The 68609-nt window shown below is 38.3% G+C and overlaps 11 protein-coding genes and 2 non-coding genes across 24 annotated transcripts in view; 5 read left to right on the forward strand and 8 right to left on the reverse strand.

Annotated features, from left to right (window-relative positions):
* Positions 1-54: 54 nt before the first annotated feature.
* Positions 55-1726, reverse strand: LOC135636896 (cytochrome P450 71A1-like). The gene is made up of 2 exons (XM_065149035.1): positions 831-1726; positions 55-739 (listed from the first exon to the last, which is right to left on the reverse strand). Exons 1-2 carry the CDS (start codon positions 1716-1718, stop codon positions 119-121), a joined length of 1509 nt encoding a protein of 502 aa, XP_065005107.1. The 5' UTR covers positions 1719-1726; the 3' UTR covers positions 55-118.
* Positions 1727-8470: 6744 nt separating this feature from the next.
* TRNAL-CAA (transfer RNA leucine (anticodon CAA)) lies at positions 8471-8554 on the reverse strand. Its single transcript has one exon. It is a non-coding gene; the product is annotated as a tRNA-Leu (tRNA).
* Positions 8555-12204: 3650 nt separating this feature from the next.
* TRNAL-CAA (transfer RNA leucine (anticodon CAA)) lies at positions 12205-12288 on the reverse strand. The gene has a single exon. It is a non-coding gene; the product is annotated as a tRNA-Leu (tRNA).
* Positions 12289-13053: 765 nt separating this feature from the next.
* On the reverse strand, positions 13054-18132 carry LOC135619853 (ASC1-like protein 1). Its single transcript, XM_065122274.1, has 6 exons — positions 17906-18132; positions 16262-16488; positions 16018-16173; positions 14685-14870; positions 13756-13940; positions 13054-13534 (listed from the first exon to the last, which is right to left on the reverse strand). The coding sequence occupies exons 1-6, from the start codon at positions 18056-18058 to the stop codon at positions 13503-13505; spliced, it is 939 nt and encodes a 312-aa protein (XP_064978346.1). The 5' UTR covers positions 18059-18132; the 3' UTR covers positions 13054-13502.
* Positions 18133-18761: 629 nt separating this feature from the next.
* On the forward strand, positions 18762-21195 carry LOC135619860 (uncharacterized). The gene is made up of 5 exons (XM_065122285.1): positions 18762-18927; positions 19522-19625; positions 20604-20658; positions 20727-20872; positions 20951-21195. The coding sequence occupies exons 1-4, from the start codon at positions 18830-18832 to the stop codon at positions 20848-20850; spliced, it is 381 nt and encodes a 126-aa protein (XP_064978357.1). The 5' UTR covers positions 18762-18829; the 3' UTR covers positions 20851-20872; positions 20951-21195.
* Positions 21196-21865: 670 nt separating this feature from the next.
* Positions 21866-24408, forward strand: LOC103977845 (pentatricopeptide repeat-containing protein At5g48910-like). The gene has a single exon (XM_009393480.3). It carries the CDS (start codon positions 21918-21920, stop codon positions 23832-23834), a length of 1917 nt encoding a protein of 638 aa, XP_009391755.1. The 5' UTR covers positions 21866-21917; the 3' UTR covers positions 23835-24408.
* Positions 24409-27394: 2986 nt separating this feature from the next.
* LOC135582911 (transcription factor bHLH49-like) lies at positions 27395-31056 on the forward strand. Of its 2 annotated transcripts, XM_065149049.1 has the most exons (8): positions 27400-27838; positions 27946-28700; positions 28788-29012; positions 29098-29163; positions 29246-29314; positions 29409-29480; positions 29652-29849; positions 30599-31056. In XM_065149049.1, the coding sequence occupies exons 2-8, from the start codon at positions 28038-28040 to the stop codon at positions 30689-30691; spliced, it is 1386 nt and encodes a 461-aa protein (XP_065005121.1). In that variant the 5' UTR covers positions 27400-27838; positions 27946-28037; the 3' UTR covers positions 30692-31056. The 2 variants fall into 2 exon arrangements, with proteins under 2 accessions (XP_065005129.1, XP_065005121.1); XM_065149057.1 differs by lacking the exon at positions 30599-31056 and having other exon boundaries at positions 27395-27838; positions 29573-29707.
* Positions 31057-35374: 4318 nt separating this feature from the next.
* On the reverse strand, positions 35375-41040 carry LOC135619869 (putative U-box domain-containing protein 42). 2 transcript variants are annotated; one of them, XM_065122317.1, is made up of 4 exons: positions 40903-41040; positions 38979-40118; positions 37861-38170; positions 35375-37051 (listed from the first exon to the last, which is right to left on the reverse strand). In XM_065122317.1, the coding sequence occupies exons 1-4, from the start codon at positions 40906-40908 to the stop codon at positions 35469-35471; spliced, it is 3039 nt and encodes a 1012-aa protein (XP_064978389.1). In that variant the 5' UTR covers positions 40909-41040; the 3' UTR covers positions 35375-35468. The 2 variants fall into 2 exon arrangements, with proteins under 2 accessions (XP_064978389.1, XP_064978383.1); XM_065122311.1 differs by lacking the exon at positions 40903-41040 and having other exon boundaries at positions 38979-40895.
* Positions 41041-43712: 2672 nt separating this feature from the next.
* LOC135619889 (flavonol 3-O-glucosyltransferase UGT89B1-like) lies at positions 43713-45370 on the reverse strand. Its single transcript, XM_065122346.1, has one exon. The coding sequence runs from the start codon at positions 45232-45234 to the stop codon at positions 43828-43830; it is 1407 nt and encodes a 468-aa protein (XP_064978418.1). The 5' UTR covers positions 45235-45370; the 3' UTR covers positions 43713-43827.
* Positions 45371-45510: 140 nt separating this feature from the next.
* Positions 45511-52116, forward strand: LOC135582919 (uncharacterized). Of its 3 annotated transcripts, none has more exons than XM_065122335.1 (3): positions 45511-46328; positions 49397-51020; positions 51750-52116. In XM_065122335.1, exons 1-3 carry the CDS (start codon positions 45939-45941, stop codon positions 51893-51895), a joined length of 2160 nt encoding a protein of 719 aa, XP_064978407.1. In that variant the 5' UTR covers positions 45511-45938; the 3' UTR covers positions 51896-52116. The 3 variants fall into 3 exon arrangements, with proteins under 3 accessions (XP_064978407.1, XP_064978399.1, XP_064978412.1); XM_065122327.1 differs by having other exon boundaries at positions 51766-52116; XM_065122340.1 differs by having other exon boundaries at positions 46135-46328; positions 49390-51020; positions 51766-52116.
* Positions 52117-56648: 4532 nt separating this feature from the next.
* Positions 56649-61040, forward strand: LOC135582926 (transcription factor BIM2-like). Of its 8 annotated transcripts, none has more exons than XM_065122391.1 (11): positions 56656-56870; positions 56987-57129; positions 57200-57303; positions 57629-57908; positions 58764-58934; positions 59048-59159; positions 59463-59532; positions 59613-59708; positions 59826-60130; positions 60284-60407; positions 60626-61040. In XM_065122391.1, exons 3-11 carry the CDS (start codon positions 57235-57237, stop codon positions 60686-60688), a joined length of 1290 nt encoding a protein of 429 aa, XP_064978463.1. In that variant the 5' UTR covers positions 56656-56870; positions 56987-57129; positions 57200-57234; the 3' UTR covers positions 60689-61040. The 8 variants fall into 8 exon arrangements, with proteins under 8 accessions (XP_064978469.1, XP_064978463.1, XP_064978451.1 ...); XM_065122379.1 differs by having other exon boundaries at positions 56657-56870; positions 57220-57303; positions 57615-57908; positions 59829-60130; XM_065122407.1 differs by having other exon boundaries at positions 56659-56870; positions 57220-57303; positions 57647-57908.
* Positions 61041-63441: 2401 nt separating this feature from the next.
* On the reverse strand, positions 63442-64288 carry LOC135619918 (protein TIC 20-v, chloroplastic-like). Its single transcript, XM_065122419.1, has one exon. The coding sequence runs from the start codon at positions 64191-64193 to the stop codon at positions 63570-63572; it is 624 nt and encodes a 207-aa protein (XP_064978491.1). The 5' UTR covers positions 64194-64288; the 3' UTR covers positions 63442-63569.
* Positions 64289-65986: 1698 nt separating this feature from the next.
* Positions 65987-68609, reverse strand: part of LOC135619899 (rhamnogalacturonan I rhamnosyltransferase 1-like) — a 4154-nt gene continuing 1531 nt past the window's right edge. The window contains exons 2-8 of the mRNA XM_065122354.1: positions 68301-68368; positions 68093-68181; positions 67794-67959; positions 67411-67700; positions 67100-67304; positions 66854-67011; positions 65987-66661 (exon numbers count right to left, since the gene is read on the reverse strand). Of these exons, the coding sequence (XP_064978426.1) occupies positions 66418-66661; positions 66854-67011; positions 67100-67304; positions 67411-67700; positions 67794-67959; positions 68093-68181; positions 68301-68368 (1220 nt within the window). The 3' untranslated portion in view covers positions 65987-66417. The remainder of the gene's footprint in view (positions 66662-66853; positions 67012-67099; positions 67305-67410; positions 67701-67793; positions 67960-68092; positions 68182-68300; positions 68369-68609) is intronic.

The raw sequence follows: 68609 nt of genomic DNA on the forward strand, positions 1-68609 counted from the left end.
CAACTGTTGTAATAAATAAAAAATGCAATAATTCTTTTATTTTGCAATGCAATCTTACACCAAGAACCTCCACAAAAGCATATTATCTCTGATCACCTAGACAGTGAATATACGTAAATTAGTCCTCTTTTCCTTCATATTCCGTGGCCATGAGACAGAGAGCAGACTTCCTATGCACAGTAATACCGGGTGCTTCCTCCATGTCAACGTCCTCTTTCGTGAGTCCAAGTGGTAAATGCCAGTTGAAGGAGTAGAGGAGGTTCGCAAGCACGAGCTCCACCACTAGCATTCCAAGATTCTTACCAGGGCAGATCCTTCGACCTTCGCCAAATGGTATGAACTTGAAGTCTTGCCCCTTCGTGTCGGAAGAGCCATGCATGAACCTCTCCGGATTGAAGATATCAGGCCTCTCCCACGAATTTGGATCCCTTCCTATCGCCCACGCATTCACGTAAATCATTGTTTTGGGTGGAATAATGCATCCATTTAGTTCTATAGTCAGCATCGTTTCCCTCGGAAGCATCAGCGGAGCCGGAGGGTGCAGTCTCATCGTCTCCTTGATCACACACTTAAGGTAGTGAAGTTGGTGAAGATCACTCTCCTCCACCTTTCCTTTGCTTCCAACGCATCCTCTTACCTCGTCCTGTGTTCTCTTCATCATCTCCGGTTGCCTGATGAGTTCCGCCATCGCCCACACCACGGTTGCTGAGGATGTGTCAGTCCCACCAATGAAAATATTCTACACGGCCATCACAAACTTGAGTTTTGGTGATTATAAGGGAAATAGCGTCAACAAGAACTCGATGATATAGAAAGGGTGTGACAACTACCGTGAGCAGTCCTTTGATGTTGTCTTCTGTTATATCCTCCCCAGCCTTTTGCATGCGGAGCAAAGCTTCCAAGATGTCTTCATCACCGTTACGTTGTTGCTTCATTCGATCAATATGGTCATCGATAACTCGTTGGTAGATGCCATCAAACCTAAGAAAGATCCTATTGAGCCTGGCTTTCATCCCCCTTAGCGCATCAACCCACCCGAGCAGTGGAAAGTAATCAGACACAAAGAAGGCGGTCAACAACGCCTGAGCTTCTCTGAGTATGTCATGGATATCGCCTCCGCCGTCGATGCGACTGCCGAAGGCAGTTCTACAAGTGATATTGCAGGAAAGTGAGAGCAACAGCTCACTCAGGTTGACGACGAGCGACTGGCGAGCGTGAAAACATATCAGCTTCACCGTTCGCTCCGTCTCTTGTTCTCTGACGCCCTTAAAAGAGTTGATCTTCTTGGCGCTGAAGAACTCGACGGTGCAAAACTTCCGAAGCTGCCTCCATCGGTCTCCGTACGGCATCAAGGCTATGTCGGAGCGACCGTATGAAAACTTATCGGTGGAGATGTGAGAAGGCCGGGTGCAGCACTCATGGTCATGTGTCTTGAGGACTTCCTTGGCCAGCTCCGGCGACGACACGACGACAACAGGGACTCGTCCAAGTTTCAGGTGCACGAGAGGGCCGTGTTTCTTGGAGAGTTCCCACAGGGACCGGTGCAGCACCTTGCTCCCCAAGCTGTGGAGGTTGCCGATCAGGGGGAGCTTGGCCGGGCCCGGGGGGAGCTTCCAGGCCGCGGTGCTACCTCTTGCCTTCCGACCTGCGAGAAGAAGTGCAGACAGCAGCGCGAGAACAGGGAGAAGAAAGGGAAATGGGGAGAGCAGGAGTGCCATGTTTGTGCTTTGCGATGGTAGCTCGTATACGTCAAGGGAAAGGAGTCGCTGCATTTTTATAGTTGGAACGTCACACTAGCGGCCAAGGTGAACGGGGGGGGGGGGGCCCACGTGGTTTGTTATTCGGTCAGGTTTTCATATGTTTTTTACAATATTTTAGAATAATGGAGGAAGAAGGTCGACTGGCTCATTCAACTCCTCGTATGTCAATTCGGATCAAAATTCTCTTCCAATTAAAAAATAGAATCATCCTTTGCAGAAAAATCAATTTCCCATCATTAAATGATCATATTTTTTAAATAAATATTATAAATAACAAGATATAATTATTATTCTAATACTATTATTTTAAGAATTATTTTAGTATTTTTAAACACTCTAAAGTATTAAAAAAACCTGCCAAGTAATGAATATTTCTGATTCAATAACTCGATTGATGATAATCCAATTTTAAATTATTTTAGTCTAACTAACAAGTCTGATCCGATTCTAACAACTATACCTGACTTCACATATCGTAACTCAAGTCCTTTTTATCATTAATTTGATATAATTTCTAAAAAGAAAATACATATAGATTAAATCATATCCTATAAGAAATCAAATCTCTGATTTTCTTCAAAACCTTAATCACATGCAATTAAAGGTAGCAAATATATTCCCTTTCAGAAATTATCAAACACTTTTAGATACTGTGTATGTCATTAACCTCCATGATTTCGATTCCTTCACAAAAATTAACGTACCAATTTTTTTTGTCCTTCGTATGACAATTACGTGCTTGGCTATGGCTTGGGGAAGGAAAAAGAAGGATCTCTTTGACCATCTTACCGGCCTATTCGTTCCATTTTTTGAGGCTGTGGATTGGTCGACGACAAACTACTAAGCCTCTTCTCCCGGCCATCGTTTTGTCCAGTGTCGTGGGAAAAAGACATGCACGTCCAAGTACCTTTCATTTGGCCATCGAGCTCCATTCACGTGCTACCCTTTCCTCAAAAGAACGAAAACCTTGTGGTGAAATTACTTTGTCCATTTTTCTTGCATGTTTCACAAGCCAGTTCTATCTCATGTTTCTCTAGAATTGTTCGTACTTGTTTCTCTAGAACTCCATCAATCGGCTGGCTCAAGTTGACCGAATCAAAGCTTACGTAGCTGGGTACTTCTTCTGGCGTGACATCACAGAGAGTGCGAAGAAAGTCGGCGGTCATAGAAGACGAAAGCATGCGTGCGACGCAAACTAGTGTTGCACATTTCGATCGAGTGTGTTAAGAGGGCGCTCTCGATTAGGCTATGGTGCTGCGGAGTACACATGAGATTTGACGAAGTTACGCACTCATGAAGCATGCTTTGCATGCTGCGGCCGCAATCCAGCTGAGAGAAACGACTGTCGATGATGACAACTTCTGCGAAGCTGCGATGGGGAACTTGAAGCTTCCAAGAGTGTGTGTGTTACAGATAAAATAGCAAAAAGAATCACGATCGCTAAGAAGAGAAGAACCTTAGATTCTGATGGTTAGGGTCAACATACATAATTCAACCAAAAAAAGCTCCTATTTTTCTAGCTCCTTGTTTTAAAATAAAATAATTAAAAATTATTATATTAAATAACATACAAGACGTTCAAAGCACATAGCTGGAACTTAAGATATACATCAGAATGAACATCAATTCAATCTAAAAATATTTAATTTATTTTTTTTACAATGTGTAAGTGACGAACGTGGGATTTTAGCTTTATATGTTGCGATGATATGTCAAAGTCTTTATCGACTAAGATGATCAAAACCTTAAATTTATTAAGTTATGGATCGAACTCGATATATATCTGATGACTTCTTTAAGTCTTAACGATATGATATTGTTCTCTTATTCTTCTATTAATCTCTGTCTCATACATGAATATTTTTTAACAATATATAGGTGAGCCTCCCGATCGTTGGATCACCTTTTAATCTCTGTCTCATAAGATGTAAAAACAGCAGCACGAGAACAAAGAGACTGTAAGGGAGAGTGAGGGGAGCAGGAGAGGAGGAGGTGTCTGTCATGCTCGTGCTTTGTTATGGTAACTCGTGGATGTTGAGGGAATAATATCGATTCCTGCTTATTATTTACAGTTGGATATTGTGGGAAAAGAGACGGGTTGGAGATGAACTGAGTTGGTCTTGTTTTGAGATTATGTTGTTCTATTAAGATTAATGGAGATAATAGATAGGATAATTTCATGTGCTCCTCGTGTGACAATTCAAATATAAATTTTCTTCTAATTGGAAAACCAACCTCTAAAGCAAATATCAATTTGTCACCAAGGAAACATCATAATCATGTGACTTCAATTTATGAGAATGAGATTGGATAAGGACTTGGCTGAGCCTTGAGTCATTAGGATGATGTGATAATCGATAGATCAATTTGGTCATACCGAATATTTGATAAAATACTTAAATTAGTAATATAAATATCAAAAAAATATTGTGTAAACTTAAATAAGTGAGAGTTATAGCTTGGTTCCAAATTGTAGGGGATTCTTAGAATTAAATATAAAAATTTTCCAATAAATAAATATTATAAATAGGAGAGAGAGAGAGAGAGAGAGAGAGTGTGTGTGTGTGTGTGTGTGTGTGTTTATACCTTTTTAAGGTATTCAAAATCATCACCTCTATGACCTGAGCCACTTTAAATTTGATGATCAAAATTCTTAAAAGACACCTTCAAGTAGATTATCCTTAGAAAACATCAAGTCACTAATCAAAATAAAGTTCTTATTTTCTATTAATTAATCAATATGCTCGCGATGTCATACCAAAGAATTTTTAAATGATCGTAATTTAACCTATAATTAGTTGTCACTAGCAACTAATGGTAGGAACATAATCAACAAGAATATTACCCTCTCAGTGAATACGAAACACTTTCTTTTTGTTCTATATATTACATAGCATTCTAATTTGGCCGCAATGACATATAAACCTCTCCTTGACTGTTTTTTTCTCTTTTTAGGTACTATATATAATATTAGATTTATTAATCCATTTATTTGGTTAAAAATAAGTAGATCTGATGATCTCCTTGTGTATTTTGGGATATTTTGAACCAATGTCATAGGAGGACAAAGAATTCTAGTGTGAGAATAAGTGTTACAGAGAGCAAGATGTGAAGGATATTTTGGGTACTTTTGATTTTCCTATAGAGTGTCTAGAGAGATACTTTTAGGATTTGTAAAGATGGGTACGAAAAAAGTGTAAATTCTTCGGGATTTTTATAAAAGGGTGAACAAAAAGATTAATGCTTGAGTATGAATAACTTAAAAGCCTTATAATTGATCTTACATAACGAAGAACTTAGTTTTCTTAATAAATGTAGGCGAGAGTTATTGAACCATGTTAAATTTTATCTCACTTTTTATTATGTTGTTATTGAACCACATTATTATTGAACCACGTTAAGCCTCATATCATATATTTAAAATAAATATTAGCAATAACAAGAGATAATTATTTTAAAAATATTAGCTTGATTCTCTAAGAAAGTTTTTTTGTATTTTCAACACTCTAAAGTGTGTGTGTGTGTGTATATATATACACACACACACACATATATATATATATATATATATATATATATATATATATATATATATATATATATATATATATATATGCAATTATAAAATAAATATGTAATACATATATTCTAAAAGAAAAAATAAATGTAATCATATTTTATGATTAACTGTAGCCATACATATACATAATTGTACACAGCAATCAAAGGTAGAAACCTAATAATAAAATCTATTGCCCTTTCAGCACTTACCAAAGACTTTTACGTCTTGTATACGTCTCAATTCTTCGTGATTTTGATTCCTTGTCAAAATTTAAGGTTTCCCATCCCTTTTTTATCCTTCGTATGATATTACATTCTTAGGCTATCGCTCGGGGAAGGAAAAGAAGGATCTCTTTTCACCATCTTATTGTCCATCCTATTCGTGATCATTTGTTTGATTGGTCAACGTCAGCCTGTCTCCGACCATCGTTTTGCTCTAATGGAGTTCGACAAAGACATGCACAGCCGAATACCTTTCATTTGACGAAGGCATTTCGAGCCATTGAGTTCCACACGTACGCTGCTTTTTCCTTCAAAAACGAAAGCCATGTGGTGAAAGTACATTTTTCATGCATTTTTCACAACCCAATTCTATCTCATGCTTCTCTCCAATTCTACGTGCATGACCAGAACTCTATCAATCAGCTTTTTATTAGTTGGGCAACTAATAGATTGGATTCAAAGTTCATTTTTTAAAATTCCTAATCCAATATCCAAATCAACTTATTAACTTTAAAAGGAAGGATCATATATACAAGTATAATCCCATTACTACTAACACAAGATCTAATTCCATATAAAAAAATAAAATACCTTATTTGACTTCTTAAAATACTTAAAATACCTTAAATTATGTCATGCGTTAAGTACATATCATTAACTTATTATCAACTCTCATACAATATAATCATCCCACTGGATATGAGCATGATAATTCACTTTAAAAATAATATATTTAAATCATATTAAAATTTTGATCTCCATACCATCATAAGTCATCTTTCCGAGCATATGGAACTCATAAGTATTAATCAAACTTGAAAATTTTTCGTAAAGTAATGTATGAGGAATATGATATAATGCCACAAATCCTTGTATCATTCAATCTCACATAAAATATCATTGAGTATAAATATATTTTTAAATTAAGTATAACTCTAATGGATCTATTACTAGATATAAAATATATCTAGTAGCTAAATGATTTCACTAAATACCTAGTGTTGACTTTACATAAATCTTCAATCCCGTTATTAAACTTATGATAATTTGATTTATCCTCAGTTTAGCTATCACACAACGTTGATAGCTATAATAACTAAATATTAGTAATATTTTTTTAAGAGATTTTGACTTATGATATCTTTATGTAGTAATCTCCTAACTTCGTTTATCCTTAACATCCCACCTTATATGTAAACATAGGAAAGCTATATATAGATCGGGTCAACCTCTAAGAGTACAGTACAATGAACTTGGCTCATACTAAATGTTAACTAACTTTGTTAATTCCAAATATGATAGCTCCTTATTCCTTCAACAACAAAAAGGTTACGCCATATATTTACTAGTCTAAATGGATGATGTCATTCATAGGCAATAATTCTATTGAGATCAATCGGTTTCTTAAACAATTGACGAATCAATTCTCTATTAAAGATTTAGGACCATTAAGCTTTTTGTATTTGTATTTGCTTATCTTTTCATCTCCAAATATATTCAAGATCTCCAATCAAATACGAATATACATAATACTAAAGAAGTTGTTACCCTACTTTCTTATCACTCAAACTACATGATTACAATCCTACTACGGATTCACATAGTATCGACAAATGTTTGGTTCCCTATAGTACTTATTGCTTATTTATCTAGATATCTCATTTGCAATCAATAAAATTTCACAAGTATCGACCCTCCACAACTCATCGGACTATAGTGAAGCATATCCTACAGTAACTTAAAAGAAACCCTCAATCATGGTCTTTTTCTCTGAAAACAATCAACCTCTCATTTTTATACATTTGCTAATAATAGGTAACGTTGACGATAGAACATCCATATTGGTGTATATTGTATTCGGGACAAATCCTACTAGCTGAAGTTTCAAGAAATAAAAAAAATTACACATTCTACATATAAGTCAAGTATTACAAACATCACTCTACTCCAATAATCTACTGTGATAATATCGATGCTACCCACTTATGCTCAATCTAGTATTTTATTATTATATTAAGTATATTACTATTAACTTCTACTTCAATAAAGATCAAGTTATCTAATATCAACTATGTGCATCTTATGTCTATATTTCTGACTAATTGACAAGACTTCCCTACAAAACCACTTACTTATGAGATGTTTTACTTATATTAGTGAGATTAATATCCATGATGAAAGCTTAATCTTACGAAGGTATGATAGAGAATGAGCCATAAATCAAGCATCGAATGGTTAACTAATTATGATATAAATACACTTACCTTTTGTATGTTTATTATGTTAATCACCATGATTTAAGGTAATCACATTAATTCATGAGTATGATTCAACCTATATAGTTTTAAGGAAAAAAAAAGTCATTTTTATTATAATAATTCGTCAGATGCTATATTCGCTACATACAGTTTCACTAAATTCATCATTTGACACCCTATTGAGTTCATAATATTTGACTCTTCATATTAAATTCAACATGGGAGATGAAAGATTAACTGAGTTAGTTTATAGGGTAAAAGTAAACATTCTCATTAGGTTGGTATTAAGTATTTCATGCTCAAATGGACTAATTTCTTACATTCTTTAAAATAAAATAAAATAAAATAATTAATTTTCTTATCAGATTGAATCGTGATAAATAGTATTAGAACAATAACAGGACAAAAGAATCTATGTTTAAAATAAATTATTTTTATTAAACGACATAACATTGTTAATGAGATTTACTATCCTTTTAATCAGCATACAAATGATCATTTGTAATCATATAAATTTTGAGCAGTGAAAGAATATTGTCTGATTTAATTCAAGAATAATTTTTTTCTAAAACTGAAGAGGTGTTTATTATGCATATTGTCATGCTTAATTCAGAAAAACAAAACAAAACAAAACAAAATCTTGTTATTATTAGAAAACTATATAAAAAATGTCAGAAGTGGGATTCGAACCCACGCCCTCTCACGAGGACCAGAACTTGAATCTGGCGCCTTAGACCACTCGGCCATCCTGACTTCAAATTTTCTTTATTACTAGATATAATATACATCTAGTAGTTAAATGGTTTCACTAAAACCCTAACAGTAGCTTTACATAAATCTTCAATCCCGTTATACAATTTGATTTATCCTGAGTTTAGCTATCACTCAAGGTCGATAGTTATAATAACTAAATATTAATAATATTTTTTTCAAGAGATTTTAACTTGACTAATAATATCTTTATGCAGTAATCTTCTGACTTCATTTATCCTTAACATCTCACCATATATGTAAACATTGGAAAGTTATATATAGATTTCATCAACCTCTAAGAGTATGGTACAATGAACTTGGCTCATACAAGATGTTAAGGGCCATTAAGCTTTTTTATATTTACATCCGCTTATCTTTTTATCTCCTAATAAAAATATATTCAGGATCTCTTATCAAATTCAAATATACAAAATATTAAAGAAGTTGTCATCCCACTTTTTTATCACTCAAACTATTTGATGACAATCCTACTAGAGATTTCATATAGTATTGAAAAATGCTTGGCTCTTTATAGTAATTATCGTTTATTTATCTAGATATCTCATTTGCAATCAAACTTTCATAATTCATGTATCGATCCTTCATATCTTATTGGACTACAGTGATGTATATCTTATGATACCTTAAAGGAACCTTCAAGGTCTTTTTCTTCGAAAACAATCAACCCTCATCTTTATACCTTTGCTAATGTTGACCGGATAGGTAACATTAACGATAGGACATCCATATTAGTGTATATCGTATATCTCGAGATAAATTCTATTAATTGAAGTTTTAAGAAAAAAAAAATGAACGTTCTACATGGAAGTCAAGTATTACAAACTCGACCTCGTAAGGTGTTTTACTCGTATCACTCTGAGATTGACATCCATGATGAAAGCTTAATCTTACGGAGGTACGATAGAGAACGAATCATAAATCAAGCATCAAATAGTTAACTAATTATGATCTAAATATACTTACCTTTTGAAATTTTTATCATATTAATCATCATGATTTAAGAGTAATAACATTAATTCATGAGTATGATTGGAGGACTATCAAATCCTCCTCAACCTGTATAGATGTACAGGATAAGTAGCTTTAAGGAATGAAAAAAAGATCATTTCACTGAATTGACACACTAAGTTCGTAATATTTGACTCTTCCTATTAAGTTTGACAATCGAGATGAAAGATTAACTGAGTTTGTTTATAGGATTAAAGTGAATATTCTTATTAGGTTGATATTATGTATTTCATGCTCACATGGACTAATTTCTTACCTTCTTTAAAATAAAATAAAATAAATAATTAATTACCTTTATCATATTGAATCGTGATAAATGATATCCGAACAATCTATGTCTAAAATAAATTATTTTTATTAAACGACATAACATTGTTGATGAGATTTACTATCCTTTTAATCGGTATAGCAATCATATAAATTTTGAGCAGTGAAAGAATATTGTTTGATATAATCCAAGAATAATTTTTTTTCTAAAACTGAAGAGCTGTTTATGCATATTGATTTGTAATCACATTCATTCTTATCAGTGTAAGTACTTTATCTGGTTTGGCCTAAGATATTTCCTTTATCAAGTTAATGGACTAATTAAGCATGATATACGTATCATGCTTAATTCAGAAAAAAAAAAACAAAACAAAACAAAATCTTGTTATTATTAGAAAACTATAAAATGATGTCAGAAGTAGGATTTGAACACACGCCCTCTCACAAGGACCAAAACTTGAGTCTGGCGTCTTAAACCCCTCGGTCATCCTGACTTCATATTCGATCTATTACTATATATAATATATTCTAGTATCTAAATGGTTTCACTAAAATCCCAACATTTAACTTTACAGAGATCTTTAGTCCCGTGATCAAAACTTTTGACAATTTGACTTATCCAGACTTCCTTTAAATATTAGAAAGTTATATATAGATTTCATCAACATCTAAGAGTATGGTATAATGAACTTAGCTCATACAAGATGGTATAGATTTCATCAACATATATAGATTTCATTAAGCTTTTTATATTTACATCCGCTTATCCTTTTATCTCCCAATAAAAATATATTCAGGATCTCTTATCAAATTCAAATATATAAAATATTAAAGAAGTTGTCATCCTACTTAATTGTCACTCAAACTATATGATGACAATCCTATTAGGGATTTCATATAGTATTGAGAAATGTTTGACTCTCTATGGTATTTATCGCTTATTTATCTAGATATCTCATTTGCGATCAAACTTTCACAATTCATGTATCGACCCTCCATAATTTATTGGACTATAGCGAAGCATATCCTATGATACCTTAAAGGAACCTTCAATTATAATCTTTTTCTTCGAAAACAATCAACCCCCCATCTTTATACCTTTGCTAATGTTGACAGGATAGGTAACATTGACGATAAGACATCCATATTGGTGTATATTATATTCCTCGGGGCAAATTCTATTTCTTGAAGTTTCAAGAAAAAAAAATATATATTCTACATGAAAGTCAAGTATTACAAACCTGACGTTATCAATCACTCTACTCCAATAATCTACTATGATAATATCGATGCTACTTACTTATGCTCCAATCTAGGATTTTATTCTCATATGAAGTATATTGCTATTAACTTCCACTTCAATAAAGACCAAGTTATCTAATATCAACTATGAATTTTATGGCTATATTTATGACTAATTAGTAGACTCGCCTACAAAATCATTTACTCGTAAGGTGTTTTACTCATATTACTCTGAGATTGATATCCATGATGAAAGCTTAATCTTACGGAGGTATCATAGAGAACGAATCATAAATCAAGCATCAAAGGGTTAACTAATTATGATCTAAATAAACTTATTTTTTTATAAATTTTATCATATTAATCATCCTGATTCAAGGGTAATCATATTAATTCATGAGTATGATTGGAGGACTATCAAATCCTCTTCTTGTATAGATGTATAAAATATGTAGCTTTAAGGAATGAAAAAAGATCATTTCCATTATAATAATTCTTCAGATGTTATATTCGCTGTATATGGCTTCATTTGACACCCTATTGAGTTCGTAATATTTGACTCTACATATTAAGTTCGACATTGGAGATGAAAGATTAATCGAGTTACTTTATAGGGTTAAAGTGAATATTCTCATTCGGTTGGTATTAAGTATTTCATGCTCACATGGACTAATTTCTTATATTCTTTAAAATAAAATAAATAAATAATTATCTTATCATATTCGATCGTGATAAATGATATTTGAATAATCTATGTTTAAAATAAATTATTTTTATTAAATGGTGTAACATTTTATTGATGAGATTTACTATCCTTTTAATCAGTATACAAAGATCATTTGTAATCATATAAATTTTGAGCAGAATATTGTCTAATTTAATCCAAGAATAATTTGTTTCTAAAACTTAAGAGGTGTTTATACATATTTATTTGTAATCACATTCATTCTTATCGGTGTAAGTACTTTATCTGGTTGGGCCTACGATATTTCTTTTATCAAGTTAATGGACTAATTATCATGTTGCTGAGAACTATAATCGTATATCATGCTTAATTCAGAAAACAAAAAACAAAACAAAATCTTGTTATTGTTAGAAAAAAATATAAAAAATGTCAGAAGTGGGATTTGAACCCACGCCCTCTCACGAGGACCAGAACTTGAGTCTGGCGCCTTAGACCACTCGGCCATCCTGACTTGGTTGCTAGAGTCTTTTGAATAATATTAATAATTACTTTCTTAACCTGCACAGTTAACATTGAACCCACGAGTTACCAAAGTTGGTCTGTTTCTAGCATACAAAGGATGGGGAGAAACCACCGCAGTAATCCACTCAGATCCAGAGCCATCTCCTGACACTAATCTTTATGGCACGAGAAAGGAGTAACGAGGTTGCTACTCCCTCACTCCATAGCGCTGGGGGATTAAGAGGAACACCCTTTTCCTCTCGCTTCATGCTTTATATGCTAACTTGGTGAATGAGGCTTCATCACACATGCACATAAATTGAGCCTTCTGTAGATTTATTGCACTCCTCTTACCTTATTAATGGATCAGGAGATTCATCGATACAACAATTCCATTGCTTATGCATGTTTAGACTCCCAAGTCAGCATTGCTCCAAATTTTACAGTACATAATATGGATATTTGTTCAAAACAAAATGTTCTTCAGACAAATTAGTATATGATGATCTCGACATAATTTTACTTCGAGATGCAGTGACTCTGTTTTAGCTAGAAAGGAGTGCCAACTTTTGATCGGTCATGTATTAAAGAAAATGTAGGTGGCTGACGAGTGTCAGGCTCACCGTTCAGTTGTTAGATGTACAAAGCACGAGAGATAGCAGAGTAACTTCTCTTTGCCACACTTAAGATGACCAATGAGAATAAAAGGCATCATTCCGGTAGATCAGCATCCCATCTTCAAACTTAAGATGTGCAACTTTAAGGATTAAATCAATGAGAAGAATCAAATCAGCAAATAGTTTGCAACTGTTGACTAAAATACAGAATACAGCATGCATCAGCACTTTTGGTTGACAAAAGATGTGCCGCAATGGAACAAATGCCTATCAGAAGCAATCTCTATGTGGATCCCATCTGTTTCTCTTGTAAAATATACAGATGCTCTCCGGTATGAGGAGGTATCTCTAATGACAACCACTCACCAATTGGGGAAAAATCATGCTGAAGAAGTTTGATTCCATATAACCAAGCTTAGTTGTGGAGCCAACCTAAAAATAGAGAAGAGGCTGATCTTTTGGCCAAAACTTGTGAGCCATTTGAGTACTAGCAGTTGGCAGATCATCAACAAAACACAAATCGAGACACTAATAACGATGAACTTGAATCGTGATCTTTCATGGGATCATCATTCACATATCAGCACTAGTCAGAAGATATCCCCAGTCAATCTTCATGTTCGTCTTCACCTTCTGAATCTAAAGAAATAAAAATCAAGAACATTAAAACAACAGACAGCATGGAATATGTGTAATATGGCACCTAGAAAAACAAAGGTAGACTGCTATAGAAAAGGGCAGACCATCCCAAGATAAAAACTACAAGCATTCTTGTGTATTTTGTTAATTTTCTGTAGAAATATGTTGGTCATTCATAACAAATTTGCTTTTCATATAAACGCAAATGACAGAGCACTTACCAGATCGAACATCATCACCGACATGGCCTCTAGCCTGGATTTGCTTTACAAGCATTCGGTAGATTAAAACCCACCAATAGATGTGAAGAACAAGCAGTGAGAATAGAAGAGTGTTAAAGACATAATAGTATATAGGCCCTTCAAATTTGTGCTTTGCCTTATCCAAAGTCAAGACAACTTCATAACTGCAAAACATAAGGTTAGAAAAAAATCACTGAATCTCAAAACGTCGGGTCTAATAAAAAATTCTTCAGAATACAACAGATGCAAGAAACTTCGTTGAATTTAGATTTTCTTTTTCCTTTTCACTGTGCTTCCAGAATTCTGCACCATTACCTAAGGAACTCATGGTTAGCAGTTCTTTGTCCATTGATTGTAGCATATATTGTTGAATTGTTTTTCCCATCAAGCAATGTCAAGTAGATTGAATTGTCAAAGTGAAAATAAATCTCAATGTTGCAAAACATTGGAAGTTGGAAAATTCATGCCCATTTTCATAAATATTTTAGAGTCCTACCTTGGAAGTTGGAAGCACATCCTATAGAGGCCATATGATTTCATTTAGGTGAGCTTTAGCCATATAATGAAAAAACAAATGATGCGCCTGCGCAAATTAAGCTGTTTCTAGTTCTCCTCGTTGAGTCTGTGGATGGGGCACTTAATCCTTCTTATTTTGATTTTCTACATAAACTGATGTTCAGTAAAAAAGATGTTGCATGTATTAAATGAGTCCAGGGACAAAAAGAATCTTTATCTTCCACAAACATAGATTTAATTCTCAATACCAGGCAAATATATGGAATACAAGCTGACCATTGTGGTCGCCAACCTATATAAGCTGACCATTGCAGTGTTGAAAAGCTATTTAAGCAGCATCATCTATTAAAGTAAGTCAATCAATAACACGTGGATTAGCATACGATACTTACCTTGTACTTCGGAGGATCCAGAATGGGAAGTATGTAAGACGAAGTAAAACCCATGATGCAACAAACAGAAGAAATGAAGTGTTAGCAAGCCATTCAGAGCCACTATACTTCGCCATCTTTCCCACTTCCAGAAACACATCACTTGCATCATGTATGGCTAAAACAACTGAACCAACACGTGCAAACCTGTTCAAATAGAAAGATAAAATATACATAGGCACTGAAGCTGTTAAATGAACTTTAAAAATCACTGTAGGAACATCATCATCAAAGCCTTTGTGTATCAAGGAGTTGTTTATGAACATAACGAATTCCATAAGTTGTTATTGATTGATATGCCAATTTAACACGCAAGAGCAAATTTTAGTTCACTTCTGGGCCAATCTAAATTGATAATAGAGTTCACATTGTAGCATGACTTAGAAGCAACCATTTTGTTTGATCAATTACCAAGGTTGAATAAGCTTGATTAAATTGTGTTTAGCCTGTAGTAGTAGAGCCACATAAACCTGAGGAGGTGCCCTGACATGTCCAATCCAATTTGTACATGAATACATCTTTTAGAATGGTAAGATTGCAACATAATGGCACATAATGTAAGCAATTTGTGGCCCTTTGTTATCAAAATCCTACTAGGACCACCTTACTTCACCGACTATTGTATCATCATTTAAGAGATATTTCTCACACTTTATTTATATGTTTATTTTTTATTATATTTTAATTAATCATCTCCTAGACTTGTATGTCCTTATATAATGGGGACATAGATGGGCTAGTAAATGAGACAAGTTTCTCGTATTGTTATCAATCCCTGGGATTTTTGGTCCTTGCTTCTTGTTATCTATCTTTTTTCTTTGTTTTTTTTTTTTTTTTTTTGTTCGGTGGGAATGAGATGACCACCTTGGCTAGCAATCTTATAAAGTTGGTAAATATATCCTGAGGATCACAAGGATCACAAGGATCACATCAATTGGTTGATTTTTTTTTATTGCAATTTCTGTAACTAAAAATGGAGTTCAAAACATTAGCAATCTTCCATCTTAATAGTTCATGAAGACTCCATTCTCTGAGTATCATAACTTCTGGTTCATGACAAACGTTCTACCTAAAAACAAAAAGGACCAGATTGCATTATTTTTTCTCCAATGGAAGGTTAATCAGGTAAAGCATAGTATTCATATGAGAAATATTAAAAAGTATAGAAATATACTAGAAGTTAAAAGTTGACCAACATAGCCTGCCAGCTTATAGAACATATATCTCCACGTTATCTATTTGGCAGAATGATGGTAGAAAATTAAACTATCTAATATTCAGTGTGATGGCTAACCTGAATATGTAAGACAGCACAATGAGAACCACAGTTGCTACGTGATGAGACATGGACACTCCAAAGTCGGATCGCCTTGTTTCCCAGAACATGAGGGCAAATATAGAATATGTGTAGAACCCAGCAGCAAACATGTAAACAGCCTTAAGTTTTAATCTGGATCGAAGAAATATTTGATAAGTATGCCCATATCCAATTAGGACACTATTAAAAAGAAAATTGCCAGGACAAACATAAATCTTACTTTATTTTCTGATCAGGCCAGACCTGATCTCCTGGTCCTACCCAAAAGTATCTGGTCCTTGTGAACCATGGCTCATTGTATGTAACAGACAAGGACAGAAGCTCTCCTGAAAGAAAATAAACAAACTTCCATGCTGACTCCTTAAATTTTTTGACTTTTCTTCTCTTCTCATTTTCAGCACTGAGGTTTTCATGCACCGTTTTAGGTATAAGCCATGTGGCCAATGTCTAGAGATAAAAAAAAATCTTAGATCAAAATGAGTATCTGATACTCAAAAGGTACTGAAACAATTGCTAGTGTGAATTGAACAAAGTAATGAAACATATGCAATTTATTAATCAAAGAACATAAGGAGTTTAAATAACCATCCTTACGTTGATATGAACATGTGGATCAGATTTAGTCGCATGTCTGAGTGCCTTGGTAAGAATAAAAATTTGTGCCTGAGAACAAGTTAACCAAGCTTCTATGTTGACAAGCAATCAAAATTAAGATTGACAAGACCTCAACCCATACCTAATTATGTTTGACACATAACCTAATCGGGCCTGATATCAACCACATAAATTCTTCTACAGTAGGCATCCAACTCAACCAAGCATCCATCAGGTCTTTACTCTCAGAATGGGCAGAGGTAACTCAAAAACACCCTAGATGAAAATGTTTGACTTCAATGTTGTGATAGTCAGGATTGCAGAATCGTCTTTTGGGATGGTCAGTCAATCAGGTTGTGTTTTCATTCGTCTCTACCCTGATTTCCAGCCTAGTTCCATTGTGGATTCAAGAAAAGAAAATTTTAAAATTGAAAAAGATCTGCATGTGCATGTTCAACGACTGTATTGTCAACATTAAGATACAAGATGATAAATATGTCGCAAAAGAAAACAAAGTTACACAAACTAATCAATGCTTTTGATCATTTTAAGGATCCATGTTAGATGGAATTGAAGTGGCTGTAATTACTGTAGGGTTGGACAATTCAGGATCAGATTAAATCATGAAGAAGGATCTATGCAAATTAGTTTTTATCTCGAACCCTTATAACACTTTCAACGAGGAGCAAGAATTACAATAGTTTATGTAGAGAAGTCGACTCTGTAGCAGCTTCGACATTATCAATAATGTGACCTGCTCCTAATCGGAACAGATTAGCAATCATCTTCACTTAGGATTCCAACTTCCAAAACATATAATGTTGCTGTGGAAATCAAAAACCACAAAAGGAAACAGTTTACTGTTTACAAGATCAAGTGAATGCAAAAGTCGTCATACTTTCTTCTAAGAAACTACTTGAAAAAGCCAGAAAGATCCCAAAAGTGGCAATCTTTGTTTCTCTTCAAGCAAGTTCTCACACAAACACAAGACTAGAATTCTTCTTTTCCCACAAAACCAGTTCGTTGGACAAGATTCTTTCGACAAAGAAAGGAGATCCAAGACTGCAAGCTAAGCTATTCACACATCCAAGAGTACAAACTAAGCTATTTGTGCGGACTGAAGCTCTCATCAAGCTAGTCGCAGCAAGATCGGATATTTGGCATAAATATGCACCTAAAGTCATAAAGATCCGAACTTTATGGCAATTCAGGGCTCTTAAACACACAGAACGGACACAAATCAAGCTAAAAGGGTGCCCAAATCACGCACCTCGAAGACGAACTTATCGAGGAAGAATCTGACGGTGGGGAAGAACATCGCGAAGACAGGCAGGGCCAGGAAGTCTGCGTACGCGGGGTATGACTCCTGCTCCCATGTCATCGATCGGAAAGCTTCCACCACGTCCATCTGCCACCAGATCATGGAGCCGCGAGATCCGAAGAGATCGGATTTGAGAGGCGGCCGGAGCGAATCGATGAGGTGAAACGGAACAGAAGAGCAATGAAAAGGATTTTATATTAATATCCACAATCGACTGGCGTCATGTGAAGTCTAGGAGGACAGCTTTCCGATGGCAGTTTTATGCGATCGCATGTCTCATTGTTCACCAATACATGTAGTGGTGATCGACTGGTGAATGGTCGCATCGACCTCCGTTGGAGCTCGGATTCGCCGGGTCTTGCAACCGCGTAACATGAATGAACAGTGAAATTTTGTTGTTTGATCTCAGCCGTCCATTTCTTTGATTTAATTGGACGGTGTCGATCGAGTATCAAGAACATTGGATTAGACCAGATTAAGGATTTATGATGTTGACCGAGTCTGGATGAACCTGTAGCAGGTCAACATCAAATTGACACCCGATGAATAGATCAAGACAATTTTGATTTTTCATTGAAAAGTGGGTCAAGTTCAATTACATCGAATCAATAAATTGTGTCAAAGGTCCAATTAAAGTGACTCATACATCGCAGGCATGTACAAATTGGGTCTTATTTGTGGCATATGTAACTGTCTAGATATGTGATCTCCATACCACCGTGATCCAGTTGCGATCGGACCGTTCACATCCAAAAAACATGGATGGACCCGGATAATGGACGGCTACGATAGAGTTTGATGAGGTAACCACTGGGAAGGATCCCGAAAAAGCCCTATTTCCACATCGAAGAGGGGAGACGAGCCGGAGGAAGAATGGAAGAGGAAGGTGGCGGGAAGGCACGACCGAACGAGGAGGATGAGGAGGCTACCTCGACCATGGAGGCGAGACCTAGCGAGCAAGAGCACGTCCCGTATGTCATCTGCTCCCCCTCTTCTCCGTCTTCCTCTTCTTCATCTGTCAGTCTTCTGTTTTGTTTGCTCTTCTCCTGGGAACGGCGACGAATCCGACAGGAAGTGACTCGGATCGTGCAATTTCCAGGTGAAACCTTGACTCCTCCTTCGGTCTCAACGTTCATCGGAAGCATTCGCCTTAGAAGCTTTAATATTTTGTTTCGCCTTTTCAGTGTCACCTGCAGCCAAGTTAGTCTGCCGGTTGGAGTTCTTTCAACTTCGGATTCGATATCTATTTTAGCCATACATAAACCTAATAGTCAGAATTAAAGCTAATTTCCACAAAAAATTTGTTTGGAAAAAGATTAACTTTATCTGTCAAATCTTCAAACTTCTCAGCATTTTCTTTAGATATTGATTTGAGAAAAAGTATAAAACCATACCAAAATTTTCGGGCATGAATACATCATAAGTTGATGATTATCTCTAAACCGTAGCCTTCTTGACTGTTGAACGATTCCTCAATATCTTATAATCAGTTATTTAGTTAATGTACCTGCTTAATTGCTTTCCTAGCTGGTGATGACTGGAAAATCATGTTTCAACCTTGACAGCGAAATAGATGCTGCAGAGTCTGAAGAGAAGCACCAGCGGTATGAAGCACTTTATTCCCGCCGTTTGAGGGCCAAGTACTTCTCCAAAAAGGCCCTAGATGGAGGTACAATTAAAGACTGAGCTTTTGTTCAAGTTCATCCTACGTAAATTCATTAAGTGATGAGATCACTCTCACCCTATGGCGTCCATATTTGTAGCAGGAAATCGATTTTCACTGATTCTCTAGATATGCATCTGTGTTCAAGGCTTCAAAACTAAACAATACAGCTCACTGCTGTATCTAGGTTTTAAATTTTCCACAGCGTCTTTAGTATACTTTTTATCCCCTCAATGACATAACCAAATTGCTGTTGAGTTTATTTTGAGATTAATTGTTTGGGTGTTAAACATGTTGTGTTTTCTATTTTTTTATCAATGTTATCTTGTCCTTGTTCACTTGCAATTAATGTCTTGCATTATTATTTCAGATGCACTTTCTTTTGACTTGCATGCAAGAGCCTTATTGACCACTTTTGTATGAGTTACTTATTTTCCTATAAAGGCTATGTAATTCTGTGAGGCTCTTGGCTCATAAACTAGATGATGCACTATTATTCATGATAGGCCCCAATCCAAGCTCCAAGGCTTAAGTCATACCTGATTTTGAGAGGATCTCAAAGCATCAGATAGTGTGCAAGAAGATCTTAAATGAGACTGAAACCAAATCATGAACCCTAGGAGTCTCTTGTGGATCCATGAAACCAACTCTCAGAAATCTTTTTCAAGATTGAAAGACAGCTACAGAACAATCAAACTAATGAGATTGCAAAACTAAAAAGATTATTTTATTGTATGGATCCAATAAAATCAAAGATATTGGTCCTGTTTCAGCTTAATTTTTGTTGTTCTGTTTCTTTTTTTATTTTTTGCTGCATAATTGAGATAAGGAATTCCATATTTATTTGATATCTTCTGGTAAAACATAATCAGCATCTCTTTTCTGATTTAACGTTTTGTTAGACCATGATATGCAATCTAACTTATCCATATAAATTTTTCTACTTCTGTAATCACTTATTGTACTGTCTGCATTCATCCTCAGGGGACATATATGGCCATGAAACAACTATTGATAACGAGATTATAAAGTCAAGCAGGTAAACTTCATGTTTCTTTATATTTCAAACTAATTCAATTTTAATTACTCTTTTTCTGGTCCTATTAGATGGCCCTGTACAAGATCGTTTGCCGACCCAATCAAATACATGGAAGATCAGAATCAGTCATCTTCTGAAGCAGAAACCAACGCTGCAACCGACAAGAACCAGGAACCTAAGAAAAGCTGTTAATAATGATTTGAAAGATGCTATGGTGAGATATAAGGTTATTTACAACTATGGGTTATCTTGCTGTCTCTTTCATTGCTTTCATCCTCATGGGTTATTGCAGCCAGGATACTAGGACATCAAAAGATACGGAAAGAGGTTAGCTGCCAAGACTGGCTACAAGTGTCATCATGGGGCACTCAAGCTTTCACCAAATTGATGAGGGAATTCTGCTTACATTTGAGTAGTAAAACATGAGAAATGTTGTTGGTCTACATGGATCCTCTATAATACTTATCTTGATATTTCTTATTGAACAACTATGATAAGACCACTTTATCTAAATTCTAAAATTTAAGGTTATTGCTATGGGAGACTTTTGCTGGTTTATCTTCGATAAAGTTGGTAATGGTGGATTGATTGTAGTTAAACTTAGAGAAGCAAAAAATTTATGCAGTATTTTGTGTTTATTTTTTGAAATCTGACTTAAGCGGCACTAAATAATTCTCACTTGGTTTCTTGAGCTGTTTGTTTTCTATTTAGAACTGTACAAAACTGAATCAGAGCTGCGTGCTACTGCAATATGATCCCACTTCAAGTGCAAGCAGCATACCAAGAAAGCTCCATGCATCACCTGATGGAAAACTTGTTTCTCTATAATTAGGTATTCTTATAACTTGGGTTCTTAAGAGGATTAAAGTATACAGGATGCTTCTTACAGATCGGTCAATTGTCGGAAATGTTCAAATCAGCTATTTCATTCCTCTACGGAAAGGATTTCTTTGTTACTCCATATACATAGTTCCTTCCCAAAAAGGAGGGGGGGGGGGGGGGGGGGGGGGGTTTCGATGCAGTAAAGTTGATAAAGGGTAGATAACCTGATATTAGATATATATTAAATATGTTAGGAAATAAATTTTAACCAAGAGATGTGACAATTCCTTACAATGTTAAAAAGGATCTGTAAGCACATTATTCAAAATATTTGTTTTATTTTATTCAAATATGCCGAAAGCTAAAGCGCTTCTCCTGTTCCCAACTGTCACTGCCTCTTATGACTCTCATTCATCACAATCCGAAGCAGCGTCCCAATGCTTTCAGCAGCCTCAATTCCCGTCCTTTCCGCTCCCGTACCCGTCTCAATACCAGCAACATCAGTGGCAAAGCCACCCCCTCCGCCTCCGAACACCAACCTCTCCCTCCTCCACCTCTGCACCCACCTCCAAGAAGCCACCCAAGTCCATGCTCTCATGGTCAAGACCTCTCAAACCGCCGACCCCTACTCGGCCGGCCGCCTCGCCGAATTCTACGCCCTCTCCGACCGAGGCAGCCTCGAGCACGCCGAGAAGATCCTCGATTCGTTCCCACACCACCCGCCCACCTTCGTTTGCAACACCCTGATGCGTGCCTACTCTGAGAGGCGGAATCCCCTCCTCTCCATTAATCTTTATCGCCGGATGCTCGTGGATGCGGTGGAGGCGGATCGCTTCACCTTCACGTTCACGCTCAAGGCGTGCACGCAGCTGTGCGCGCTTGCGATCGGCATGCAGATCCACGCGCAGGTCGTCAAGCACGGTTTGGAGTCCAACGCTCATATCCGCAATAAGCTCATCCACCTGTATGCTGTTTCCGGCCGGATTCGTGATGCCCGCAAGGTGTTTGATGGAAGCACTGAACCGGATGTTGTTGCATGGAACAGCATGTTGCAAGGGTATGCTGACATGGATGATGGTGAGAATCTTCACAATCTATTTGACAGCATGCCGGCTCGTGATGTGGTATCTTGGAATACGATGATCGCATACTACATTGAAGCGGGCGAATTTGAGGAAGCCATTTTGATGTTTCGGTTGATGCAACAAAGCAGCGAGTGTGGACTAAATAGAGTGACTCTGATTAGTGTTCTTTCTGCTGTGACCCAGTTGGGAGCATTGGGCCAGGGTCAGTGGGTGCATGCATACATCAAGAGACATGCCATTGAGCTCGATGAGAACCTTAGTTCAGCACTGATCAATATGTACTCAAAATGTGGGTGCATTGAAGGTGCAATTTATTCATTTGAGACGACGCATCGGAGAAGTGTGGATACTTGGAATGCGATGATAGGCTGTTTCACAGCAAATGGCTGCAGTTTAAGAGCCATTGATCTATTCTCCAAGATGGAGGCTTCTGGTCTGATGCCGAATAAGATCACCTTCACCTGTGTTTTGAATGCTTGCAGTCATGGAGGGTTGGTTGATAGAGGCATCAGATATTTTGAGAAGATGAGTAATGTTTATGGCATCGAACCTGATGTTGGTCATTATGGGTGCATGGTGGATCTTTTCAGCCGTGCAGGTTTATTCGAAAAGGCTGAGGAGATCATCCAACGAATGCCAATTGAACCTGATAAAGTCATGTGGAAGGCCGTAGTAGGTGCTTGTAGAGTTAACAAAAACTATGAGTTGGGCGAGAAGGCTGGACTTAAGCTTATTGAAATAGATCCTGATGACAATGCTGGATATGTGCTGCTATCGAACATATATGCAATGTCTAACAATTGGAATGGGGTTTATAGGGTGAGGAAGCTGATGCATGATAGAGGCATAAAGAAGGTACCTGGTTGCAGTTCTATAGAACTGGATGGCCTGGTCCATGAATTCATCGCTGGGGATGCAGCTCATGCTAGAAAGAAAGAGATATATAAGATGCTTGATGAGATGGCTCAGAAGTTGAAGCGTGCAGGATATGAACCTGATACGACACAGGTTTTGCTTGACATTGAAGAGGCAGATGTGAAGGAGAGCTCTCTGGCTCTTCACAGCGAGAAGCTGGCAGTAGCCTACGGACTCATCAGCACCAGCCCAGGTGCCACCATTAGGGTGGTGAAGAACCTCCGCATATGTGGGGATTGTCATTCAGCATTGAAACTTCTCAGTCAGATTTATGACAGGAATATAATCGTCAGAGATGCAAACCGTTTTCATCACTTCAACAGAGGATCCTGTTCTTGCATGGACTACTGGTGATATACAGCTACTAATTGAAATTATATACGTACAGAAGAATTTCTTTCCCTTCACTGAAGAGTGTACATACGGGGAATCATATGAATGATGCAGCAAACTTCATTGGATGGATCAATGAGCCTTTATCTTCTTACATGAAACTGCCACCTCTGTTCCTATAATTCATCTTCAATCATCTTTCCCTCTGGAATTGGGATAACTTATCTTCAGATTATCACATTCTATGAGATACCTGTCTGCTAAAGACCTTCATTTTCCTCCAGTGGTGCTATTACTAGTTCTTATTCCAGCTTGACATTGGCTTCGGAAGTGCCCTAACTGCCTGTTGTCTTCACAAATACTGATTGGTTTTGGGGTGAAATCGAGTTGCTTGGTTTGTATGTTTATAAGGTACATAAGCATCCAGTCATATCTTGTCAGATGAGACCCCTTATTATTTGCTAAAATATTTTTTATTAGCAGAGAATAGACTGTAAAGTTGCTTTCTTGATTGAGGAAACTATCTTTGTATCTATTTGCTGTATACATTGATCCTTCCTAAATTTCACATTGACAAGAGTCTGGTTTTGCTCAATATTCTTTAGTTTATTAAATAAGGTTGGATTTAGTTTGAGCTGGGATTTATATGTTGAGGTTGAATAAGCCCCATTCAACCTGAGTTGGCTAGGGGTTGAGATTTTTCAAACCTAATACACAAGCCAAAATTAAGAAAAGGAGAAGAAGAAGAAGATATAATCTTGCCTGGCCCAATAATTGTGTTGGATAAGCCTGGTTTGGGTCAACAAAAGCCAGGTTGCAGCTCTTCAGCATGTTGACAGAGTCTTCCATTTGAAGGAACTGAAGAAAAGAGAGGGTCTGCAGTGTAGCAAGTACATCACATATGACACACAAGTGCTGTGATCCATCGTCGTCGAGGTGTTTGATGAAAAGCTAAAGTCGAACCGTGCGCGTGAGACCTCAAAAGGAGCCCAACGCCATCCTCCTTCGCTTTTAGATGGATTTGTTCCCAAGCTTTAGCTTTCCTAAAAGGAGCGCCATGCCACCTTCCTCCATCATGCATTTGTCTGTGTTAGCCACAACGCAGCGTAGCTCATGCACAACCAACCCTTCCATCCTTTCTCTCACGCAGTCATGTTGCACCACACAAAGGCAATGGTTGAGTTAGGATGGATCCACACGATCTGAGCCCATCCATCAAAAGAACACAACCATCAACCATCATTTCCGTGACTTGAATTCTGATCATCAAAATCATCGAAAAGAAAATGATGTTAAAAAATTCGATTGTCGAGACGAAATATCGATAGTCAACTAATCGGATGAAAATTATTATAATAGATCTTAGTAAAAAAGGAAGAAAAAAAATGAACTCCTTCCAAGAAAAAACTCTTCTTTTTTTCCCACCCCTACCTCAGAATCTATATTTAAAAGAGTTCTCCTAAAAACCCTAATGATCATATAAATATATATTTCAATCATGAAGGGAACACAAGTTTACATGGCAAAGGAATTCACATCACATCCCAACAAAACCTGTAGCCTCACCCAGATAAGGCCTACAGGAAAAACCCCAAGAATATAGTCTTTGAAGACTTTTTCCTTGTGAATCCATCATTCTTTTTCCTCTCTCCTTGCAAGCAAAGGCACATCCTCTAACTTCCATACTTGCTCATCTAAATGTTCAAATATACACTAAAATAACATCTTAATATCTTCTCCTCATCATCCTTTGGTTTTGTGTCATATCATAATTTTGAGGAGGAGAAGTAAAAGGGAGGTAAAAGAACAAAGGAAAAGGAAGGTCTTATCAGCCAAACCTCATCAGTACAGACCATGTTCCTGAATGCTTGCTTTGTCATCACACTAAGGATTAGCATTTACACTTGGTAATTAACAAACCAAAGTGTGAAGAAGGCTTGAGTAATCTAAAGCTAAGTCTCTAAACTTGCTCGAGTCCCAAGGTCACCTTATGATGAAATGAGAGAGGAAGAGTTGAGGTTCTCGGTAAACTCATCTGTTGGAATCAGAGACTGTCTCAGAAAAATGCATGCACAAGTCATTGGGATGGTCCTGCTAGTACTATCTGCAACATAAACAATGACTCCCCATCTATCTTCTCACCCTCTTTCTTAACCAATATTTTGATCTTCCTACTCGTTCTCTTTTTTTCTTTTTTCTATGATGATTGAAAAAGACAACCAGTGCCAACAATGTGAAACTATCTCCTTCTCAGACAGAATTTTGAACCTAGTTATGGATGAATGTAATGAATTCCACCAAGAAAATTATGTACTTAATTGGTTGGTTACTCGCATTAGGATCAACAAATTCTTTGATCTGCAGAGGAATTTATATGCTCCGGATGTAGTTAACAGGCACCTGTTCATTATATTTGGGCTATTTATGAATGAAGACTACCTGCATCAAGGCTGTTTGTGACTGTGGAGTAGATGATAAAACAGGTTTATGAACTGACCTCATAAAGAAGAAGAACCTTGCCATATGAACATGGTTAGATGCTTGCTTAAATGTTGCATTAGTCTTCAATCATAAAAAAAGGTAGGAAATTGTAGACCATGTCAGATTGCACCGCCCAATTTACAGCATCCGGAGAATAACAAATTCAAGGGACTTGAAGATATATGAGGTCAGTTTCATCTCAATCTATGGGGAAATGCCAGTTATCATCCTGCTGAGCTTGGTTAGATATTGTCATGTAGGGTGAGTAACGAGAAAACCTCTTAGATTTGCTGAATCTTTTATTAACCTCCCGAGGTTAATAAAAGGCAAGTCCGTTACGTTGCTTCACACGCACCCCTATGTCCATTATCTCTCATCATTGTTTCAGATGGACCACCAAAAAATTTACTGTGGATATATATACATAAGCTGAGCATTCCAAAGAAGAAAAATGTCGATTTTGGATTTGCTTCCTCATGTATAGTTTCTTTGATTTGTGGTATGCCTTTGAACTGAACAGCTCTACTGGAAGGACATTGAAAGAAGAGCATTCCAGCTCATAAGAACAGGTAGTAATTTGGTTTGAATTACAAGTTAATATAAGTTCAAGCAAGTGATCGTCAAAACCTTCTTGGTGCCATTAATGTTCAGTCTAGTGGATTGCTCGTATGATGTAAGATCTTTAAAACCAGAGGTGTTAAGTTGAAATGGAATGCAGTAAGTACATTGGTTCCAGTCCTGAAGTTTCCTACAATTCCAAATGATCCAAATGATTGTGGCAGAACCTTTTGAGATCCTAAACATGATATCACTGGAATGGTTGGCAATGTCAGGTTGCTAGCTAGCTCGAAGCTTGTAATAAGGCAAGTAAAGAGGGAAAAACAAAGCTAAGCATCAGAATAAAATAATGCAAGCTAAAGAAAACCTGGTATTATAATGTTGCTTTGGAATAAAGAAACTGACAGGGGTGAGTTGGAGGGAGTCAGGAGTGTCTTCCTATAGATTTTGGATCATCCCCAATGTTGGTGTAAGCAATGGCAGCAGCCAATCCATTTGGTTGCAAAATTGTGACAGAAACTTCAAAGATTAATCTCTCTTAAGTGCATCATGAAGAAATCTTAGCACTGTAACATTTACTGATTTATGAATCTGGCCTTTTTTTTTTGTAATGAGACAAGAATAGCTACTGTAGAGTGGCATTGGTTCTGTAGAGTGATACCTTTAACCAGACCAACTTTGATTCATTTCACTGCTATGGTTGCTGAGAAGAGGGGAGACACTGTAAGGCCTAATCTTTTCACCTCTGGTTACAGCTGGTACTTGTGTCCTTTGTTCAACTCCTTGGGTTTTGGAATCTTTGGCCTGACACATTATTCATTTCTCCATCTCTTATATTGTGTGATATGCAAGCATCGGATGATACAGCTCTTTTAGATCCTTTTTGCTGTTGAAATCTGGGTTTTATGAGTTCTGGCTTATATGGTTGTCTGCCTTCTGTCCTAATGCCATTTATCCATTTTCTTTGATTCATGTATCTTGTTGTGGTGAGTGTGTTCAGTACGTAAATTCTGCTTTTTACAGATTCAGGAACTTTCTCTTTCACCTGCTTCATGTTTATCTTTGTGAGCTTATGATCCATTCTATTGGGCAGTGACATTAGACTGACCGAGATCGAAGTCAGTAAGTAGTCGTTCTTTGCTGGCTTGCCTTGATAGATCTAGGTTGTGTATAAGAGGCATTGGTATGGATATGCATGGAAAAGATGGGTGTAACTCACTCAAGAATGAGGATAATCTGGACTACAACTACTCTGGGAATTCTTCTGATTGGCAACAATGCAATCCATCCATAGGTTGTTTGGATTCTGGAAATCCTTCGGCCGCTGTTAGCCAAGGAAATCAGATTGGTTCCACCCCATGCTCATCGATTTCCATGGCTGACCCTTTCAGTGCTGGTCTTTGGAACCTGTCCACAGAATCAACAAGCTTGGATTTGTGCAAAGATAAGTTGCAGGGGAGCAGCAATCAAATCACCGGGAATTCGATGTCGGTCGGAGGAACTCTATTACAAACTGGTTCTGGAGTTCTTCACCAAAGTCTATCACATTTCCCATCCGATTCAGCTTTCATCGAGAGGGCTGCAAGGTTTTCATGCTTCGGTGGTAGTGATTTAGGTGGCTTGATGAATCCTTATAGCGCAGCTCAATCACAAAGTCCTCATTCTAATGCTTCAAGAGAGAGCTCCGGAGTTCAGATTCAGAAGAATGAAATCAACATGATGGAAGCTGTCAGGGGTGCCTCATTGTCTACCACTGACCATGGATCAAAGGAAAAGGATAATTCACATGCAGCTGGGAATTCTTCTTCCACACTGCCTGCCGCTATGAAACGGAAAAGAACCAGTGAGGTAGTTCTTATCCCATTTCTCTCCCACATTCTTTTGTCTCTTCTCCATCGATCACAAGTAGGCATCTTAAGGAACACTACATTGTAGGACATGGCATTAGATCAAGCAAAGGTGGCCTCACAGATATCTGGTGAAATGGGTGATGACAATATGGAACTCGAAAAGAAAGCCGAGCACAACAGTTCAACTGCTGCAACTTCCAGGCCCGGAGGGAAGCAGGTCAAAGATAGCAATGAATCGTCGAAGGAAGATTTCATCCACATCAGAGCAAGGCGTGGCCAGGCAACAAACAGCCATAGCCTTGCAGAAAGAGTAAGATCCTGACTCCTATACAGATTTCTTGTTCACCAGTCTACAATTATTTCATTTGGTCTATATCGATCCATATTTATCTTAGGTGAGAAGGGAAAAGATCAACGAGCGAATGAAGCTTCTTCAAGATCTTGTTCCTGGTTGCAGCAAGGTAGCTTTCTTGAATTGTCTTCCGAATTCAACATATGAAGCCTGTTCTAAGAATTATTGGTACTGCCAACATTTGAATATAGGTCACGGGAAAGGCAATGATGCTTGACGAGATCATCAACTATGTTCAGTCACTACAACAGCAGGTTGAGGTATGATTTATGATCTAAACACGTTTTGTTATGCCTTGAGACATGAAACCTCTGCTGAAGAGTTGACGATTTCTTTCATTCTTTTCATTGCCAGTTTCTGTCAATGAAGCTTGCAGCTATTAATCCGAGGCTGGATATCGACATCGAGGCTGTACTTTCGAAATATGTAAGTGGCAGCAACCTTTGATCTGGTGAAACTAGAAATTTTTTGTTGCTTCCACTGCAGAAGTGTTCATCATCTGCTTGTTTATTTAACAGATGAGTGATGCTTATTATCATTGCATCAAAGCCACTCATTCATTTGGGTAATCCACTCTCATATTCTTCCATATGACAGCTGCTTCAGACCTGCAACGGCCCCCCAGCTGCCATGGGTTCCTCATCAGGCATTGTTCGTCCTCCTCCATTACATCCATCTCAACAGGGTCTGGCTCAAGCTGGGTTATCAGGCAATGTAAATCTGCCTGATCTATTTAGAAGATCGATAAATGCTCAAATGACTGCACCACAGGGATACAAAGAAGCAAAAATGCAGGTATACTCGCTTGTCTGGTCATATTCTTACAGCATCATGGATTGATTTCATAGACTTCTATTCTGTGTGATATCAGAATACAATAGTTATCAGTTCATAACTTATAATGATACTTCCAAAATCCTAAGATGAAAAAAATGAGTTCAATAAAAAGGAAACAGAAGGATCTAAGAAAATGTTGAAGAAATTCAAGACACAATGCACAACTTTCATTGATGAAAATGCTAACCAGTTGAATCATAATCCTCCTTTTACTATGATAGCAAATGTGGATTTTACAGCTGATATTGGTGAAAAATGCGGCCCCGATTTTCTTTGCAGTTAAATTTGCAGCTGTATATTGCATTCAAATCAACTTTTGTTCAACTTGGTCAAGACTTCAGCTGAACTTGAAGAAAAAACCTTTCTTAATCATTTATCACTCTCTTGTTTTATGTGAAATAATCACTCATCTATAAAATGTTAACATCTCCATAACTCTACCGCATTGTGATTTCTCTTATCACTAGTTCAGTTTTTATTTCTCTTGTTCAATCCAAGAAGGAACCCTATCTTCTTTTCAGAAACCTGTATGTTAGTTCCGCATCAAGGAAACAACCAACTTGTTGGATTCATCAGAAACTCAACAATTTATGAACTTAATGTGCATCTACCTATGTTGTCACATCACATAATCATCAGCTAATGATAAATATTTACAATTTATAGTTTCTAGTTCTTGGTGGCACTTAGCTCTGCTTTATGTGCAGGTTCCTAATGCATGGGATGAAGAGCTCCACAATGTTATGCAAATGGCATACAATGGCACTGTCAATCTCAATACTCACAGAGTTCAACAGTAAACCTCAATATGTGCATGCAGTATCCGATCATGATTCTGCAGTTGTTGCTGACTGAACTGAGAGTTGCAAAGGCTCCAACAAAAACTTCACTATTGCCTTTGAACATCTTGTGCTTATTGGTTTTCGGGTCGATCTTCTGCTAGAAAATTATGAAAGATTAAGGGGAAGATGCAAGCTGCACACTCATCTGGAAAACCATATTTCTCACTGAATAAATCTGAATCCTGAAGTGGTTTTGGTTGCCTGTTGTGTAAAGCAATTTGAGAGTTTCCTCTCCAATCTTCAATTGCATTCTCAGCTGAATATGTTGTACTCTGCCAATTAAATTTAAGAAATAGCATAATTAAGTGGGCATGAAGTTTCTCTATCCACAATCAGAAGTGAAAGTTTGTAATCAGAACTTCAGAAGCTCAGATTGATTATTAGCAGACTGCAAAATAAGTTACATTCAGAATGTAAAGTACAAACAGTGAAGAAAAAAAGAAATAATAGTAACATTTGAATGGAAAAAAAAGTAAAAAAATTTATAATAGTATCAACGTAATACTAGTTCAAGATTAAATTGAATAGAAAAAAAATTAAGATGAAAGTATATATATATATATATATATATATATATATATATATATATATATATATATATATATATATATATATATATATTACTCTTTTCAAAATGAAAAATACTTACAAGATCTTGAATTACTCTAAGTCTTCAGCCATTTAATTCTAAACACTTAAAGATCTACACATATAGATGATCATCTATTTATAGGTGTATGATAATAATTTAAACCAAGAGACCCTTATCTTTAAAACTCTATCTAATCAATTTATTAAAAAGATAAAAGATAAAAAATCTTAAAATCCTTTGAAAGATAATATTTTAAATCTTAAAAATATATATTTTTGAAGATAAATCTCTGTTTATTTCTCCGTGACTTTAATGATTTCTTAAAACAACTTTTCGAAATGAAATGATGTTCAATTTCAATATACTTAGTTCTTACATGATAAATTAAATTTATAATCAATTTTAAAACACTTTGATTATCAAACTATAAAATAATTGGTTTGTTAATTTGATAGTAAATGTTATTGATCAAATGTTTTAACTATATACATTCTTGAGCAGCAAGTAAATAAGTATGTATGTAACTAAAAGATAACTAAAAGTAGATCTATTGCATGGTTATTAATCAATTGCATGGTTATTATTTCTTACTATACTATGAGATATCATATAAAAAGATAACTAAAAGTAGATCTATGATTATCCAAATTACCTTCCAAATTAGTATGTATGTAACCATGCATTTCAAAATGAATACCCTTCTTATAAAATAATCTCAAATCAAGATATGACTTCCTTCGAGATTACATAAAATGACTTACAAGACTAATTGAAAATATAATTTTGTTTTATAATTATTAAGTAGATGAGTCTACCAATAAGACAATGAAAGAATGAGAGTTAGAAAAAACCTTGTTATCATTATAAATTAGCTTTATATTTACATCAAATGGAGTATAAATCTTCTTACTTTTGTTAGTTCCAAACCTTTCAATAATTTTATTTATATAATTTATATGAGTGATAAATATGTTTTCTTTTATATTCATCACTCCACCCGATCAAGAAAAATATTAAGCTCCCCTAAGACTTTCATTTAAAATCGAAGGGAAAGATCACTATGAAGTTTGAAAACTTGATTTTATCATTATCAATGATAATCATATCATACAAATAGAATATCATAGAAGAAAAATAATTATAAAATAGAAATATTAAATAATATTTTCACTTTCGGAGCTTGTTTTAACCCATAGAATATTTTCTTGAGTTTGAAAATATAATTTTATTTGAAAATAGAAGTATACCCCATTAATTGTTCCATATAAATATACATGTCAATTTCACTACGGAGAAAGACATTTTTCACATCAAGTTGTAAAAGCTTTTATCTAGAACAAGATGCTAGAGCAATTACCATCCTAATAGATATCATCTTAGTCATTACACTAAAAATTTTTCTCATAATTCTCTTCATATTTTTTTAGAAATCTCTATTGCTACGAGTCTTGCCTTATATACTTCTATCTAACATAGACTTATTTATAAGTAATTAAATCTACATTTATAAATTTTGGTACGACATCTCAAGTTTTACTTTTATGAAGAGTTTTTATTTCTTCATCCATGGCATCCTCTTACTTTTTAACACCTTTGGCTTTATCAAAACAAGTAGACTCAAGATTATCAATTGATGGAAAAAAAAAAAGATCACATATGTTTATATTATCTTCATCTCTATAATATATTGGTTTGACAATTTTTTTTTATATTTTTAATATTAATTTTTTTTTCTTCATGAACATCGTTACTCCTATCACTTTGCTACACTATTGGTGATGAAAAAATAATATAAATAGATACAAATGAGGGAAATAAAGTCAATACTTACAAGATGTCGAATCTCTTATTTTGTTACATAATTTTGTCATAATGTAGTTGTACAAGTGAGCTTTCTCTTGATATTATGCTTTTGCACAAGAAGAATATATTAGAAGTGAACTCCCAATCATTATTAGTATGTAGTCTTTTAATTTTTCTTTTAAGAACATCTATTAACTTAAAATTTTAAATTAAAAAAAAAATATTTTTTTCTTCATAAAGTAGACTAAGTGAATCTTGTAAAATCATAAATAAAGAGAAACATATAACAAGAAACTGAATAAGATAAAGTTTGAATAAGAACTGTTAGATTACTATGAATAAGTTCTAAGGAAAATTTATATATTAAAAATGACCTATCAAAGGGTTGCTTATGTGCTTTGTCATATTGATAATCTTCATAAACTTCATTGCTACTAAAAGTAGTAAGGTTGGGAAGATCATTAACTATACCTTTTTTAATCATAATATATAATTTGAGAAAAATTATATGATCAAGTTAAGTATAGCACCACCATTTATACTCATCCTATCAACATAAGAGTTAGATGCTAATAAAATATATAATTATTTGATCCTTTTATGATGATGCATTATTTCTCCACTCGGTTAATAGTATTATCTGTTATGATAATTGTATCACTACAGTAGTTTCAACTATAAAATATTTACCTAAATCTTCTTTAATAGCATTAGAATAATCTTTTTTTTTGAAATATTTTCTTTAATACTTGATCTACTTTTAATTTACATCATTATTCAAAGAAGACTCTAGCTTGTTGTTAGTATCATCTTTTTTTTTATTTTTATTATTTTTCTTATTCATAAAAAGAGTATCTTCATCGCCCTAGACTCGTTCCTTAATAAGCTAAAGATTCTTAAGAACTATAGAGATTTTTAATTCTCCTAAAGATGATTGTTGAATCGATTCTTGAATAAATATAACATCAAATTTATATTCTTTTCGAAGATCACAAGTAATATAATGTTTTATTTGTACATCAAAAATAGGTTCCTTTGCATGTAAGAGTGATATCTTTAAATATAAATTTTTAATCTTAAAAATATTAAAAAATTTAGAGATTATCTTCGATAGTATTTATCAAATCATTCTCCAAATACTACAATCAAGCCATATTCTAAATCTCTAAAATTGATTTACAACTAATAATAAGTGATAGATCTCTCTAATACAAATTTAGGTTTCACATTTAATGACCTTTATCTCTTCGTGATATCTTCATCTATAGCATTTGATGTTATTATTGCATTGCCAATAACCATATCTCATGAATCTTCTCATTTGAGATAAGACTCTAAACATATCTTTTAGACCTCATAGTTAGATTGTTTGAAAAGTTTAATATCAATGTTATCTTCTTTATCAAGTAGATCTTAAAATTTATAGTAAAAAATAGTAACTATTATAATTTATAGTAAAAAAAATTATCTTCTTTTATGATGGTAATTTTAATAGAAAAAATTATCTTCTTCATCGAGGAAATCTTGAAATATAGATTATCACTCTTGTGGCTCTGATAACATGTAACAAAAGGAAAAGATCACATATAAGTATAACACTTTCTCAAATAGTTAGTAACAAAATACTACTAGACCAACATCAAACCAAATAAAAGAAGAAGAAGAAATTAAGATGAAAAAAATATATTAAACTTAAAAAAAATACTTACAAAATTCAGAACTACTCGAACTTGAGTTCTATAGGTTTGAATGATTGGAACTTGAATGAATTTATATTCACATGTAGATGTTATCTATTTATAGGTGTAGAATAACAATGTAAACCAAAAGACTTTTATCTCTAAATTTTTTTATAATTAATTTTATTTAAAAAATAAAAGATAAAAAATATTAAAATATTTTTAAAAAGAATACTTTAAATCTTAAAATATAATGCTATTTTTCTCATGCAAGGTTTTATTTTCTTTCCCTTCAAACGCAATATTATGGAAAGTATGTTGTAAACTGAATCATCTTTCTTTGTTTGTGCCTCCATCCCATCCCTTTTCTCTTGACAAGCTCATTAATCCTTGGCACTTGTTTCATCCTTTCTTGGTTCTCTTTGTTATTTGAGCTTCAGTTTCCTATCTGTCATCAAACGAGTCATTCACTGATGTTTTCTTTTCCCCTTGAAATGGTGAAATATCTTTTGTTTTATGTATGGTTTGTGTAGTTCTAATACGAGTAGTTCAACGAAGAAGAAGACGGAAAGTAAAACTGTCACTGATGCACAGCTCCAAGTTTCCAGCCTTACGTATGGTTTGTATAGTTCTAAGACAATCGATTCTAATGGCCATATTTCTAGCTCAGTGGGGGTATATTGTTCAGATACCTCAGTATGTTCTCAGCCATCGTCTTGGTGCTGCCACTCCCTTTATGAACAGCAGTCACTAGTGCAGCGCGCACCATCCGGTCATCGGCGATCTCTCCTACAATACTATCTCCACCACTCATCAAGAATCTCTCGATCACCAAGAAACACTTCTGCCGCACACCTTCCTCCCTGTGCTCCCGCAGGGCCCCCAGCACAAAGCTCAGTGCATCACCCTCACCCAGCACCCTCACACTCTCCCCCACATCCACTCTCTCATCCAACAGTGTGCTAATGGCCGACAGTGCTGCCTCCACCACCTCTGGGTTTTTCTGTTCCAGGCAGCCCAGCAGCCGTTCCACAGCTCCAGACTCCAGTAGACAGAAGGTGGTGGAGGAGGAGCAGACACCCTTGTGCACCAGACATAGCTGAACCCTCTGTAATTTCTTTGCCTCCTGTGAACTCGAGCTGAAGCTTTTTGACAAGAACCTCCTCCTGCTGGGGATCGGCACCTCTGGTGGCCTTGAGAGATGAACAGACTGGGAAGAGAGGTTCTCAAGTCCCGCTGCTGCTAGCCTCTGCACTTCATTGCTCCCCCCTGTCCTAACCAGCAACTCTGTGAACACTGATGTCAAGTTCTGTCCTCGAGCCATTTGAAGGATCTCCTGGTCAAAAAGAGTGGCTGTAAACCTCACAAGCACGCCCACTAAACCCTCGAGGTAGCACCTCGTGTACCTCGTTGTTCTGGTTTCACCTCTCAGGATCCCCTGCATTCTGCTTATAATTTCAGGCACTGTGCCTTGATGGAGCAGAGACAGATTAAGTGTCAAATTCTTGTGCGGCAGCTTCGCAATTAGATTTACTGAGATTGCGTGCTTCTTTGTGATTTGATCGATGTCGTAGCTCTTGATTAGGCCCTCCGGCTGGCCTTGGGTCTTGCAGAGACCTTCTGCTATTGTGTGGCCAATGTGAAATGACAGTTCTGTGAGTAACTTCGCTGCAGCAACGACGAGCACTTCCACCGGGGAATTTAGCTGTTCGATGAGCGTGTAGCTCACTTCAGTCTCTTTGATCACTGACACCACTCTGGCAACATGTCTGGGGATTTTGGCCATGTAGAGCAAGATATTGATAAGGTTGATGTTGAGCTTATCTGATTTGGAACATTTCAGCATGTGGGCAATGTTGTAGATGGAGTAATGTGAGGTAATGGTGTGGCCATGCTTATCGACTTGGATCGTCTCTAGGTCAGTTGTAGATTTGGCTATACTTGCAAGGATTGTAGCAGCTTGTTCCTTGAAGTCTATGTATGTGTTGTAGATTCCACAAGTGAACATCTCTTCTATCAGGATAGGGATGATGCCAGCATTTACAAGCATTCGGTTGTTCAGGGGGTGGGATGAGATCTGGACAAGAGCTCCGAATGCTGCTCTCTGTGTAATAATGGTATGTGTGGTGGTGACCATCTTTATTAAGACCTTGGAGGCCTTCTCTGCGACATAGGTTTTCATGTCATGTTCAAGAATTAGTTCACTGAGGTAACTTGCCATCTCTATCTGCACCTCTTCTGTGCCTGCATCAATATGATGATTAGAGATAAGGATCAGAATTCATGTAAAAGGTTAGAATTAGATTCTCAAGAATTACTTAGATATTTACTGTTAGTTGATTAATCAAATTCAGTTTAAATTGACAAGAGATGACCTTTGTCATCAAGCCCTTGATGAATGGAGACTTGCAACTTATGATTAGCTGAGCTTGAGTTTCCAGATACAGAGCCCGGATGCTGATTATTTAGAATGCACAAATTATGTTTAGGTTTAAGTCAGCTAAAAAAGTTTATGATCTGTATATCGATACAGGAAAGTTTGTGAACTATAGAATTACAGATGACAAAAGACAGAGTTCATGTGATCTTCAAACTTGTAAATCCTGAGAAACTAAATCTAATAAAAATAAAGTATCAAATGCATGTGGTGGAATTGGAACTTCAAAACTTTTTAGAAGTGTGCATCCAAGATGGAAATTATTAGCTATGAGCAATTGGGCAAACTGTGTGGTCCTTTCTTGAGAAGGACAGAAGGGAAACAAACCCCAGCAATGTAAGACCTATTGATTGGATATATCTCTGAGGTCTTTCGTGATCCTTGTAATGTAAAACCTTAATTCTGTTTATGTTAATTAGCTAAAAATGTTAAACTTGGATCTTTCTTCATATTCTGTTGATATTGTATGGATTTGCTTTCACAAGTCAACCATGGCACAATACTTTCTTAGATTTTTGTGCAACAAAAAACACATGGATGCTTAGGTGCTTCTGTCCAGGAAGAGAAGGGCAAATAACTGATGTGATTGGCAATAAAGTGGAGTTATGTGATTTACCTGAAACGAGATGGTCCAGAAGGGGTTCCAAGTATCCATACTCTGCCATGGATTTGATGTTCCTTGGATACTTCTCCAAGTTCTTGAGAATTTTTTCTGCTTTCTCCACAGCTAAAGAACCAGCGGACTCGTTATACTTCATGGTAGTGAGTGTCAGGATGCAACCAGCAGTAGATCCAATATTTTCCAGCAAAGTTTCAGTTTCTGAAAGTTCCAATAAGAATGCTATTGATTCATGCCTTACTGAAGCATTATTGCTTGATAGCATCTCAGTTGTTCTTTCAAGGGCGTTGGTATTTGCAACTATAACCTGCAAACAATCCTCCACAGACTAAGATCTATCTCCATTCCAAAGCATTATCTGCTTAATTATTTTGTATGTTTTACTTTTCAAATCTCATTGATTTGTTTTTTTCTGGATACCTTAAAATATCTATTAAGAGACATGTCAAAAGTAAGTTTTGACATGCCCTCCCTCTTCACGGGTAGGAATTTATTAACAATTTTCTTAGGACCTATTGCATTGGAAGGGTGGCTAGAGATGATATATATGTAGTTATATCATAGGTATTACATTCTTCATGTCCTTCCATGTTCAAGTTGGTTTTTCAAATTGATGCCTGTGGTCTAGTGGTGACCTGAAGGAGCTTTATTAGCATCTGAGACTGATTCCTTAGATAAGACAAGAAACACTACACTATGGAAGAGTGTAAACCACAGTAGTAGAGCTTAATGTATTACAACAAAATCTTTATATTCATCATATAATTAGATGAATCTAGCATGACCAAGTGTAATGCTTCTTCTTTGAGTGGTAATTGACTTTTAGCACATTCATGTGATTACTTTCATGAACCTGAAATTATTATTTGTATATGTTTTTCTTTAGAAGCCATATAAGAAGTAATTTGAAATTAGCCTCTTGTTTCTTTTGGTATTTCAGATTATTTGATAAAGATGTGCAATTTGGCTTGAAATTGTCCTCTACGTACAGAAGTTTGTAGATTTACTATAGTGGTTCTTGATGTAATTCTGCGCTAAGCTTATTGGAGTAACACCAGCATGATTTTTTGAGCAGGAATAAGTGTAACATGTAACCCTGGGAAATTAACTCATACCTTTCCCTCTTCGTCCTCCACAAGTAAGCGTAGAAGTTTCAAAGCTTCAGTCCACACCATCATGTTTTTATGTTCTAGAAAGCTTGTGAGTAGCTTTGTAATTCCTAGGTTGTGCATCTCCTCCCTGTTGTATCCTCTTTTTTGGCTCAAGATGTTTAGGTCTCTTATTGCATCCAGTACCATGGCCTCTGATTTGTCTAATAATAGAACATTATGAGCAACCTTGATTCTCTTCACTTCATTTCTTCTTTTCCATTCAGCTATTATGGTCCTTAATGCTTTATTGCTATTTAAAACTCTGCTTTGCAGTTTAATACCTGTTGCTGGACAAGTGATTGTCTCTGAAACATCTTTAAACCTCCCAAGCCACTCGGCTATCGCCGTTCTTTCAAATGTTATGCCACTTTCAATTGTGACAGGATCATCCATGATTCTCTTTGTTATTGGGCAAAAGAATGTATCATATAGTGGCTCACTATATTCTGCTATTTGTGATAGTGTCTCAATCGATCCGCTAGCATATTTCCATGCATCATAATCCATGCCTTCAAGAAAATCTCCCAGACGTGGCATATACCCACTCCATGTACTGTGTAATTTATTCTTCTCATCAGAACTTGGAACTAGGTCTGCATCTTTTCTCTTCACCAATTGTTCTACAGATGAATTTTCTAACTTGCGTTCTTCTGTAATGCAGTTTCCAGTTCCATTTATGTGGAAACAAACATTTTTCATCTCTCTTGAAAGTGATTGAACTGTGATTTCAGCATACTTCTTATTCTGAAAAGTAGGCAACGGTATGGTGCTAAGATCCTGCCCGAGCTTTCTTATAACTTCTTCCAGCTCTTCAGTGATGAATTTAAGATCATCATCCCTAATTGACTTAGCTCCTGTGCTGCATTTTGCTACAAGATTATTTGCAAGCTTGACTTTAGCAGATAAAGATTGTAGAATTTGTAAGGCACTCGGAGAGCCATTTTCGATTGTCCGAAACTCCATAATTACAGGAGAAATGCGATGGAGATAGCATCCCAATTCCATGAAAGTTTGATGTTCAATCTCCACAGAAGCTACTGATGACATGATCTCTGAAATAGCTGCTAGTAGAGACTCTACCACAACAACCTTCTGGTCTTTGACCTTTTTCATATTTAAAATTGAGAGCCAGAGGGATTATTAATGCGAAGGAGATAATGGTTAAGTAGTTCAGATTCTAAGATGCATTGACGGGTAAAAAGAATTAAACAGCCATGGTCAAAAAAATGTTATTTCAAATCAGTAACTGTATTCATCATTTGACAATCTACCAAAACAGGAATGTCTGATGAATCAAACTGGGTTATTTTCTGGAGGGAGAAGTTTAAATTAAATGAAAGCTCTATCCAAAAAGAAAATGTTTGCCTGTTCCAATGTTATGATGGAGGCAGCTGCTGAAGTTAACTTCACTATCAGCAACTATGTAGTTGTAGTTTCTCATTATTTTGCATGCTGAAAGGTTTTGTGACCAAAGTATGGGTGAACTGAAGCTTATAAATGTTGTATCTCAAAGGGGTAAAGAAAATAAAGGGAAAGAGAAACAAATCAGAGTTGATTCTTGGATTTCCATTGCATAAAGTTATTCAGTAGTATTTTGAAGGCTATCTTAATTATTTTTCATTCTATTCTCATCTTTTGTGCAGCCTTGTTAAGTTTTCCGTTCTTCTATTTTTATGATATCCTGATCTTGTCAGAGGATCTAAACTTCCTAATTAGTTTTGGCATAAACAGAAACAAGGTGAGTTTCAATCTTTTCTTTCTGAAAAAATAATATATATGTATATATAGCAACATATGATGATAATTTTAGTTAGATCACCAGCTAAACTATTGTTGGATCGCTAATGTCTACAAATAATGCACACAGAGGGAGATTGAAGGTGCTTACAGACATCCAACTGAAACTCTACTGCAAGTCTCCCCTTCTGCAGTTTTGCTTCATAAAGACACAGAACTTACTGTTGTCTTCCCAAGCACTGGTTTTTAATCCCTTCTAAGTGTTGCAGAAGAGAAGTCTATGTTGAATAGGTCAAAGGTTTTATGTGTGCCTTGCTTTCTTGATGTTTTAGATATGTTAGGTACAGCTAACATCATTTATTACTATTATTGCTGTGTAGAAAACAATATTCTACTCTGTCAAACTTGCCTCAACCATTTATATGTTAACTTTTTAAGAGTGAAAAGATGCAGATTCCAAGAATGCAACACTACAATACTTTAGGAGAAGATGAGATACATAAACTGCACATGCATATCCTTATCAAGCATAGTTTCCATTACAATATATTAAATTGCTGAAATTGATAATGAAATTACTTTGAATTAGATCTTTCCTTATTTCCATTTTGACTCTCACATTTAGATCTTCTTTCTATTAAATCGCTGAAATTGATATTTGAACCAATTTTGAAGCAAGCAGTGGTTTTTGTTGTAGAATAGCCAAATTACTACCAGATTTACATGCACAAACATGATAAAGTTAGTTACCGCTTTTCCTGAACATTTAAATTTCAAGATCAGCAGGCTTTTCATGTATGGGTGAAACAGAAGAGGTAGAGCAAGGATTCAAACTCATGACATTCTCTTTTGTGATGTCATGATAAAACTATAAGTTGGACTACCACTGTTCATAAAAGCTTTGTTAATGAAAAAGGACTCAGACTTATAATTTCACTCTAATGTTGTGTATATAATTACTGTTCAAATTAGTAGATGAATTCTTGTTGCCTATATTTGAAATCCATAATTTGATATAAGCAGTTGAAAACATGTTGGGACTTCATCACTTTGCTGTTGCTGTAGTAGTTGAAAACATCCTCTGCTTCCCACTTGACTATGTTAGTGGGAACTGGAGGTCTTACAATTTACAACCAAGCTAACATCTTGCACCAATCTGTGAACGTTGATTAAAGGATCTTACAAGTTTTTTGGCTCTTTTGATCATAGAAGCACTCAAAATCAAATCAATAGATTATTAAATGGTTGTGTTTTCTTGTTCTCATGTACTCACTGACCTGCTCCACAAGTGATGCCCATGGAGCTGGACAGTGACATTCAAAAAATCCAAATTGAAGAACAGGTCAGCATAACCCAACAATATTTCTTTTCTCTCTCTAACTTGGCTACTAGAATGAGATGTTAGGTAAGTTGGAAGTTGACATTTTATAAATGACAATAGCAGAAAGTTACAAATATGTACAGAAACCACTGGAAGTCAATGCAAATATCTATTATCATATGCTTAAATCACAAACATAAACTTTTCTCTGAAAATATCAGCATTCTAGATTTCATTGATCATCAGGATATGGTCATCAATGAGGTTTTATGTGGATGTTTACATGTAGCCTTGTGTGATCCGGTCATCAAACCTTGTTGGATTGAGATATTCCAGCCAGTGGAAGAGAACAGGAGGTCAGCAAAACTCAAGTTATTAGTGCTTCTGAGTAAGGATCCAGTTGCTGGCTTGCAGCAGTCGATCGACAAATTATAGAGGGAATGATGGCCTATAAAACATTGGTAAAATGCTTGTTATATGACCTTTATATGTATAACATCAAAATAACCTGTTCAAATATGCTTAAACAGGCTTTACACCCAGACTATGAGACAATTATAGGAAACTATCAGATGCACAACCATGCAGAAAATAAAAGTGAGAGAGACTGATGAGAATGTTTGGCAGCAATAGGAAATTTATCATGTTTTTGTGCACATTAAAAAAACATCTTAATTTTGTCTGTGTTTTCTTAGCCAATACTAAATCTAGAGTTTTGGGATACTCATTTGTTGTAATGACTAGTTGTAGTTGGCCATCATGTTCACTCATGAAAAGGGTCATATATTAGGTTTGGGAGATGCATCCCTGCTAGTACTGTAATCATGCTGTCAGTCTGAAACATTGATCTATATGTGATTTGACTGTAATCAGTCAAAAGCATGAAATCAGGCACGCCGATTGCTTGGTCGTCCTATTTGTTTTAGCGCGGTTTCTTCAGCCTCAAGTTACCTTCGTCTCATGGACTGTAGTATCTAAACAAAGAATTTATAGAAGCAGCCAAAACATGGATGATATCTTAATCGGAAGATGCTTAGGCTGGATGGGTTTGCAAGCTATCAAGTCACCATCATGTGATGAGGAAGCTGACTTGATTACTCTCTCTCTCTCTCTCTCTCTCTCTCTCTCTCTCTCTGCTACAGGAGAGAAATGGCCATGGATATAATATATATATTATATATCAATAATATTTTTAGATTTATGGAACCTTAGAGAATAAATAATTTAGATAAGAAAAAATAGTTATGGGAAGGAAAGAAATTTTTGAAAATTAGAGTTCGGTTGATTTATGGATATCTCATTTACCGTAATAATGTAAGAAGATATTTGATTTATGGATATCTCATTTGGCCTAATGATGTAATGATATTTTGAATAGTAAAAGTTTCTCTATAGTAGATTGAGAAAAGAAAATTTATGTGAGAAAGTATGCTGAAGGATTTGGATGGGGTTTCTTGAGTATAATTAGAGAGAGATAGGAAATATTTATGGGAAGGAAATAAATTTTAGATCCATTTCACGCAGCCATAGCTGATTCAATCTTTCTCGTTCTCCTTAAAAGGGACAAATTCTAGAATGGCCCCCTTTGTGGATGATCTTATAAAGCTCTTAATGGATTGTCGAGCTCCATGTGGTCTTGCTTCTAAAAACAACTGTTTTTCTATTTCTTGTCAATCTGCGAAGTTTTCCATGATTTGAGAAGCCAAAACACAAACGCACAACAGAAACAAACAAAGCATTTTTCTAGTCCGTCTTTCACATCGTGGCAAGCTTGGATAGCTCTCCCACAAGCTTCACGAGGTCCTTGTACGAGCTGCCACCTTCTGTGGTCGCTTGCATCGTTCTGGTTCCCATCGCCTTCGCCCTCTCCCTCCTCTCCCTTCCCGGCTCGCCTACGGACTCGGCCACCGCCCGTGCCAGCTCGTCTGGGTCCGGCACCGAGGTGGGACCGCCATCGCACACCCGCACCCCGACCCCGGCCTCCACCAGCAGCTGCGCGTTCGTGAACTGGTCCGCCCCCATCGGCCATGCCAGCAGCGCCACTCCCGCCGCTGCCGCTTCCATCACCGAGTTCCACCCGCAGTGGGTCACGAATGACCCCACCGCCGGGTGGCCCAAGATCGCCACCTGCGGCGCCCACCCCCGGATAACTAGCCCCCGCCCCGCCGCCCGCTCCTCGAACACCTCCGGCACCGCCGTGCCAGCCCTTGCTGCCCACACGAACCTAGCGCCGCTCCTCTCCAGTCCCGCCGCCAGAGCCGCCGCCGCAGGCGGCGACAGCATCGCCTGGCTCCCGAAAGCGACGTAAACCACGGACCCCTCCTCGCAGCCGTTCAGCCACGCAGCCACCTTCTCTGCCGGGACCGATACCGGACCTCCGCGCTCGGCGGCGGAGGCAGTGCCGTGGGACGGCGCCAGGGGCCCCACCGCCCAGACCCGCGGGTTGCCAAGGTCTTCGTTGCGCAGATGATCCAAGTACGTCCCCTCGAGGTCGGAGAAGGTGTTGACGACCAGCCCCCAGCTCCCGAGGTTGGCCAGCATCCCCTCTCTGATGAACTCGGAGACAGGGTCGCCCCGTTTGTAACTTCTCCAGAGGGTGGAGAGCTCGCACCAACGATAAACGGGCGACCCTGGAACGGAAGGGAAGGCGACGAGCTCGTTGGGGTCGTCAACGTCGGACCTTTGTGGCATCCGGCGCCATAGCGAGTTCATGACGGCAAGGGCGAAGGCGCCGGAGGGGCTGAAGACGAGGCGGGGAACTCCCAGCTCGGCTGCAAGTCGAGCAGTCCAACCGACGAAGAAGTCGGAGAGGACGGCGTCGGGGGGGTCGGGGCGGGCGCGGGCCCACCGCAGGATGGGGCCGTGGAGGCCACCGAGGGCGCGGTGGAGGAGGCCGAACTGGGGCCGGGAGAGGAACATAGTATTCTCGAGCCCCCGGGGGAGGGACGGGTTTTCTGGGAAGGGAAGGACGAGGGTAGAGACGGCGGGAGAGCGGGATTGGAGCGGGGAGAGGAGAGGCAGGTTGCCCTGGGTGACGGCGACAGTAACGACGAGGCGGAAACGGTCAGAGAGGAGGCTGGCGAGGTCGAGGAGGGGGAGCATGTGGCCTTGCGCCGGGTACGGGATCACCAGGATGTGAGCGCGCCTCTGCCCCTCCGCCATGGCCTTCCTATCCTCCGCCCCGGTTCGTCTCTCTCCGCTCGTCGTCTCGCCTTTTGAAGGAGACGGCCGTGTGCGTAGTCATCCACCTTTATATCGAACGCATAATCTACCCGTCTAGTGATTCTAAGATAGTGGTGGCCCCACTAATGAGCTCCCGTGGACCTTAGTCTCTTAATGTCGAACTCATAACTAATAACCCTAAATTGATTTATCTAATCTTCCTTGTCGAATCTGAATTAGCTAACCTTTTATTATGTCTCTAGCTCTTAATCAGATGAAAAATAAATAATACAGGAGTGGGTAGCATAAAAAATAAAATTAGAAAAGGAAAATTGATGAACATATTTATTCTTGTGACTTACCAAATCATCAGTGTGTTTAACGACAGAGTACCGACTACACGAAATCGGTACGAGCCGACAAATCGTGCAATAATGGGTCCGATCGAATCAGACAAAGTAATCATATTTTTTAATATTTATAACTATAAGAATATACTCGAAGAATCAAAAGTAATTGTCAGCATGAACTCAACATAGATAAGAACATCGCATTCACTATCGAACCAAATAAAATAGGAAGAAATCGACCAAACCCAAGTCTGATCCGAGCCGACCTATTTAGACTGCGTCGTGCCGCAACCGACTAGGGATATAAAAGAAAGCGGCGGGGACGGAGGAGACGGACGTGAAGGGAGAGAGAGAATGGAGGGGGTGGCCGAACCCTATCAGGCACCGGCTAAGCGCCTGAAATCCCTAGCCGGAACCATGGCTCAGAGCTCCGGATCGACCGGCAAGGGCAAGGAGAAGATGGAGCCGGAGCTTACGGCTGCTGCAGGCGAGGGTTCTTTGGCTGCGGTGGAGGAGGAGGAGGAGGGGGAGACGTGCGGCATCTGCTTCTCCGATTGCAAGCGGTCGATCCGCGGTCGAATCGACAGCTGCGACCACTACTTCTGCTTCGTCTGCATCATGGAGTGGGCCAAGGTTGAGTCACGGTGCCCCCTCTGCAAGCGGCGGTTTCGGTCCATCCGCCGACCCCCGGTGGATGGGGTGTTCGTCGTTGAGCGGGTCGTCGATGTTCCGGTCCGCGACCAGGTCAGTCGAATTAGTTGAAAGTAGCAAATTATGTGGATCTTGCTTAATTGCTCAATGTTTCGTCTTATCAATAACAACTAGGATGTGCAACTGTCGTTGGAACTGATTTGCTTGTCTTGTCTCAAAGCGCCCAGGACAACGAGATTTATGATAGGCTTGCACATATGCACACAATTGTCGTTCTAAGAATTGATTTGTTTCTCTTTTCTGAATACAGTTTCGAATCAGTTCAACGCCTATATTGTAAAAGAAAAATTGAAACTTGATCTATGGTGTGAAGAAATAGAGGAGGGGAGATTAAATAAAGTAGTAAATTTTATACAAGAATAGGATGGTTAGCTTGGCCAAGGCTTCGTCTATAAGCATACACAAGACCAGGATAATGATTATTTAAACATGGGCGTTAATGCTCTTTGATGCTTGTGTGAAGTAAATCATGGTTTGCTGTGTCATATCTTGTACCACCGTTACTTAATGTCAGGAGTGGAGATGTTAAGGACCTCTTGGACTTGGCAAGTGAGGGTAGATAAACTTCTTGAGAAGAAATAAGTATTACAAATTTGTGTACCAATTAACCATGTAGTTAATCCCTTGAAGTTGAGTGTATTTGGTGTGAGCATTGGTGATATTTGATCATTTCTTAAATAAATGGAGAACTCCATCTGGGATTCTATTCGATATGCTAGGTTGGTGTTGCTTTCCTTAATGAGAACTTGATTTTGATAGATGTGCTTATTCATACTAAAAAAGGGCAAATTTTTCCCTTATTCCTTTCATCCTATTGTGGATGCACAATTTCTTTGTCTCTACCAAGCACAAGTGTGTGAGAATTATAATTTTACCCAGCTCAGTACCTTTCAGTTGGTATTTACTAGTCCGATCGGTTAGTGGAAAGTGGATACTTAAAATTGAGCAGTCCAGTCTTCTATGCTTATCCGTTCTTTTGAAAAAAAAAAAAAAAAACACAATGCAGTAGGGCTCATGAGGAGTCATGAACCTCATGTTCCCTCACTAGTTTCCTCTCCACCATCATTGCTCATGCATCCACCGCTATCGGCCACCGGCTCTAGTACATCTCATCCTTCTTCTTTTTTTCTCCTTTTCTCCCTCTACTGTTTCCTCTCCTCCTCTATCTTTTCCTTGGAACAGACCAAACCTATATCGGTCCGGCAATGGGCTGGTTACGATACCTGGAATTGAAAACCTTGGTTGTATCATAAGATGAAAAGGATGCTTCTTTGCCATGCACTTGCTATCCTTATTTATTATAACCTTGCTTACGAGCTTTGAATTCTTCACCAGCTGCATTGCCTTAAAGTGAACTGTGAACCAACAACAATATCCAAGAGATTTTAGTAATGATCTATCTGGTAGGAGTTTCAAATAGTTTTACCACCATTTCTTGTTTGTAGTTCACCTCCTTTCTCCCTTCCTTCTCTTTCTACCTTCTCTTCTAAATACCAGTACAAGTCTGGAGGTAGATTGCACAGTATCTGATTCTTCTTAAAATGTTTTTGGAGGGATTTTCTGCAATTTAATGTAGGACTAGAAATGGTAGATATATTAAGGAAATAACCTTATTATTTTTTCTATCATTGTTTATGACCTTTGACTTTGGTGGTTAGATTTGCAATGCTTGTAGTGATTTGCTTATTTGTATTGGTTGTTTTTTATATGATATAATATCTTGCTTCTTGTTGAATAACATTTTTACTAAATTATATGGAACATGGAAAACTCATAATACTGTGTAACATTATTTATTCACCAAAATGACTTCTCTTTTTATAAGAAAAAAGGATTTGCTGTGTCATCATATGCGAATTGTGTAATATCCATATTTTCTTGCTTTGTCATCTATTTGATACTTCCTATATATGAAAAGGTGTTTTGTCTTTTTACCATAAGGCTATTACATATATACCTCTGATAGTTAGAAGAATTTAAAATGATCCTAGAGGTATAGTACCAGACTTTGTTGCCATATTTTAATTTTTTTATGTTTTAGATCAAGAAAATCGATTTTATACATGTTAATACAATTTTACACATATTGAGATCATCTTTGTGAATATATTGAAACAAAGGTTAAAAATCTCGATTTAGTACTGATACTGATCCTTGGCTTAACTGGTATGGTATCAGTCCAGACCGTCATACCATGTGATTATACAGGTTGGTACTGGCTGAACCACTAGAGGCAGAGAGTGAAAGAGAGATGAGGCCATGAGGGAAGGATAGGGTGGAGAGGTGTACACTTGAGGGTTTGACAAACAATGATTAAGGTGACCTTGTTGGGGAAGTAGGTAGCATATGCAAAACTTGATGAAGGTGGTGGTGCAGCAAGATTCATCTGTCCCACTGTTGCTCATCCTATGAGGCTTAGCAGGACTAGACAGAGGGGGGAGATTGAGGTGGAGGCGGCAATAGAGCAAGAGGGGGGAGAGAGAGAAAGAGATACTAGTACTTGTTTGTCATCTTACTGGGAAATCCAGTCCAAACCACTCATACAATATTGCTTGAATTATTGAATGGGAGGACCTTAGTTGGCATCTTGTTGTTCTTCCCACGTTTGGTGCTGCCTTTACTTCTTGAAGGCAGTTTTTAATTGTTATTCTGTTTATGGCCACATAGAACATATATTTTTATGATTGCCACCTCTGTTGTACTCTGTTTTTAGCATCACCACCTCTGTTGTACTCACTATTTGTACCTTTTTTTCCTTACTATCTGACATTGTGATGTGAGACAGATACTTGGATACCAAATTTGATGAGATCACACCATTGGAAAAATCATTATAGTTTCATGTCATTTATATATAATGCTGGGAAATATATTTTTATTTATTCGGTCATTCTCTGATGATCTTAGAACTCACCTCATTCCTCTTTTTATGCTTGTTTTATGCTTGTAAGCTTTGATCAGCTAGCTATCTTATGTGTTTTGAAGTTATTCTCATTTTGTTATCTGAAGTGATTTCTAGCAAATTATTCAAAACAATCTGGTAAATTAAGTGCCTTGGTCTCCTTGTTTGAGGTTGATACAAAAATTGTTCCAGTTTGCAGGTTTACCATCCACTTGGCAACGAGAGTGTGGCCCTTTCAGATCCATATGCACATGTGAGGTGCAGTATATGCCATGGTTCTCAAAATGAGGAACTGCTGCTCCTATGTGACTTATGTGATTCAGGTTCTCACACTTATTGTAATGGTCTGGGAACTACTGTACCTGAGGGTGATTGGTACTGCCCCGATTGCACCATTTCCAGGGATAAGCATTTGAAATCTCAGTTTGATGATGATCGTTGCCCTCAAGATTCTGTAAAAAATGTGGATACGACTGAAGTGCCTGAACAATCAGTGTCAATCTATGACATTGTAGCTGATGAAATCACTTCTAATTCATCAAGAAGGTTCTCAACTATAGATGTTCTTGAACCACAAAGTACTGGTTGCATATCACCATCCAGAAACTCACATCACGGTGAAAATCAAGACTCTGGACTACAGACTGACCAGTCTTCCTCTGTTTCTACTGTTGGAAAAACTTTATGTGGCCCAGCAAAATGTATTGATACGGGAGCTAGAACCTTGCGCAATTGTCGTAATTTGCATGATCGTATACAAGCCCTGCGTGAAAATTGGAATTCGCTTCGTGCTGGTTCATTGAACTTTTCTTCAAATTTTTTGGGTGCAAAGACAAATGAGAAAAGACGATCACTTCCTGCAAGAACTAGTCCTAACATATCAAGACAGCGAACCACCACATCCCACATCAACAGAGAGCAAACATCTGCTAGTGCTTACGGTAGTCCTCACATATCAAGACAGCAAGCCACCACATCTAACACAAACAGAGAGAACACATCTGCTAATGTTTATGGCAAGACAGCTAATATTGGAAATTCACAGGATATTGACAAAGCCTGGAAAATGATGAAAATTGCAAAGGCAACACAAGCAACTCAAAGAGATAGCAAAAGTGATAATTTTCTAAATTCCCCTGGTAAGAGGAATGTTGTACAGGATGCTGTAAACTACCCTAGCAAGGCTAATGTCTTGAAGGGAACTGAAAAACTTCAGTCTGGCTCAAGCAATTGCAATGGTAAATCACGTGTTGGCAAAATAACTCTTGGTACTGGATCAGATGACAGATGTTTCACTTTATATCAGAGTCAATGGTCCCAAAGTGATTTCAACCAAACTCCAGATGCACATAAAGTGACTGATTTGCAAGGACCTCGTTGGAAGGGTGATCTAGCACAACAGCTAGTCTCATCCGGTACTTCAACAAGGTCTAATTTTCAAGAGTCAATGGTCAATCCAGGTTCTGTCGCTTGTTCACAATCATGTGTTTCCACCCCACCATCTAAAAAGCTGATTAATTTCAGTACCTCAAACATTGAAGCCAACAGCGAAGAAGTCAACGGGAACAAGATGGATGGGAATTTGACCATGAATAATGATAGGGCAAAAAGCAATTCCAGCAGCAATTCTAAATCATTGGATGAGATCAACTTGAGTCTTCCAAGTAGAGAGCGACATTTTGATAATAGGAAATGTGATTTTGGTACACATGTTTGTGGTAGTTTGATGAAAACCAATGGTTTAGCTGACAACAGTTCTAAAAGTGAGATTCAGTCTTTGGTTAAGCTAAACTTAAAATTGCTAAGCAGAGATCAACAATTAGGTAACTATGCTACTTCACCGAAAAATTTATTTTACTACTGTATGTAGAGAATAGAAGTTGCTACTCTTTCATACTTCTAATATCAATCTCAACTTAAGAGTTATCCAATGGCCATCTTGATGTCCTCTTGCCAGGTTTTGATTGTTCTGATGTTTTAATGCTGTATGAATCCCCTTGTTTCCTTGCTTTAATTAAATTTGGTCATTGCGTGATCACACAGTTAATCTTGGAATTAATCATGTTTGTATAAACTGGCTTAACATCTGCATCTTTATCGTAAGGCTTTTAGCTCGCTGTTCTATTTTTTTTTTTTGACTGATCTCAAAACATTGTGACGATAGATATCTTTTTACTATTTCTACTGTACATTTAAAATTTTAAGACTGGAAAAGAAGACTCCTTTCTGAGAATTTACAACTTTAGACTTGGATAATCATTAGCAGTTAGGACAAATATATGGTTCAACAAATATCACCTGTACTTCCTGTTGATTTAATGATCTCTTTCTTGTTTTCTTTTACTTTTCCTGAAGTTATAACCATGCAATACTGGATTACAAATTGTGTCCCCATAAGCTAGTCTGTTAACAATCTGGCTACGTACTTGTGGGGTCCAAGATCTTTGATATGAAACAATGTTACAAATTTAACTTTATGATTCTCTAGCAATGCCTCTTTTTGATGAACAGATCTAGTTTGATATCCTTAACAGAAAGAATATGTTGAGTAGATGTTGCTTTCTGCAGGAGCTGCGAGATTCAAAGAAGTTGCAAGAATTGCTACCCATACCATCTTGGCTGCTTGTGGGTTGGAACACTCGAAGTCAAGTGCTCGTTCTTTCCCCAGTCCAGTATGCCAACACTCGGAACAAATTAAGCAGCATCGTAAGTCTAAACTGATGCCCAGTTCTTGTCGAGAATGCTTCTATACATTTGTGCAGAACGTTGTAAACTCTGTTATGACCGAAAAAAATTTATAGCAGTCAACTCTGATGTCAGTCTGAATCATACAATATGTATAATTATTATTATGTTACGCCCCCTGGATAACTGTGGGAGCAAGTGTAATTCCATGTTTTTTTTGTCTCATTTGGATCACTAATTGCGTAATATGGTGGGTATACTGGCGACTACATTTATGTGAATAGCAAATGGATTTCACATCTTTATAAACATATTTGAGCTATGTTTTATGGTCACTCGGCCATCTCTCATCTGTAACTTGGTTTTGTTCCAATTTTTTTTATATGGATGGGATGTTGATGTGCTAATCCGTACTGGCTCGATATAGTCTTTTCTTTGCCTGCGTACTTTTACTCTCCTGATTTAGCCCTATGAAATGGTGCAATGCCATTATATTTTACTGGTCAAGCCATGGTTGAGATGTGTTTGGGATTATATGGTCACAATAGTTTGTATGTGCCTTCTAAACAAACACCCTTTGTAGCTGGATTTTTCAAAGCAAAAATTATGACCATAGTTTCATTTCGAGAGGTGGTTTGGTCGCCACTCAACTATTTTTCTTCTCAATACTAGTGCATTTGAGCATGATCTCTGAGCTTGATAAATGTGAAAACATAATAAGAAATAATATTAATAGAGAGGAGGAGTGCACCTACCATTCGTGATGCATGTGATCAGTGTTGGAGAAATTATACATGCATGGTTTGAATCTACAACTGATTGGATCCGACAGAGGATAGATCTTAGTGACATTCAACTCTTTTTTGTGCAGGAGCAGACGTTACCACGACGAACGCAAATGCCTTCCAATATTTGTTGGGACGTGATTGGAGTGGTAGATGAAACGCCCTGGGTGAACCATCGTGCATGCTTCCAAAAGACGCCGGCCACTTAGCAGGATAAAAAGAAGAAAGCGAGCAAAGCAGAGCAAGCGTGAGAGGTAGCGACAAGACGGGGCTTCCGGGCGCGAAAACGCCATCGTCCACGTGTCGGGAGACGAACGGGGCCCACACTTCGCTGCCTCGCCTCCCGTCCGCATCAAACCGGGAGAAGGTGACAGGTGAAAGGACGCCGGGTCACGTGTGGAGTCGCATCGGTGATCGCATCACTCGCTCGATCCCGTGTCTCGGCCTCGGCCTCGGCCTCGGCGGCGGGGTCCATGAGTTGCCGAGCTTCGTGGCGTACGACAGCTTGTGTTGTGGAAAATCCTGTTCCCTGTGCTAGAAGAGACATCGAAGCTGTACCCACCTTCCCCACCACCCTCGTGTGGTTGATGGGCGTGCACCATCACATCGCCGAGTCCACCGCACGTGCCCCCTTCGCCTGCCTTAAATACCCAAAATACCCCCAGTTCTGGCTCTTCAGACGCAGACGGACGGCAACAGACGACCGTCTTGACGGAGGACTCGTCCGTGAACTACGGGTGGGGCCGGCCCCTTTGCGCCCAACCCATGTGGCGACGCCCGAAAAGGTCAGGCCCTCCACCACCGTCCTCACGTGCCCCGCGGCGCCTGGGCCCCTCCGTTCTGCTTCTCACGACAGAGACCTCCGCCGGATCCCCTCCATCGCCCCAAGCGTCCTTTTCTTTCCCCCTCACACTTCACTCCCACCCCGCGCAGGGACGCCGAGACAAGCGGGTCCCGCGTATACCGCCGCGACTCGGCCAATGAGAAAGCGGATAAGGGAGGCGGGTTGTTCGTCGAACGTGTGGAAGCCATCGATCTCGTCGACACATGTGCGCCGGTCATGAAAGCCGCGTACCCCACCACAAAGCCCGGTATTTTGTGGGACCCGCCGTGCGCTGGCCACGTGATGAGTGAGGCGACGGTAGGCGAGCCCTCCATTTTTTAAACCACGTGACGCCACCTCATCCACCAACGATCTCCCGTCGCTTGTCCTCTCCGATAACGTAACCAGAAGAGAACGAAGACGCCACCCACGAGACTAAAACCAATCTCTCCCTAATATAATACACATACATTACATTAACCGTATCATATCACACACAAAAGCGAGACAGAGAAAGAGAGAGAGAGAGAGAGAGAGAGAGAGAGAGGCACTGATAAATTACAGATCCCTAAGCGGATATCTTAAAAGAGAATGTTCACGAGTACGAACAAAAACCTCAGCTTAGTTGTATTAGTTAATTAAACCCCCTTAGCTCTTCTCCTTTCGAATTCTAATGCTAAAGTGCCCTTCCTTCCCCGCTGATTCCTGTGTTCATCATGAACGTGGTGGTGTTGCACTGTTGCTTCCTTCGCGTGCAGTACTGGAATCTTCTTCCCCCCTGTCCGTGTCCTCGTCTCCTCCCTCCCTCTCTCTCCCTAAAGAAACGATGCTACGCAGCTCCACCAAACAACGCATGTGTATGATGTTGATGGACCTGCAACAGCAAAACAAAAGTCGCCGTCCACCCACTCTTTGCTGTGTGTCTCACGCAACAAGCCTGGAATCAAAGCACACACATAACAAAAACTATGTGAGCTTTTGTCGTTTTGGTTTAGAAAGGTTGGCGTGGGAGTGCTTGTTTCTCTTTTGTGCAGGTGGCTGTGGACACCGGAGGTGTGGGAGTCATGTGTGACAATTATATGTTATGATGACCTTTGTTATTTTAAGTTGATGATGATGAGACAAAGCTAGATGGAAGTAATCAGATATAGTATGTGGTGTTTCGATGGAGACAAACGTATAGGAGCTTCAAGCATGCTGTGCCCGATGCATGTTAACGGTGTTAGGATGCATGGGAAGCAAGTTTCTGTAGGGTTCTAACTGGGAAAGTAGATGATATAAATGATTGAGACTGGTTGTTCGTTAGATCTCGAGCAACGGATATGATTGGCAACGATGGCTATCGTCTTGGCTCTCAACTTCAAATCTGAGATGCAGACAGAAGCACATATGGAAACATCACAGTTTGGCATCGGTAATTGAGGATTTCTAGAGCTGCATGTATGCGTACACTGATCAAGTATACAGGCAGATAAGAGAGCATAAGTTATGATCCGTCATTATTTTTCTAAATAATAAGAATAATCGTTATTAAATTTCACAAAAAAGATGTAAAATATGATTGGAAGGCTGCTAATCATATGGCTGACGATGGTCTTTGAAGCATTGGTTTTAATTAGGAACAATGAAATGGATGTCTTGGGGTTTAAAAGACCTGCAATGCAGAGAACCTGAGATGAAATGTACAGGGAGACGGACAAGCCAGGTGACTCCGACGAGGGGTTTTTAGGGTTCTACTGCAGGTCAAAGGAGGCTGCTGATGTTGTCGTACTTGAGCTGCTTGCCACTGTTCGCACGTGTGGTGTTCCCAGTGAAGTCATCTGATCACCACCTGCCATCAGAGAGACATGGGCCTCAGACCTACAGATCTCATTGCACGCCATAGAGAGGTGTGCCATGCTCAGATCCTTTGCTCTCCGAGGGACCGCACGCACCTCTGTCAGCATGTGTGGCGCTGTGGTCGTCTTCTTACCCATCAGATACAAGACAACAGAAACGGACAAGAAAATGGCGTGGGTGTAGCTCTTCACTTGGCCATGGCTTGTTGGTTGTCGAGTGATATGCCTACTGTTTACTGCGGCCAGTCAATCCACACGGTGGTATCGTGCATGTCGTTTTTGCGTTTACCTGTTTTGAGCGTTCCATGTATACAACATATATATATGTTTTATGTCTCTTTGACCATGTTTATCTCCTGAAGCAATTCTATATCTTTGCTTATTTATATGTTTATAACATATTTATCTCATGTAATCTCTGTCAGAAAAAGAAAATAACATAATCATCTCACTCTTGGCATTCACCAAATGGGTGGCAGTTGACAGTGTGATCCACAAAAAGTTTCACCCGAGTGGATCAATCAGATGCTGAAGCAAACAGTGAAAAAGGATGCAGCAGGCACATTTCTTTCAGGAAATGGGAGAAGCCACGAGCCTCATGTCAACAGCTGCACGAACAAGCTTAGAAAGAAGACTACAACTATACCAAAAGGATCGAAGCATTTCATTCATAACGCGAGCTCCACCAGGCACGCTCCTTCCATGCATGTGCATGCTGGATAGAGATATCCTGTTCTTCTACCTTTCTTCCCTTCCTTTTACGTGTGATCTCTCCATCCCATCAGAGACGAGATTTCTCGAGATATTATGTGATTAATATCAGTAACTTGTCATCCATGGGCTTGAGATATGTAAACATCAGATCTCAGGGATTTCTGAGACGGAGAAACGGGAAGACAGGTTGCCGAAAGATGATGGCTCTGATGTGGAGGGGAAGTGGGCGGGGAATCTGCAACACATGAAGAGCGTCGAGGCCTTCTCCTCCCGCAATTCCCGCTCATGTGCCTGTCACGTGTCTCCATTATTATTATATGGGTGATATTTATTTAATGTGATTTGCGCCTAATCATCACCTTATGGGATTTAATTAAAGGTTTTTGGAGTCAACGACCAACTGCGGTCAACCGCCGTACGTCACGTGCACTTCCACCCGCCGCTTCGTCGCCTGCCTGGTGAGAGAGCAGCCGTACGATCCGATCTCGCCCACGGGAACGTTACGGCGGAAGCACGTCTACCGACGCGATGTAAGCACGCGCGAGGCCGTGAAGAGACGCTGGCGTGACGGCGTTAGTCCCCTGGAGGAAACGGCGAGCGGGCGACGGGAAACGATAAATAAAAGCGAGAGGGGCGGAAAAGGAAGTGGGTTGAGCGCGGCGTGTTGAGTTGAGATCTTGGCGGAGCCGCTCGTTACTTCCTGTGCGAGCGAGGCGAAATTTTCCTGAAGCAGAAATACGCCACGATCTCTTCCTCTGTTCCGATTCCGTCTAAAACGAAAGTTCGATCGGTCTGCTCTGTTGAATGCGCTCGGCTTCTCCTCCTCAGGTTAGGGATTCAAGAGAACTCTGTCGTAGATGAGATGGAGCCTTCTTTTCTTTTTCTCTTTTGTGAACTTCTGATTTCAGCAAAGGATTAGTCTGATACCGCGGGCGATCGATTAGTTCTGCTTCCGCAGGAAGACAATTGGGTGTAATTCTACTGCTGTCGTCATGAATCCTTCACGAGAAACCGCAAAAGATAGCAATTTGGAGTGAGTGAGGAAAAAGGTTTTTCTTTTGGTGGTCAGGGAGAATGGAGCTCCAAGGTAAGGCTGGATGCCAAGAATTCCTATTTGTGTTCTTGCTATTTATTGCTGAATTATGATGATTTTTTAGTCAATTTGCATGATATACAGGGAAGAAGGTAACGCATGATTTCCTTTCGCTTTGCTCCCCGGATTCGTCTTTCCAGCTTCAAGATCCAAGGGCTTCATCTCAAGGTACTCATCTGCTGGCTCCACAATTTCGATTATGCCGCAGAATTCAGTAGAATTCTACTGTTAATCGATGAAATTTCACTTTTTCTTTTTTGTTTGCTGTAATCATTGTGAACTCGATTTTTCTATTTCGATGCCTGATTGAAACGCTTTCTGAGAGAATCTGGGACAAGATCGAGGAGACATTGGCGACTCGGCTCCTTGCATAATTCACTGAATTTGGCATCAAAATCGCAGCTTTAACACGAATAGCTTCAAATTCACTGAATTTGTCATCAAAATCTCGTTTTTCTTCTTCCTAATTTTGTTGTCAGGTTTGTTTTTGAAGACGCGGGACTTCTTGCAGCCGTTGGAGCGGGAGGGGAAAGGCGGCGAGGCGGCGGACGGCGGAAGCGTCCCTGCTGAGAGAAACGCGTCCAGCATCAGCCACGTCGGGGCGGGGCAGGGCGCGGAGAAGCCGGAGGGAAGCGCACTGCGGGTGCTCCCTATCGGGTTGCAGACGAAACCCGAACCCGATTACGGCAGCCGGAGCACCACCACCAGCTACGGCTCCTACGCCGGCGGTGTCTCTTACACGCTCTGGGACGACAACGACACCGCATCCAGAGGTAACTTCTCATCAGCTCGGTGCCCTCTTTCTTTCTTCCTCTCTTCTCATTCTAATCCCCCCATCTATCGTCCTTATTTTCTTGAAACAAATATACGTAAAAATGTCTTCTCTTTTAAATATTCAAACGGATTTGAGAATTATACCCATTTTTTCTTAAAAAAGAGTTGGATTTTTTGAGGACACGACCAAATTATTTGACCTCAGATTTGTAGTGAATGTGTGTAGATTTCTTGTTGTTTCAGGACGCATCCATTCCATCCATCAAGGTCTCATGCGAATGTTAAAGATATACCAATGGGGAGTGCTTCCCTCCGCCACCTCGCCCCATCTACAAGGGGTGAGGGGGAGGGAAAATCCCCATTATGAGGTCTCTATATTTTTCATAATTAATTTATTTAAATTAAAAATTAATTAATAATATCAATATTAAAATTTATAAAATAATCACAATTATTGAATATTGATATTATTTTAATTTATTTTATTCAATCAAACCAAATAACTTATAATTGATTTATAATCGACTCAATCAAGACTTAATTCAATTTAATTTGGAGTAATATTTACTGTAGTAAATACAGAGCGAAGAAAGAAGTGTATTTAATATTTGATTACAGAGTGAAGAAAGAAGGATGTTGACGTGGGGCCCCAAATTGATTTAATTGGTGGTAGGGCTTCACCACCATTAATTAGTGGAAGAAGGAAAGGAATGGTGGAAGTGGTCATGTGCTAGATACAATAGACATATACAATGGTTTCGATTTAATATATGGAAGATATTTATGGATTTTGGAATGCTATGTATTGTATGGTATGGCCTCCTAATCTTTGCATGCTTTTGTCTCGTTCTCAGGGCAGTGGCCTCCTCCTTCCTTGGCGGCCCTCGTCGCCACCAAGCACACTTGGGCGCCGGAGAAGAAGCGATTCATGGAGGCAGCCGCGTCGAGATCCAGCCGTGGTTACCAAGTGGATGACGACGAGGAAGCGTTTGGAAAGAGACAAGGCTCCTCCTCCTCCCATAAAGGTAGCTACTTTCTTCCTTTCGATTCCATGTTAAATGATTTTGACGTTGTTAAACTTTTTGTCTGGAGCGGAAACATATGTGGTTTTCTTTGTTTGGTTAATACTGGATGGCAGACTCGAGCATCAAAGCAGAAGGAAAGGCGTTTAGCTCCGAAGAGAGGCCAAACACTCCACGGTCCAAGCATTCTGCCACCGAGCACAGAAGGCGAACCAAAATTAATGACAGGCAAGTCAACGCATTCTCTGAGCACATTGTTAACGCATGCTTTCAAAAATAAACGCATATTTGTGGAGACAGCGATATAAAGTTACAAGTTATTATATTATCCGTTGTGTCTATAAATTTTCCTGCTCCAAATGATTTTGAGTTGGCTAAATGTTGCAAGAACTTGTGTTGTTAAACGAGGAAACATAATCTAGATTGTGTTAATTGAGATGCTGCTTCAACACTGTGCCTTCTTTGTGATGCTATAACCAATAAGTAGAGTTAATTTAACAGTCTATGATGGAATACAAAACTGTTGTGCAGATTTCAGATACTAAGGGAGCTCATACCTCACAGTGATCAAAAGAGAGATAAAGCATCATTCCTTCTGGAGGTATCAGTGTATCGTACAATTATGTCTCTTCTTTCTATGATGGTGTCCTTTTGAGATTTTGTTGGTGAAATTTCCATCAGGTTATTGAATACATCCGCTTCCTGCAAGAGAAGGCACAGAATTACGAGTCATCTTACCCGGGATGGAATCAGGATGAGATCAAGTTAATGCCTTGGGTAGAATCACTAAGCTCAATCTACATGTCATGTACAAGTCCGCCTTTCTAATTAGCTCTCATACCTTGTGTCTTCTTCCTCACCATGTTGGTTTTCTTCTCTTCTGAGTGTTTACAGCAGAAGAAGAACCCAGCCTCAGAAAATGCTTCTCAAATCATAAGAAATGATTCTGCTGCTCCTGCACAAAAATTGTCTGAAAAGCTCGAGAATATGCCATCGACAATGGTTGGCTCACCAGCAACAGATGTGCCTGCTGGTAATTCTTGCAAGACAACAGAAGCTGCCACCAGGTTTGCAAGTAACATGGCAATCCATGATCAATCTCCATGGTCAGTAAGATCATGCAGGGATATGTTGAATGAACCAGAGGAGCTGGCCCTCGATGAGGGAACCATTAGTGTGTCCGCTGCCTACTCCCATGGGTATGTGTTAGCGTATCTACAAATCCTTTGCACATTATATCCTTCGAGACTTCAACCACAAGTCTTTTTTGTTTTTCTCTGGATTTGCCTTTGATCTTATGAGCAATTGTTTGATATTTGATTGTTCTTTGATCCGGTAATTTTCTCCAACAGGTTGCTGAATACACTGACCCAGGCATTGCAAAGCTCTGGTGTAGATCTGTCTAGAGCCAGCATATCTGTGCAGATCAATCTTGGCAAGCGTGCAAAGAGATCTGCAGCCACAGCCACTATTAAGGTGATGAGGACTCTTCTATTCCAAGATATTAACATCTCTACTCCAGTTCTTAAACAACAAATGATCTCCATTCCACTTCTGTTGGCATATCAACTGTAGTCAGCTGAAATCAACCATTCTACCATCCCAAAATACTTTCGACTTATTACTGTAAACCTTGTAATCTTCAAGTTGACTTTAGTACTGATACTATCCCCCTTTTTATTTTTCTTTTGCAGGAACAGAAAGATCCTGCATCTATTTTTCAATCATCTAAAAGACGCAAAGCCGAGAACAGCTAATACCAGTTTCTCGGTCATGACTTTTTATTTTGTCCTGAGGTTGAGCTCTTCAGATTATTGTATATTGTGTATTCAGGAATTTCATTGAGGCTGATGAGAACTGTTGTGCAGTATCTCATTTGTGTCATGTCTCTTTCATGGAGGCTTCCATTACAAATTGTGAAGCTGCTCTATTTTTCAGGCTTCCACTCACATGCGGAGTCTCTTTTCATTCTTCTGCTAAATGATTCTTGCTGTAACATACAATGAGTTGTAACTCAGTGTCCCTTTGGGTTAGGAAATATTCTTATGGACAGACCTTTACCTTTGGCATTTAAATGCATCAGCTTGAATTTTCTTTTCTTCTTCACAACTTGAGTGGAAGCAATCTGATTTCAAATGCTGCACAGTTTTGAAGTATCATATCACCTGCAATATGATTGTATTAAATGAATTGTTAATAAACTACATAGCACATGTGCAATTAGCTCCAACTGTAACTGGAACTTGGAAACTTCATAGCATGTGCTATTAGGCATGCGACAATTGACTCAACAGAGTTTTCAGGATCAAGTAGTTCAAAATCATTTAGCAACGGGCAGCTAATCTAGCCAACATTTTAAACTGCAGCATGGCATTAATAGTTGCTATCTGATAGCAGAACCTAAAGATAAGGTTTTCAATCATAGAAAATATTAAATTTAGGCTTCCACTGTATGTAACAAACTGTAAGGCAAACAACACATAATTGGGACATCAAAACATATGTCATTGGCACAGAATCAACAATAAACCACATAATAACAAAAGTTTTAGAGAAAGTATGCAACAACAAGCATGGGGATGGTGATACAGCATTAAAAGATCAACTAGACACCAAATTGCCACAAAATTCAGCCACAATTAAGACCAAAAATGAACAGGCATCCATAGGCACACAATCGGCCATATAGAGCTTCTGAAAACCAAGCACTAGGAACTTAAAAAACAGAAACTCATCAGCAAAATCATATGCATTCATTGATTGGTGAATATGTTATAAAAATAACATTGTCACATAGTCAACCTGTGAAAGTTTTCAAAGAAAAATGTTGTTTAGGTGGACTGGATTACCCTCTAAAAACAGTTGGAGTTCATGTTATCTCTCACAGTCCTAATGTAGTGGGGTCCACATCCATGCGCCTTATAATCACATCCTAGTAGAATAACACCAGAGATGAACAGAATCCCTTTTGAATGACATATGACACATTTGGCATTTGGCAATAACCTTTGCAGTAGAACCAGATGGCAAATGGAGCTAGAATATACCAAATTGGCAACATATAACAAAAAAAATATTTTGAATATAGTTTTAAATAACCAAATAATGGTATGAGTTTCTACATCATTTACTACATGGACTCAAAGAATCAAAATGTTTGATAATCAGAAATGCCATATGATAACCATGCAAAATAAGCATGACCAAGGAATTGAAAGATGGGTCATGTATCATCATCCATATTTATGCACATGCCTTCACATGTTTAGGATTCCACTTTTACCAAACTTGAACACAAGTAATGTAACATGTTCCTAGTGCAGACAAAGGGCCATATACCAGTAGTTGATTAAATTGGGTTCTCTTTATGGAAGATCTGGCCATGAAAAAGTGAATGCTTGGATAATGCGACATGTCCCGACTAAAATAGGATGGCCAAGTTATAATCACTTCCACATAACAGCTTGAAATATAGAAACATCAGAAAAAAAAAAAACAAAACAAAACAACTAAACTTAAGCAGCATAGTCAAGCGCAACCAACATCATTAATACTGCAAACCAACATCCATGTATAAACATCAGCTGCAAGTTTTATATCACCGATGTGCAAATCATAAATTGGTTTAATCCTAAAGCTAGGTATGATAAGCAAGAACAAGTCATAAACTGCCAGTCATGTATCCAGTTTAACCCAAACAAAACCAAGCTGTAAGCCAATGTTGAATGAGATAACACTAGATAATCACATAACTTTAAGAAACCAAACCTAACCTATAGCACCTCCCAAAAAAGGGATAACCAAAAGGCTAAGCACTTCTTACTACTTAAATAAGCAAAAATAAAGTTTCAGGAAAAAGTCAATAAGATATATATAATATGTAGGTTGTACGATCAAACTGGGAAACCTGAAAGTGGAGTGGAGCCAGCGTGTTTGATTCAGTTCAGCGCAGTTTTTGTAAATCTAAAATGTTTTAATTCCTAGGCTCAGTTTCAAAAGAATAAGTAACTTATACACAAGAGTTATCTCAGTGAAGTATCACATGAATCATTCCAAATAACATATGAAGCAACTGGTTGCTACCCAGCTGTCCTGAGATCCATACAAGACTAATCAGTACTTATCATAGAGCAGCTAGCAAAATTCGTAAAAGTAATCCAGATCCAGTTACAACAAAACTGAGGAATGCCTTTATTCGATTGGTACTTACCCGCCAGTTCTTTAAAATTTTGGAATTTTAGCTTTTCATAATATGTTCAGTGTTACCTTTTCAGCTCTTGAGAGACATGCAAAGGCTTATTTAATCAGATTAGGTGCTGCTAAATGGAATGGTGAGACAAATATATCAGGTTCATGGGTTCAAGAAATCTGCTTTAACCGCAAATATGTTGCATCATTTATCATCAATTACTAGTTTGCTCCCTATTAGATTTAGGATTTTAAGTTCTAAAGTAATGAATCACCGAAAAGACTAACAATAAAGTGTATGATCATTCGGATTCTAGTTACATGAGATTCCACCCAGAACAACAATTTATTGAGTGCAAAGCCAGAAAAAGTTCCAATATTTCTCCCCATCAGAATGATTTAAGGAAGATAAAACGAGATAGAATCAGAGCATAAAAGCTTAAAATGGCATCACATGACCCGCCTCTCCGCGGCCTCGGCGACGAGTGGCAACCGCGGAACCTGCCCCAGGAGGCATGCCGTGGAGCCGTAGACGAAAGACGCGAGCAGGAACAGGAAGACGGTGCTGTCGAGGCTCTGGAGGAGCTCCAGCCCGATCCCGCCATTGGGGTTGAAGGTCCGCTCGAGGAGATCCGGGAATATGAGGAGGACGTCGAGGACGATGGCCTGCATGGTGTTGAAACGGACGAAGAGGCCGAATTTGGATGGATTGCGAACGACGGCGAAGTAGAGGGTGAAGAAGAGGAGGGAGGGGGTGAGAGGGGAGGAGCGGAAGAGGTGGATGGCAGGTACAAAGGGCTGGAGGACAAGCTGCAAGGCAGGGAACTGGGTCAGCACGAAGCGCCCGTAGTGGACGCCGTCGAGGAAGGGGTAGAGATAGCAGGCGGCGGCCAGGATGCGGTCCGGGGGGTCGGCGGGTTCGCCGTTCTTGGTGGCGCGGGCAACGAAAGAGTCGAGGAAGCGGCGGCGACACCGGGAAGAGATGCCGGGGAGCCGATTGAGGTGGCGACGGTGGTGGTGGAGGAGGAGAGGAGAGGGTTTGGGGGAGAGGAAGAGAAGAGGAGAAGAAGCCATTCGCTACTTCTTCGTCCTGTGATCTCGTGGGTTTCGGTGTCTGGAGAAAGGGGAACGGTGGCACAATGCAAATAAAGCAGGTCAGGCCGGGTCGGTCTGTATTGGGCCGTACTAAATCTCAACTAAAATTATTACATAGATAAGCCCAAGACCAGCCCATTACAACACGAGACCTAATAAGCCCCTAAAAGGGTTCATCTTCTTCTTCTTCACAGAGTTAGGCCTAATAAGCCTAAAAGGGTTCTTCTTCTTCTTTCTTCTTCTTCATCTATCAGCTATCATCTGGCAAGTATCAGCTTTAGGTTCACAATCTTGGAATACTCGATCACAGAGCCTCTTTGTCAACCTCGGTTAAAGCCTTCAGATGTACTGCTTCAGTTCTGGACAGGCCACCACAGATCATCCTTCCTGAAATGTAGCTGCAAACCCCAGCCAAAAAGGTGAAGACTCCAAAGTGTGACCACCACTTGGAGCGTGGCAACAATCCATTATATGTAATCTATGGTTGCAAGAACACTTGCGGTTGGCATTTGGGAAAACAAGAGAAACTTGTTCTTAATGACAGGAGATTTACCATATTATCTATCATGTCATAGAAGAAGATAGCTCTTAGGAAGTCCTAAAAGTGTTTACACAAGAACAGGCTGTGTAATCCAAACAACTTCTTGAAAAGATAATGCAGCCTCTTCAACTGTGATCATCCAACTTAATTTTCAGATCACAAAAACACAAACAGAAATCAGTGCTCATCTGATCAGAAAACAAAAACAAAGTCAAATTGTAATTGAGATGTCCAATACTTTTCATCACATCCAGCTGATCAGATGTTATTTAGCATCTCAAGGCATGGACCGCAACATCAGAAAAAGTTCTCAGAAAGTAGCTCAAACTTCAACAATTTCTGCTACTATTTAATTGGCTCATTGGATCACACACCAGGAGATTCTTCTCCAACACAGTCCTGTTCTTTGGGTCCATTTTATCCTCCCAGTTCACCAACCATAGTCATCCAATCCTTTGCTCCATAAATGACCACTGAACTCAGTGCCAACAGAAACACAGCTTGGACCCCATCCTGGAAGGCAATGCCACAGATTTAAGTGCTAGTGGAACTAAAAAATAAGAGAAGACTCGAGATGCTACTGCAATGCAGTCCCATTCAACCTTTGGAAAATGCATCATCACCACCTACCAACTAATAGGGCAACTTTTGGAGTTCAATGATATGCCCAACTGAAAACAAAGCATGAGATGATGACCTTACACCATCTTGAATGATGTAAGAATGGTTTAATCTGAACATGAACATAGTCAATGATGATACAAAATTTTTCTTGGTATTCAGCATGTGGAACTTCATGGTGCAAAAGCAGTAGCTACTCTTGGATCCCAATATCTTAATTCCATAGGCTAACATGTAATAATGGAAAAGGAATTGCTAATAGATAATACTTCATGAGTCTGCCATATAAATGAGGTTTAATTGGCACTAAACATGTAGTCTAAACACAACAAACTGTCAAAAAGAATTCCCCATTCCACTATGACCAAGCCATAACAAAGGTCAAAATTTGCCTTCTTTTTCTCTCTAGCTCTCCTCATTTCCAAAGGATGACATTATTTGGAAATCGCACTTCAGCAATATTTATAGACACAAGCATTTGTTGCATGTATTGATGTTTATTTCTGAAAGAATTTGCTTGCATGAACATGCATATACCCTTGTCCAAATGTAACTTAGAGAAAAAAACCTGATGGAGCAACAAAAGAAGGAATCAAACTTGCAGTGGAGATAACAGCAAAAATTTGAACTTGAATTTGAGAGATATCTCATGACTGTGTATACGAAGGAGCTCCTGAAACAACCTAAAATCCTTCCAAACACTAACCTCCCTATTACAATCTCCTGTGTTGTACATGAAGATTTAATTACATGAATCAAGCTCCTTTCTGCATTCACCTCTCTCCCACTCATCCTTCTATACAAGAATAAATACTTATTTGAAGAATATAAGTAAAGCTATCGTATAAATGTGTATATTCGCCAGCTGCATCAAAACGACATCTGCAACGTGCTAACCTCTTTGGTTCTTTTCTCCTCCATGGAAGCAAACCCTGGGCAGCATTCCCATCATTCGGTCCAATAATTAACTTCTTGTTAAATGATTTAAATCAATGGCATTCTTGGAAAGTTGCAAAATAGAATGGTGTCTTGACAACAGATTCATGAAATCCATGGTTTATCCGGCTGTGGGAAGCACTCTTCGGGATTTGCATAGAAGTAGTCCTCTTCCTTGGGCTTGTCAGGAATCATCACTCTCCTCACAGGGTTTCCCATGCGATTAGCATGTGTTTCCTTAACTGATGAAGAGAATTCATCCCAACTAAGAGTACCATTATTGTACTGATCTATCAGATCAACTAGGAGTTTTCTGTCCAATAAGATCGTCTTCCGAAAACCCAAGTACCTGAAAGTATACATAATAATTACAGGTCTTAATTGCCAAGTATCTGGAACTTGCAACATGGTTTTGTATATCAAGTAGTATTGAACATGTTGACCTAGTAGGAGTTGGTTTATCCACCAACATTGTTAAACTGAAAAGCAACATCACCAGATAATTTTATAAATAACAGTAGTAAAGTATAATGTACAGTACCTTCGATGACCTTCGACAACTTTAGCCATGTTACCATCATATGTAGGAACAAAGATATCACTCTCCAATGAAACCAGGTAATCTAATGCTGCCATTTGCGATGAATGGTTCTGAAAGTATCTAAGATCAGAAGGTCCCAATAAAGTTTCCTTTTTTACCTATTAATACAGACAAGCAATATATCAGACAAAAAATAAAATTACAAGCAGGAACAATTAGAGATGACTAACTGTAGCTAATACTGACCACTTTTGGATAAGTAGCAGACAGAGCAGCCATTCTCCTTTCTCCACCATAAATCTCTCCAGCTGCAATATATATTTGGATACTGCGATCGACATCCAGAGCCCTCAACACCAAGGTGGTTTCTTCTGGCGTTAAAGGACAGAGACCATCTCTTCTTTTCATGTCAGAGTCGATGACTTTCTCTTTCCACCAGGGATAAGCATATCTATATCCAAAAGGAAAGAGCCACTCAGAGCCGATATGATGATCTTTATGAATCCAATGTCAAGAGCAAGACAAAAGGACATTCAAACAGGATGTTCTTTTTGTACCTCATTCTTGTCAATTCTTCTGTTTCCTCGCTCGTGCAACCTTGAGTACATCCAGAGAAGGCCAACATGTCCATTTCATATCGTAAATGGAGAACAAGAAAAGGGCCTTTCTGTCGCAGAATTCTAATTATTCTTCTGCCCAATTCTTCAATTTGAGGAGTGAATCTAAGAGAAGCATAATTTACTCTGCAGCGTAATTTTTGTATCTCTAATGGCAGACCATTATTAGCAAGCCGAGCATCTGTTCTATTCAAATGCACAACCTTGTGCTTCCGTATCAAAGGAAGAATCTGGTTTCAAGACAGGGAGGCTATCAGCTTTTCTACTGAGAAGATCATACATCAATTCATTTGTTTTCATTATCCTCACAGAGGCATACCAACCTGATTTTGGTAATAAGAGACATCAGACCAGCTAACAGGTGGCATCGAATAAGACATCCCAAGCTCAACCCTTGTTTTCAACCTAGGTGGCAATTCCTTCAATATCCGGACCTCATCTCTCAAAGAGGTGATAAAATGATCAACATCAAATATATCTTGAAATTCACTGTCATAAAAGAAATTCTGTTATTCTTGCAAAAAGAATGAATAGTAAACTACAGCATTTTATTATACAAATTAACTCATCAACATGTTAAACCCTGATCGTTAAGAAATTTAATCTGAAAATAAAAACATACCTAGGGTCATTCCAAAAGGAGGTTTTGTCCAATTCTGGTACTATGAGTGTCACATTTAAAAATCTCGCAATAGCAACCATGTCACAGATCTGAAGGAAAAAATTGTAATATGAGAATCTACGCACAATCACTTTCACTAGCAAAGAAGAAAAGATGATATACGCTTAAACTTCTCAATTGAACTATTGAGAATTTCATGAAGTCTTACTGCTGCTCGCATTTGATTAAGCCCACCATTGCATGAAACCATCAGGTATCCATTATTTCTGTAGATTCCTAAAGACAGGTACGTACATAATTTGGATGAGAAAACAGTAATATTGACAAACTGGCAAACGATATAATTAAACCAGTCATCGTAAAATAGATGATAATTTGGGCAACTATAGTGCTGCATAAAAATGAAAACCATACTTGTTTATACCTGAACTTGATTAAGTGCTAGATGCAGCAGAGATAAGAAAGATTAAGCTAGAGAAGGATAACAACATTAGATAAAACATATTTCTAATGGATA

The sequence above is a fragment of the Musa acuminata genome, chromosome BXJ1-3 (genome assembly GCF_036884655.1).
Source record: "Musa acuminata AAA Group cultivar baxijiao chromosome BXJ1-3, Cavendish_Baxijiao_AAA, whole genome shotgun sequence".
Taxonomy (NCBI): domain Eukaryota; kingdom Viridiplantae; phylum Streptophyta; class Magnoliopsida; order Zingiberales; family Musaceae; genus Musa; species Musa acuminata.

Coding starts and splice junctions, on each gene's coding strand:
- LOC135636896 (XM_065149035.1), bottom strand. CDS start 1,718: ATGGCACTCCTGCTCTCCCCATTTCCCTTTCTTCTCCCTGTTCTCGCG. Junction 740..830: donor ACATCAAAGGACTGCTCACG/GTAGTTGTCACA, acceptor ATGGCCGTGTAG/AATATTTTCATTGGTGGGAC.
- LOC135619853 (XM_065122274.1), bottom strand. CDS start 18,058: ATGATCTGGTGGCAGATGGACGTGGTGGAAGCTTTCCGATCGATGACA. Junction 16,174..16,261: donor TGGCCTGATCAGAAAATAAA/GTAAGATTTATG, acceptor TCTTCGATCCAG/ATTAAAACTTAAGGCTGTTT. Junction 14,871..16,017: donor GTGCTGTCTTACATATTCAG/GTTAGCCATCAC, acceptor CTATTTGAACAG/GTTTGCACGTGTTGGTTCAG.
- LOC135619860 (XM_065122285.1), top strand. CDS start 18,830: ATGGAAGAGGAAGGTGGCGGGAAGGCACGACCGAACGAGGAGGATGAG. Junction 18,928..19,521: donor AGCGAGCAAGAGCACGTCCC/GTATGTCATCTG, acceptor CAACCTTGACAG/CGAAATAGATGCTGCAGAGT. Junction 19,626..20,603: donor CAAAAAGGCCCTAGATGGAG/GTACAATTAAAG, acceptor ATTCATCCTCAG/GGGACATATATGGCCATGAA.
- LOC103977845 (XM_009393480.3), top strand. CDS start 21,918: ATGCTTTCAGCAGCCTCAATTCCCGTCCTTTCCGCTCCCGTACCCGTC.
- LOC135582911 (XM_065149049.1), top strand. CDS start 28,038: ATGGATATGCATGGAAAAGATGGGTGTAACTCACTCAAGAATGAGGAT. Junction 29,315..29,408: donor CACTACAACAGCAGGTTGAG/GTATGATTTATG, acceptor TTTCATTGCCAG/TTTCTGTCAATGAAGCTTGC. Junction 29,850..30,598: donor ACAAAGAAGCAAAAATGCAG/GTATACTCGCTT, acceptor CTTTATGTGCAG/GTTCCTAATGCATGGGATGA.
- LOC135619869 (XM_065122311.1), bottom strand. CDS start 40,127: ATGAAAAAGGTCAAAGACCAGAAGGTTGTTGTGGTAGAGTCTCTACTA. Junction 38,171..38,978: donor TGGAGGACGAAGAGGGAAAG/GTATGAGTTAAT, acceptor GATTGTTTGCAG/GTTATAGTTGCAAATACCAA. Junction 37,052..37,860: donor TCTGGACCATCTCGTTTCAG/GTAAATCACATA, acceptor ATATTGATGCAG/GCACAGAAGAGGTGCAGATA.
- LOC135619889 (XM_065122346.1), bottom strand. CDS start 45,234: ATGGCGGAGGGGCAGAGGCGCGCTCACATCCTGGTGATCCCGTACCCG.
- LOC135582919 (XM_065122327.1), top strand. CDS start 45,939: ATGGAGGGGGTGGCCGAACCCTATCAGGCACCGGCTAAGCGCCTGAAA. Junction 46,329..49,396: donor ATGTTCCGGTCCGCGACCAG/GTCAGTCGAATT, acceptor TCCAGTTTGCAG/GTTTACCATCCACTTGGCAA. Junction 51,021..51,765: donor AAGCAGAGATCAACAATTAG/GTAACTATGCTA, acceptor TGCTTTCTGCAG/GAGCTGCGAGATTCAAAGAA.
- LOC135582926 (XM_065122368.1), top strand. Junction 59,709..59,825: donor AGATCAAGTTAATGCCTTGG/GTAGAATCACTA, acceptor GAGTGTTTACAG/CAGAAGAAGAACCCAGCCTC. Junction 60,131..60,283: donor TCCGCTGCCTACTCCCATGG/GTATGTGTTAGC, acceptor TTTCTCCAACAG/GTTGCTGAATACACTGACCC.
- LOC135619918 (XM_065122419.1), bottom strand. CDS start 64,193: ATGGCTTCTTCTCCTCTTCTCTTCCTCTCCCCCAAACCCTCTCCTCTC.